Genomic DNA, 72,089 nt, shown 5'->3' with positions numbered 1-72,089 from the left:
AGAGAGAGACAGACAGACAGACAGGCATAGACATAGAGGCAGAGAGGAAGATGATCGAGAGAAGGAAAAAGAAAGCTAAGAGGTAAAATGAAGGTGGGCCATTGATGCAGACAAAGAGATAGATGGACAAGGAGGGACAGAAAGAAAGAAAGAAAGAAAGAAAGAAAGAAAGAAAGAAAGAAAGAAAGAAAGAAAGAAAGAAAGAAAGAAAGAAAGAAAGAAAGTGAGAGATGGAGAGAGAGAGAGACAGGCAGAGAGACGGAGAGAGAGTAAGCGAGTGAGAGAGATAGAGAGAGACAGAGAGGCACTGAAGCAGAGAGAGAGAGAGAGAGAGAGAGAGAGAAGTGAAAAGATAAAAAGACGAGTGCTGGGTGTGTATTAGACATGCCGTGGCTGTGGATCTGGTTACCTGCTGGATTTTTAGCTGGTGAAGAAAGAGAGTCTTTCATACGGTGCGAGGAGAAAGAGATCTTCTCACATGCTGAAAGAACGAGGCAGCGATGTCTCTGTCTGCTGCCGGGCTGGACAACAGAGCCGATTACTCCCTGGGGAAAAGACCCACACCAGCCTGATCCTGCACCATGTCCACATTCACGTCCACTTCCACGTCCACACACACACACACACACACACACACACACACACACACACACACCAGTGTTCTGTCCTCTACCTCTCATTACAATACATCAGCAACAAGATCTGTGTACAATGAGATCTGCTGCATGCAGGCACACACACACACACACACACACACACACACACACACACACACACACACACACACACACACACACACACACACACACACACACTCCCTACTGGTACATGCTACACACCGTAAAGTGAAAGAGGAAATTTGAGTGGGATCAAAACCAGAGCAGCATGAATGCAAATGAGTAAAAACAGAAATAATGAAAAGTGTGGAACTGACTAACGTGTTTCAGAGACAGAGACGGAATGTAGAGGTGGAAAAGTGTATAAAAGCTGGAAAATGTGGGAAGATGGAAATGAAAGGATGTTAGAGAGAATGAAAGAGAGAGAGAGAAAGAGAGAGAGAGGGAGATAGTGACAGAGAGACAGATTGAGAGAGACAATAAGAAACAGAAGCAGATGAGACAGACAAATGACAGATGAAGAGACAGAGCGCGAGTGACAGAGTGAGGAGAAAGAGAGGGTTAGAGAGCAACAAAAAAAAGTGTCACAGAGAGAAAGAAGGAGTGAGACCGGAAAATAAGAAAGAGATATGAATAAGAGATGTGTTTCTGTTTCTGCCAGTAATTAGAAAGAGGGACAGTAGGATAGAGAGAAATTTTGACAAATCGCAAGAGATTGAGTCAGTTAGACAGAAAGAAAAGAGAAAGAGACGATGAGAAGGAGAAAAAAGAGAGAATGAGAGTAAGACAGTGAGAGCGATTATAGAGAGACAGACACACTGGCAGCAAGAAAAAGAGTGACAAAAAGTGAGAGAGAAGGAGAGACAGTAATATATATAGACAAATGATGGAGTAGGGTTAGGGTCAGAAGAGAAAGACAGAGAGAGAGAGAGAGAGAGAGAGAGAGAGAGAGAGAGAGAGAGAGAGAGAGAGAGAGAGAGAGAGAGAGAATGTAGGAAAATGTTTGTTCATGTTACTGAATGTACAGGAATTATAATGTGTTGTGTTTTAATCACAGACAGACAGACAGACAGACAGACAGACAGACAGACAGACAGACAGAGTGGCAGACAAAGTACATCAGTTAGAGAGAAAGACTGAGAGAGAGAGAGAGAGAGAGAGAGACAGACAGACAGACAGACAGACAGACAGACAGACAGACAGACAGAGAGACAGAGACAGAGATGCAGTAATTGACAGAAGTGCAATGGAAAGAGTTTTATAAGAGAAAGACAGAGAGAAAGAAAGAGAAAGACAGAGATTGAGAGAGAGGGAGAAAGAGAGAGGGAGAAAGAGAGAGGGAGAAAGAGAGAGAGAGAGAGAGAGAGAGAGAGAGAGAGAGAGAGAGAGAGAGAGAGAGAGAGACAAACAGATAGACAGACAAACAGAGATGCAGACAAAGTGAAATGGCAAGAGTTTTATAAGAGAAAGACTGAGAGAAAGAAAGAGAAAGAGAGAGAGGGAGAGAGAGGGGGAGATGGAGAGAGAGAGAGAGAGAGAGAGAGAGAGAGAGAGAGAGAGAGGTCATGTAGATATTATCAGTCCATTACCAGCTCACCTATTCAGACACACAAAGCCAGTTCCCTTCCTGCATAGTGGCCTTAATGTAGGGCCGAGCACACACAGCGAGCCAGGGACAAAAGCGCAGCAGTGCAGGTGTTAGAAGATGCCACGGCCGAGTGAAAGGACTCTGAATGTCCTTCTGTGTCCTCGCGCTGGCATTGAGAGAGGGAGAACAGATCCGACGCACCTCTCCACCCCAGCCGCATTTTTCACCGGTCAGTCGCTGCAGGAGCGATCTCTATCTCAGGTTCTCACACTCCACCGTGACCCACGCTGCACTCACACACACCTGAATGGACACAGTGAGTGTTCTTTACAAGGACACCTTGAGTGTGTGTGAGTGTATGTGTGTTACACTTTATCATTCCTCCATGCTAATATTATATTATAGATTATATTCTCTAATATAAACTACTATGCTTTAATATAAAACACAAAATCAAAACCTAAAATAAAAGGGGAGGTCCTTACTGTTGCTGATTGGCCCCATTCAGGGTCCCCACAAAAAACTGACAGCTTGTATTCCTCAAAGATATTCATGTGTCAGATTTCTAACGCTGCATCTTAAAATGTACTGCGTTAATGTTAAATATAACCGAAAGTGACCAGGAAACAAAAAAGAGAGTTCAGAGAGTCGGATTCAATTCGGCTCGGTAGAGAATCGACTCTTGCGTCCTCCTGCTATTGTGTTCCAAATTGGACAAATATTGTGATAAATCTGAAGCTGAAGTGGCATCCATCCACCCATCCATCCATTTTCTACCGCTTATCCGAACTTCTCGGGTCACGGGGAGCCTGTGCCTCAGGCGTCATCGGGCATCAAGGCAGGATATACCCTGGACGGAGTGCCAACCCATCATAGGGCACACACACACACACACACACACACACACACACACTCTCATTCACTCACACACTCACACACTCACACACTACGGACAATTTTCCAGAGATGCCAACAACCTACCATGCATGTCTTTGGACCGGGGGAGGAAACCGGAGTACCCGGAGGAAACCCTCGAGGCACAGGGAGAACATGCAAACTCCACACACACAAGGTGGAGGCGGGAATCGAACCCCCAACCCTGGATGTGTGAGGCGAACGTGCTAACCACTAAACCACCATGCCCCCTTTGAAGTGGCATCAAATTCATTAAAAATAAAATAAATAAATCATCCAACACCACCATGACCTTGTGATCTAGGGAATCCAACAAGCACCGCCAGTGAAACATTAGATTTAATGTTAAACCGTCATCCAACAAACCAGTTTTTTTTAAGATTGTGTTTAGACAATCAGAGGTTCAAAGGATCGCCTCTAACTTACGATCATTACTTGCGTTACCTCGTTTATTTGAAGCATTGCAAAACACGTCTGCTTTACATAGGTCTATTAAAAACTCACACCTGTTCTGTGTGTGTGTGTGTGTGTGTGTGTGTGTGTGTCCATGGCTATAGGGGTTGAGGAGGGGTAAAGAGGGGTAAAGAGGGGTGAGGACAGAGCCATTGTCACCCTTTTAGGGTGCGGCTCCTGACACGTGGGCCTACTCTTGAGGACCTGGCCTTCGCACGTGCCTCGGTAGCAGGTGCGCTGACAGATGTTCACACAACTGCCAGCGCAAACAAAGCACACACACATATACGTATGATGTAGAAGGGGTAAGCAAAACAGGCCTCAGACCACCACATTGGATAACACCTTTTATTACAAAAAACAAAAGCCTCACTAGACTCGTTTAGAGATCTTTATGTACATGAGCCTACAGAATAAAACATTTAACTCGTGCTTACGGTATAAACATACTGCGTTGATGTACTTTATACCTCAGCGCTGTCCATTTCTCAATTGAGATGGCTCAGGTTATTGTTTCAATAGTAACAGACGTCCGTGTGAAGCTCCATCACTAGTTTAACGTGTAGCTCTAAGGAAAGCGTCAACAATCCGACTTTCTATTAAAAAAAAAGTCTGACATCAAGCTCTTCCTTACCTCTCGGCCAATCGGGTCGCTAGTTGGAGCGAACGAGGAACAATTCGGGCATGAAAATATATAGCAGATATAACTATAAGCAAATTTAAAGCATGCTGAAGCGAAATTATTAACACAAATTACTACCACACCGACCGTGCAATACGACAGAAAATAACAGTGTCTACTTTCCGTCCAACTTAAACATGACGCCTGCGTTTTCTCAATTTATGAAACTCGTCAGTCGTAAACCAGACTGCGCTTCGTCCGCTTTGTATGCCGATAATGATAAATCTAATCCGGGGAGGTTTCAGGTCTCGTTCGTTACCCTAGCACACTGCGACTGTTAAGAGCATCTGTTATGTTATAATGGAGCACAAAGGAGTGCTGGCGATTTTATTTTTACTGTAGAGAAAACTTATTATTTAGACTCATCTCCAGGCAAGACTTATGAATTATTCATGAACTACCGGGAAAATAACACGACCTGTGTGTAATTATTAAGAGTGTACGAGAGGGAAGAGAAGGTCTGGGCGGCTCCTGGGAATTTACAGGGTTTCGTATGTCAAAAATAATTTAAAGATTTACTATTAATAATAAAAAAGAAGAAGAAGAAGAAAGCTGTAACCGTGTCTGCTCTAACTCTGGGATCGTGTGTCTTTTAGCTCCTGTGTAACCCGATACGCTCTGTAGTCGTTAATTCCGCTGTAGAGCTCATATCACTGCACTGTAAGTGGAGATTTAACACATGTAGAGCTGCACGGTAATTAAAAAGGGACTCAGATTTCAAGCTGGAGTTGGTCTTCATCTGAAATCACGTTTCTCTGAGTATCAGCACAACGCCATCGTGATGTTATGTTTGGTGCAAGCAGAGGTTTGAATGGGATGTGAGCGGTCGACTCTCCGGGTCCTGATATAGTCCATGCTGGAAGCAGGTGTGTGTGTGTGTGTGTGTGTGTGCGTGTGTGTGTGTGTGTGTGTGTGTGTGTGTGTGTGTGTGTGTGTGTGTGTGTTCTGGAGGCTGTGGGCATTAACTCGTATAGGGTTTTGTGATCCCATGCCAAAAGTCTAGGGGTTCAGGTGGTTTGGAGTGTTTGGGATGGACTGCATAACTCTCAGACATCTGGAAAAGCCCATAGGGTTGCCTTGACCACGGCACGCAGGGAGTCAGACAGGTGTGTGTGTGTGTGTGTGTGTGTGTGTGTGTGTGTGTGTGTGTGTGTGTGGGTGTGGGTATGGGTGTGTGTGTGTGTGTGTAAAACAACGTCTTGGGTGGAGTCTCACTATGGCCTGGTTTATGAGGAGCAATGAGTGCACAGTATCAGACCTAAAATGAAATACAGAAAGACAAATGAAATTTCCAAACATTAAATTTCATTTATCACTTATTACATTTCCCGAAAAACTTTTCGATGACTTTCTTTGCACTCGCCTTTGTACACACTGCGGCTACAACAGACGGCGAGTGATCGATGGGTAAAAAACGTGTCGTCAATTTTGCCTGGATTCGGCCGCAGTGACACCCGCTGGGTTTTTGTAGGCTGCCAAATATATTTTGTGACTGCCGTACATAACCAGTATGCAAGAACATTTCATTTCATTTCTAGTCTTATTGGTGTGTGTGTGTGTGTGTGTGTGTGTGTGTGTGTGTGTGTGTGTGTGTGTGTGTGTGTGTGTGTGTGTGTGTGTATCACGAAGATAGGAGCTCTAATGAGAATCACAGGTGCTTGTGTTGCTTCCTGCTCCCCCAGTTCTGGCCTCCTGCTCTCTCTCACAATACTGAGAAACACCGCCAGACCTCTTTCTAGCCAAAGCAATAAAGATTCATTCTCTCTCTCTCTCTCTCTCTCTCTCTCTCTCTCTCTCTCTCTCTCTCTCTCTCTCTCTCTTTCTGTCTATTCATTTAACTCTCTCAGGAGTTAGGAGTTTTTTCTCCTTTCACCTCTCTTCCCTGTTCACTCCTTGTCTGTGGTGCGAGTAACAGCATTAACACCAGCTGAGTTTTGGCACTCTGTGATGTCCAGGTGCTTCAGATGAAGTCTGCTTATTTGCTTTCATTATCAGGAGAGTCCAGGAGAAGACCAGCTCTGTAGCTGTCTGTGTCCAACACCGTAATATCGCTAGCCAGTACATGGAGTTCAGACCGCCAGTAAACGGACGGTGAAACGACCGGTGTAGTTTTATTGTTTTGTCATGAAAGCGGTATCAGGACGTGTTTCATATGATATGTAATGTAACAAAAAAGATTCAGCAGCAAATACGCAAGCTACGGGAGGAAATCTTTATCCCTAACGATCAGCTAGCTAACTAAACTACGACTAGCGACTCAAACATGCTTTTTTTGTTTGTTTGTTTGAACAGAACACTGACTTTCATGTCAGAAATCATTTGTCAAAAAAAACAAGAAGCGTCGTGTCACTATCCAATTACTTATGGAATGTTTCCTTCATCTGAGCTTCATCACCTTCTTTTTTTTTTTTTTGAACTTGCACAAAAGCACAAGCAACACTGTACACGCTATCTCAGATGAACACGTGTTCTGCGCTGTGCAGCGATGGATCCCAGGGGCTGCTCATGGCTGAAACTCTGCCTGCTTCAGCCAGGTGGATCTGGCCAAAAGTTCAGCACAGCTCAGCACACTTTCCTCGAGCGCTTCTAACTCCTGCTCGGGGACGAGAGAAGAGCGGCGGCCTGGAATTTCACATCGTCCCTTTTATTGTTTTGGCAGAAAGAAGATAGGGATTGTGAAACCGTACGTCGTGTAAAGCGAGTTCGGTCTGTCTGTCAGAAATATGCGGCGTTATGTTAGACGAGCGTAAGGGATGGATATATTTCCATTAGCGCGCGCAGACTGCTAAACATCCCTTTCCTGGGATTGGTAGCGAATTGTCCTGCTTTTTATTTCACACAAGCAATTTGTAAGCGCCTAAGGACGAGCGTCCCCCCGGACTCTCGGAGCCATCAAGACCGGGTCAGTTTAATCAAATAAGCGTTTCTTTTTCAGCTCGCAGGAATTCGAAACCCTTAAGGTTAGGCAGGCCTACGAGGTGGATCTTGGCAGCGGGTGAACTGCAGGATCCGCGCAGTTATTTTTCCGGGGGAGGTGAGCGAATCCTCCTGAGCGGGCGGGTTCCTACAGGCAGCCCTATCATAAGAAAGTGAGAGGAGAAAGAAATAAGACACTCGGTGCTAACACGGGCACTCTGACAGCATGTCAGGACTGTATCAGTGTAATGACAGGCTCTAAAGGGGAGTAACAGAGCAACATAACTTATTAACACGACATGATAAAGAGCCTAAGAGTTAGCAGATCTTACTGTATATCTTATAAAACTTTGCACAAATTCAAACAAGTAAAGCTTCAATTTCATACTTATGGGGTCATAAAAAAGGTACAAACCTTTACCCCTCCCCTAGGACCTGTGTAACTTTTACATTGCACTCAGCTGAGAGGTAAAAAAAAACAGACTTGGCAACATAAGAATTTAGACAACAATCAAAGTGAAGTTGCTGTCACCACAGAGTTGATTACTTTCCTGTAATCAGGTCAAGCATGTCCTGAACTGTTTCTTCTTGTATCCTAACAATTTGCCAATGATTATCGTTTTTTTTTCCCATTTATTTTCACAAGTAGCGTTATGGGATGTCTGAGAAACATTCAAGTTCCTATAACATGAATAACTAACATTAAGAACGTTCCTACACCCAAAGAATCGTAACGGTTTAAAAGCATTTCGCTAGCCTAAAGATGTGAGCAGGAAAGTTAACACTACACACACACACACTTGCTAGGTTTATTCCTATGTGTGTGTTTCAATAAAAAAGGTAAAAAGACATTGATTCGAAAGCATGGATCCAGATCGTGTGGTTCTTCTGCTGAGCAGTTCCATAGGTATTTCCTGACAGTTATTTAGAACGCGCTGCTTATTTTAATTTCACAAAATTTCAAAATGCAAATATGAAATTGATCGTCAAGGTTTTTGAAAATCTCCATTGGGCCCACGAGGCGATGGGTTAAACGTGACAAAGAGACGTTATTCTCTGCTTCGTTCCACAACGAACGTTTGAAAGCGTGGCCGATTTCTGTGCACTTGGCAAGCTAATTCTCATCTCTACACAAGCTGTCCGTCTTGATTTAGTGTACAATTTGCAGAGCCGCTACACCGTGTGCTGTTCTGCAGCTATAAACAGTTGAGGGCTGGAGACGTGTAGGAGGCACAGTGCTGCCAAAAGCAAAGCAGCAGCACGATCAATTGTGGCCCGTTTGGAAGAAAAGTCCATCATCGCTGACAATGAATGGAACAGCGCGATCTGGGAGAAGAACCTAAAGCACTAAAGTTTGTCCCTTTCTGCTAAAGCTATTCGACGTGATTTAAAAACTCCAGAAGGATATTACGAGTGGGAATCCCTGCGTTTGTACTTAGGAAAGATCCAAAGTCGGAACATATCCCTCGATGCTAATAGCAGGGATAGCAGTGTGCTTAGCGAGGGATCGAAAGGCTGAACACTGAGTAGGCTTTGCACAGTAATCCATAAGGGCTTGTGGGAAGAATATCCCCAACATTATACTGAAATATATGTATGATTTCCATAAAAGCGACAGACATGGGGTCACTATATGAAACCGCACGGCTGGATGAGAAAGAACAGAGCAAGAACAGAAGCATCATGCTGTGGGGACACTTTGCTTTTGATGACCTGAAACTCAGACTCACCTAGTTGAAGGTTAAGGGCAAGATAAAGGAAGCCAAGAAAACATGTTCCACTCTGAAAGAGCCTTCACCTCACCTTCTGGCAAAACAACAACCCCAACATGGTGTGTTTGTGGGATGTGGTACAGTAGCTAGTTCTTGTGGGATGTGGTAGCTTAGTGGTTAAGCTGGACGACTGATCAGAAGATCGTGAGTTCAAATCCACAACGCTGCCACTTCTGGGCTCTTGAGCAAGGCCCTTAACCCTCAAATTCTCAGTTGTATAAAATTAGATCAAAATATATGTCGCTCTGGATTAAGGCGTCTGTAAATCCTGTGAATGTAAAATAGAACATACAGCCAAATACAGCGGCACTGTAGTGGGTTAAAACCGAGTGTCAAAGCACCCCGGTCAAAGCCCAGACCTCAGTCTGTGGCAAGAAAACTGCCGTCTCCAGACAATCTGACAGAAATTGAGCTAGAGAGTCCGGATCCAGATGTGCGCAGCTGATAGAGGCATTTCCCAGAAGCAGCTTGCAGCTAAAATTGCAGCCAAAGTTAGTTTTACTGTGTACCACGTACTGACCCAGAGCAGGCATCTACACTGTAGACATATTGTTCAATTCCAGGTTTTAACATTACTCAATGTAGAAAAGATCCAGGGTGGTGAATACTGTAAATACACACACACACACACACACACACACACACACACACACACACACACACACACACACACACACACACACACATTTACAGTCTTCAATTGGTTATGTCTCTGATCATCTTACCAAGACCTTTTTTGGGAAACTCATGAATGTTGACGTGATGAAAGATTAAAGCTCCGCAGAGTATATCACATACTCCTCACAGTACAGCACATCCATTCCTCTCGGCCTCTGTTATAGAGTGGTGTGTGATGTGTAAAAGGTTAAAGGTATAGTTTCTTAAACGCTGAGCTCGAGTCATCGTGTCACCGGGGAAGCCGTGTATTTTAAGAAGGCACCGAACGCAAATCAGCCATGAGGTGTGTTCTGTAATCAAACACTTCTACTGGGTTAATACAAAAAAATGCCGATCAGCTGGAAGATGAGAGGGAAAGCGAGGAGAGGGGAGAGAGGGGATCCTACCATCCACCAGAAAGGGAGAGAGAGAGAGAGAGAGAGAGAGAGAGAGAGAGAGAGAGAGAGAGAGAGATCAGATGATATTTGGCTTTGGGCTTTAGGAAGTATCATATGTGACACTTCTGTGAGAGAAGGTTATACTTTGGGTCTGCTTCCATTGCTCACATGGGAAGACTTACACACACACACCCACCCACCCACACACACACACACACACACACACACACACATCCACACACACATTGATTAATCCATTTGAGTCGGTTCCAATAGCAGCTGTTAAAAGCTCAGTTTAAGGGTCCACCCAAACAAACCAACTCGATAAAGAGTTGTTAAAATGCGTCGATTTACGCCACGTAAGCAGTTTGTCTGCCGTTTCAAAGTGAAAAAGAGGACTGCTTATTCAGTAAACAACACAACACAGTTCTCAAACAGCAGGAGCATCTGATGAGGAGAAGAACAGGAGCGAAAAAATACAATGTCTTTTCTCCTTAAGAGCCTTAAATGCTTGATCCGTCGCTGTCCCTACCAGCAATTACTGTATACAGTCGAGTTTCCCACAAGCCGAGCCTCGCATTGGGCAAACTGCCTCCTTGATCATGGTATTGACCCTGCGAGGTAAGTATAAGTAACCTACGAGATCAAGTAAACTTCACCACATAAATACGTTTGATACCTTTAAGAGTTCTAATGATCCTGTGCCCAGAACCTCTTTCTTCCCAGAAGTACTTGCTTCCAGGAACTACCTCAGGAAAAAAAAAGAAGAGTGGTCCAATTTAGTAGTATAGTATTTGAAAATTGTGTGAAGATGCATTTAATGACCTTTTTATATTGTGAAACTGCACATCGGCGTGTGAAAATAAATGTATGCAAAACTTAACAAGAAGTTACATGCAGAATATTCTGGAAAGTCAACACACATGTAACAAACCATGCTTTACATAAAGGTGCCTTTTCTGTAAGCGTAACTCTGCCCCAACCCTAACCTTTTACTCTTTATGACAAATTAGTCATGCAAATTAATTTTTTAATCTGAAGCGCACAGACGTTGCTATAATGTCCCTTCCTTTAGAAGTTTGGTCCAGAGGGTTAGATCTGTTCGTAGACCACCCCTGACATCCATATCTTCATCTACACACACACTTCTATCCTGTTCCACCGGGAGCGGACACGATGATTGACAGTCCATCTCTAAATTATTAAAGGGGTCCTCAGTCGTGTGTGAAGGGCAGACGCCGATCTCTCAGTGCTGCCCGGAGCAGAGGTGGCATCGTCATGAAAAATTAATTTCACCACCCCCATGATGTGCTCCCCATACACTCTCAAAATACACACACACACCCATTAAGGTTCAAGATAGAGTGTGACATTTCTCCGCGTGCTGTCTAATTGACCTCCCAAACCTGACAACTCGTTTATTTATCAATTTATTGCACATAAACGGATGGATTACATGCAGCTTCGGGCTGCTTCATCCCGCACATAATAAAAACTAACATCAGTGAAGATTCAACATTGAGAAGAACCTCCACAAGGCTTGGAACTGACCGTTTTTAATATCACACACTTGTACATGTGCTTCACATTCACAGTGTAGTGTTTCTCTTTGCCTTCAGCTTCAGCTGCACAGGTTTTCTGTCACGTCATCAGAAGAAAGGTCTAAAAGAAATCTTGTTCCCAGACCTGCTGAGGAGTACAACACATCAAGCAGGGACTCTCCCACACTCACCTGATTACTGATCACTTACAGCTGGACTCAATCACACACACACACACACACACACACACACACACACACACACACACACACACACACACACACACACACACTAGTTCAGAACCACTATTCATCGATTGTATTTGTAGAAAATATTTGCAGAAAATCAAGCACCAAATATTACTTGACGTATTCACGTATTTAAATATTTGACAGATTTACCTGTTGAGGTCTGAGTAATCACAACATCCAAGTACTTATACTCAGTACTTACATAATTAGTTAATTCGGCCTCTACTTATTAAGTAATATTCGTAAAATAAAACTGTTAGTCTCACTCCTTAAGGACACAGTAACCTTTCATGGAAGTCATGAAGCAGTTTAAAGGAAAGCGCGTGTGTGTTCGTGCAGTACAGAATAAGGATGACTCGAATCTTTGATGTGTGTCTGTGTGTGTGTTGCATGTTCTTTCCTTCGCACTAATAAATCAGCATGTTTAGCTCTAAACAGTCACTTCACAACCACAGACTCATTTATGCCATAAATTGTCATGCATGTCTTTCTGATGGTGTGTGTGTGTGTGTGTGTGTGTGTGTGTGTGTGTGTGTGTGTGTGTGTGTGTGTGTGTGTGTGTGTGTGTGTGTGTGTGTGTGTTTGTACTTGGGGATTTCTGTGGGATGTAGGTTGTATGTGAGTGTTACGCATGTCTGGATGTTGTGTTTGTGCCTGCATGTGCATAAGCAGCGTGTATACAGCGAGGCACTTGATGTGCAGCATATGTCAGATCGCACTGTGCACCTTCAGGTCAGACATGTTTAAAAAATTACACAGCTCATTTAGAAACAGGGGAGGAAGTGAGCCCCAGGGGTGTACACACACACACACACACACACACACACACACACACACACACACACACACACACACACACACATACACACACACACGGATATGTGTGTTTTCAAAGCTGCTCTAAATCTTGCATTGACCACTTTAGATATATCTAGCGTACCGTACCCTGAAGGTACCATTTCCCCCGATCTGATCTCCAACAAGACCTAGTTATTGCGGAAAAACAAACAAACAACAACAAAAAAAACACCTTTATAGATCATTTTTTCAGAAAATCATGAACATAGGCACATACTGATGGTATTAAAACGGGGTTAACTTTTTAATATAAAAAGCATTTGAAAGGGGAAGCATGATTTTAACTTTTTAACTTAAAATTCGTGCTCATTTTCTGGGCTAAACCTCGTTACCATAGTAGAAAGACGCATAACAGCAACTTAGCTATTTATTCTACCAGGTATTTGGGGTAAAGAGCAAATATTTGTGGTAGAAAAGCAGCGGAAATTGCTTCTAAATGTTCCTGCTAACACGAGCGTAATCAGATACTGCTAACTATATTATTAGCATGCTAGATTTTTTTTATTTGTTGTTATGGGAAAATTCAGTCATCAACAAAATAGATAACCAGATTACGAACAATTATTAAATTATTAAGTGATATGATTGATATGAACTAAATGTTTTTGCTAACAAATTCGGATAGACTTATTGACATCATTCGCAACAGCTAACTAGCTTGCTAGTCTTTCTGTTTGTTGGTGTTGTGGTGTGTCTATTGAAACGAATATCTTAATTTAATATCTTAATGAATAATTAATTTTCTATTCATTTTGAGAAAAAGAGAGAACACTGGACTCTTTAATGCTAGCTTTCTGTGCTAGTTAAGCTATGTATGTATATCCTCTTAAATTTCTTTGCCTATAATTACTAAAACCTGTCATTTTAGGTGAGAAAAAATGCTTAAGCCATATAAATTATTTTACAGGACTGAAATGAAAACAGTCTGAGGTAATTCTGAGGTAAATCAAGTGAGTTTGTCCACCAACTGCTAATTTTCCACATAGAACAAGGAGGCTTAGGTTTCTGATGTAGAAATCTGAAGTGCGAATATCTCAGAAGCTTCCCAAGTCAAACGAGTCTGAAGAAAACGTGTCACAAAGTTGTCATCGGCGACACCTCCAGTCTTAGAAGTGTTGACAAGTTTGAAATTACCTCAGAAATCTTTCAAAAAATGTCAGTCACGAAGACAAAAACGCAATTCAGACACTCCTGTCAAACCCAAGCCACTACACAGGTGTGCGTTTCACCAAAGCGGGACACCTGGATGTCAGGGTCGAAGGTCAACTGTGAGCTCAATAGCAGAAATAAGTTTGGTTTGTCAGAGGTGAACAGAGGAAGGAAAAGAGTTCTCAAAACATATTAGACAGCGGCGTACGTGTCATGGCCTTTTGGTAAAACAACACACTTACACACCACACACACACACACACACACACACACACACACACACACACACACACACACACACACACATCACAACACAACTGATTGATGGATCTTGCACATCTGGTGGAAAGAAGACTCAAGCTGAAAACCCAAAGAAAAAAAGAAAAATGTTTTGCAGTCTTGTTTGTTTTAGGCTGCGACTTGTGTAAGGTGTAAAAAAAAAAAAAAAAAAGACTGCACCTGGGCTGCTCTGTCGTCTTTTTGTTTAACGTCACATTTTCGTGAGTTAGAAAGTTCACGTACAGCCGTTGGGATAAACGTCCTAGCGGGGCTAAACCCACCTGTCTGTCAAAGACAAACAGACATCAGTATAAGATTTCAGTTGTGGCAACCGGATCAGATTATTTGTTTTCATTGTCTTAAGGCGTTTTTACACCAATTAGTGTCTGAATCAGAGTGAAGTCGATTCTTGAAAAAAATCATATTACAGTGGAAAATATAGGTATGAAAATGTAGTCATTCATTCATCAAAAAGATCATCCAAACATGAAGAAAACACAACTGACCTGTATCGATTTATAAATATAAACATATTTTAATTTTATTATTAAAAATTCCTGCAGGTGAGTCAATTCAGAGTCGACTCACTCTCTAATCGCAACTGATTCACGGTACAATTCGGCTGAAAAAAGATCAACACTACCTTGATCAGATGCTGATCTTGTTTAGACACCTCTGTAATTTGTCATAAAGTGTCATCCGAGAAGCCACATAAAAGTCAGAAAAATATCCTTTTTGTTTTTGCCTTTGGAGGGCGAATTAAATGTCGTCCAGTCCTTTACTTTTTTTTTTATTGTACTTTTTTAAAACTTTTACACATGCAGGGTATTTTGAAGAAACATGAACACATGGAATGAATCCATTGGTGGACTTTTCCACGTGTAAATACTAGACAAAAGAAGAGGATCATCTTTAGTCTCAAACAGTAAATGGTCAACAACTCGAAAGAGAGAGAGAGAGAGAGAGAGAGAGAGAGAGAGAGAGAGAGAGAGAGAGAGAGAGAGAGAGAGAGAGAGAAAAGCAGAGAGTGTATGTTCCTGCCTCGGCACACAGATGGCTGCTTATTGCCTTCTCTGCAGCGTTACAGATAATCACTTCGTCGAGAGGTCACAGTTGGGAGAGAAATGAGGAATAATGGCTAATGATGGCTGATTGCCCATCTGCTGGCCGCATTTCTGCACAGCTGGGGAGCGCCGTGAATAACACCACTGTCTCACGCGGACCGGAAACTAAGCATTATTTGCCATTTTTTCAAATTAGCATAATGTATACAGCTGTTGGTGGGTGCATTTTTTGCTAACTGCCTTTGTCCGAGTGATGGACGAGCGGAGCATTCAATTAACTCCTTACCCATGTAGTAATTATACTGCACCACTCATTTGGAAACACTTTATTCCTATTAGACATTACAGAACTTTCCAAATAGCTGAAGCGGTCACACATTTATCACTCGTGGTCTCGCGTACACTCGGGGAAAATAAAACTGAGTACTGTTTAATGTGGAAACTTTCCAAAATGGGGCCTGATCAGCTCACGTTCATGAAACTCTTTTCTATAGAAACAAAAAAATATATAAGGCTTTCCCTCTTATTTGTTATTATCTATATTATTATATAGCAAATATTCCTTTTCTAACACATTTCACCTCTGATTTAATAAGAATGCATGCATGTTACATACATTGTCTGCATTTATCAGTATTCTGTAATCTAAAATTCATCTAAAAACAAAAAAAGACTTAAGTAGCTTTGAACAAATAATATGTTTATCCTGGTTGGTGTGATTGGTGTGAACTTTTTGTCTAAATCATTTTCAAGAAATTTTCTTCATTTCTTCACTATTAATTTATGTGGGGAAAAAGCAAGAAAAACTCCCCCATATCTTTAGCATGATTAGTGGTGTTCTGATGTTCTGAAAGTGCTTGAAGAATACACCACTTCAAGCTTGAATGTGAAAGGAAATGACAGAATAGAAGACAGTTATACAGCCTTAGAAAGATGTCTTGGAGTCAGTCTGTAGAATCGATCGTAGGTAAAAATGGTTGATCGGTAAAACAGCCTGGAGATCACAAGCTTCACTGTCTACGACCCTGAACATATTCCAGCGTTCAAATCCATCCTGGAGCTTAACTTTTACTATCCAAACAAGAGGGAAAAGAAAGAAACTATAAATAAAAGTAGCTACCTATGATTGATTCGGCTGTAATGTTTACTGTATGTCTGATCTGGGTTGAATGTGAGGGATGTTCGAGTAGAGACGCATGATGGATTGGACAGGGAAGAACAGCGCTAACATGGTTCCTGTTTGGAAAACTGTACCTCATATTGAGAGACAAGGACGTGCATGCATATATTACATGGTACATCTGAGTATATACCCATATACCAATGTGAGGTGGTAGCTTGGTGACAAAGTGTGCTGTCAGAAGCCAGTCTATTTTTCATTTTACAGCCATAAATCCATTTCTAACAGAACAAACAGAAAAACATTCTTCAAATTTGCCCACACGTTCCCCTTCCTGATGGTTCAGGCAGATCTGTAATAGATCATGGCGCTTTAATTTATTAGATGCGTTTGAGAAGTACAGGTCAAGCATCCGTGGAACCGATGACGTGCATGTCAACAAGCTGTCCAAGAGATGAAGAACCATCACCTGTGTATTTTAAAGTCAGAAAATCCATTGAGGTGAAGGTGAAAAATACGACGTTTGGAAATGATTCCTCTTGAAAATGCGTTTTTCTTAAAGAAAGAGATTCAAGAAGATTCTCTCAATGGAACAGACCCAAATAATGAACCAAGACAGTTTAGGTGGAGGGAGTGAAGTAAGAAAGCTTCCCTAGAAGGAATCATCTAAGGCAGATCATAAAACATAATGACTGAGGCAGCTCACCTGGAGGAAACAACTAATGCATATCATCCAAAAAAGAAAAGAACGAGGCAAATTGTTGAGGAATAGAATCAGTAAGGCAGCAGAAATAGGAATGAAGACAGCGCCTCTAGCATGAAAAAAGTTAAGGCAAGACCTCAGAGTTATTAAAGTGATCTGAGATAGCTTCTCGGGGGGCACGGTGGCTTAGTGGATAGAATGTTCGCCTCACACCTCCAAGGTTGGGGGTTCGATTCCCGCCTCCGCCCTGTGTGTGTGGAGTTTGCATGTTCTCCCCGTGCCTCGGGGGTTTCCTCCGGGTACTCTGGTTCAAAAGACATGCATGGTAGGTTGTTTGGCATCTCTGGAAAATTGCCCGTAATGAGTGATTGCGTGAGTGAATGAGAGTGTGTGTGCCCTGTGATGGGTTGGCACTCCGTCCAGGGTGTATCCTGCCTCGATGCCCGATGATGCCTGAGATAGGCACAGGCTCCCCGTGATCTGAGGTAGTTCGGATAAGCGGTAGAAAATGAATGAATGAGATAGCTTCTCATGAAAATGAGTACGACGCAGCTCTTCTCTGAAGACACAAAGTGAGGTAGTGCCTCTTGAGAAGTGAGGCAGCTTTCTGGAATAGAAGAACAGAATTGACTCGGCTCGTCCTGTAAGGAAACGGGTGAAGTTTGACAGCTGTATCTAATGATGTACCTTTTAGATGCACTGCGCAAGTCATGTTTTCACTGTGAACCCAAAGACAAATAGCTATTGAAGCTTTTTACGAAGAATTGAGGAGAAACCAAAATAATCTCATGGAGATCTTAAAATGATAAGCAGAAATGTCTTTCATTAGACCTTATGAGAAACAAGATCTGCTTATAAGTTGTTGCCAATTGTATAGAAGAACTGCTCTTAAAGGAAACACAGGATTTCTCATTGGCCTTTATTCCTCTCAGAAGCATTCCAGTACTTAATGAAAAGCCAAAAATGTCCCAGGTCCTAATTAGCAGTATGGAGAGTTTCTCCCTCCGGTGATAACCAAACAAAAGCATTCAGCTATCGGTACAAATTGTTTTGTTCGGCAACCAGAGCAGTGTCCGCTATTGAAGCCATTCAAGCAGGTGCTGTGTGAAGTGAACAGTTAATTCTGAGTTTGAGGGATAATGGGCCTTTCAGAATGCTACCAGGCTTTGAAGAAAGGCTTTCTGGGAAATCTTTACTCAGTTCCCCCATAATTCAACATGCACACGAGGGCCCCTGGCCTGTGTCAAAAGCTCCCAGCTGGGCTCCGGAGCTGCACGGAGGAGCCGAGAGGACGGGTGAAGAAAAGCTGAATGGGTTCTCTGCGAGGGGGTTGGAACTTTTGTTGGCGCTCAATTGAAGTTTCAAAGAATGGAAAAGAAGTTCAGGCTGAATTGAGATGCATAGCCATGAATGCCCGGACGGACAAAAAAACAAAAAAAAAAGAAAGAGCTGCTCATTGTCTCTATGAGGTAATTAGCAACTAGTTGTATGGAGGTCTTTCTTAAGCTAGAGAGATTTTCCTACAGCACATATGATGTTGAATTTTTCGTAAATGACATTACCATTTGAGAACAAGCTATAAAAATGTACATAAAGTTTTGCTTCCAGTTCCCACAATCCATCCCAGTACTCACACACACACACACACACACATACACACACACACACACACACACACACACACACACACACACACACACACACACACACACACACACACACACCTCGCTGTCTACCATCACAAGTGTGAGCAAGGTGGCAGCCATTATCCCATTATCCACAGCAGGGGCCTGGAGGCAGGGGCCCGGCTGCAATCATGGAGACGTAAACTTCCACTGTTCACCTTTTGCACCTGTTCTTAGATCTAGAAGAAAGTTCGAGACTTTACATGCATCTGAAAATTGCAATCTGTGAAGTATAAACTATTAGCGTAAATAATGTTTTGATTTACAAATGAAATCAAATAACATAATATTAATGTTAATTAATGACTTATGCACGTTCTGCATGAAGTTTGCAATAAACAGAGAGACAAGAAAATGAAATCTAGAATAGAGAACTAGAGTCAAATAAGAGGCCAGATGAAAGTGAAGGGAATGAGAGAAGCTAAAGAAGCATAGTAATGAGACAAAAGAAGAGAAATTGAGAAGAAGAGAAGAGAACCATATAATAATCAAGTTGTGATAATCAAACTTTACAACAGAAAAGAGGGGAAACGATAACAAAAACACTACATTCTTATACTCTTAAGCGCTCTCTCCCTCCCTCCCTCCCTCCTGAATAGTTCTTTAGTGAGCAGTGGTGGCTTCAACCCCCCTGAACCCTGTGGTGTGATCCTCTCTAACCTATGGCTGTGATCCAGTAGGGAGGATGGAGCTGCGTTTAATCGCACATAATAGAAATTAGCATGGTGTAATGAACCTGCTATGAATGTCTTTTATTTGCTTGGTTTAACGAGGACGGCAGACTTTGTAGCTAGAAATTTTGCAGGCCTAAGCCAAACAACGTCGGGAAAGCCTTCGCTGGTCCTTGTGTGTGAACAAACTTGTGGTTTTACAACTGAAATATACGTAGCTTTAGTAAGAATGCTACGTATAACGCAGATGTGGAGAACACTAAATAATATTTGACATATCGATGTCTGTAACATGTTCTGTTTCCCTCTGTGGAATGTATTTAACAGGGTGTCACATGATGCCTTGACCTTGTTCATCTTGTGACGGCTCACTTCTGAGAAACATGGCATGCCTCCACTCTGCTTCCTGTTTCATCGAGCCTGACCTGAGACCTGCCGTACCAGCCATTTTTAAAAAGCTAGTATTATGTTGGATTGACAAGTGTTGTGTTCAAATATATTTAAAGGAAAAGCAGAGCAATAGATAGGACTTCTTCTGCAACTTGGCCGGTTAGCTCAGCTGGTTAGAGCGTGGTGCTAATAACCCCAAGGTCGCGGGTTCGAGCCCCGTACGGGCCATTTTTCAAGAGTTCTGCAGTGACATGACTCTTCCAGTTCACTTCTTTGGGGCAAGTCATGGCCTAATGGTTAGAGAGTCTGACTCGTAATCCTAAGGTTGTGGGTTGGAGTCTCGGCCGGCCACAACTGAGGTGCCCGTGAGCAAGGCATCCCCGAACTGCTCCCCGGGCGCCACAGCATAAAAATGGCTGCCCACTGCTCCGGGTGTGTGTTCACTGCTGTGTGTGTGCACTTTGGATGGGTCAAATGCAGAGAACGACTTCTGAGTATGGTTCACCGTACGTCACGTCACTTCACTTTAAAAACAAGGAGGCCAAAAGAACATTTTTTCATAAGAACCACCGCAAAGAATTTTTCTGGCTTCGGGAAGCAGTTTTTAAAATGATACTGCCTATTTTTGTTTGTTTCACAAACAGATTTCATCACAATCCTACAACTTTGGACCAATGTTTGGCCAATGTTGGCAAAGCAACAACCCTACCAATATTGGGACAAACATTAACAAAGGAATACTTTCTATACTTATTCTACTAATTTTGGGATTACATTGGCAAAGGAACATTTTTATATTAATGCTGCCGATTTTTGGTCAGTTCTGGCAAAGGAAGTCATCTTATAACAACCCTATTAATTCTGAGCCAGGAACCATTATGATAATAACTTGACTAATTTACCAACCTTACCAAAATAACAGTTCTCATCACAACCCTGCCTCTTTGGAACACTGGAACAAACCTACTAAATTTATCTACCAATCTTGGCTTACTGAAAGTCTTTTGGCTTTGTTGCCTCAACACTGGTCCAAACTTTGGGTCAAGCCTGGCATGCAATATTGGCCCAAGCGAATAGCTGACAGTGGGCCAAAAGTCCGCGAACATCATTTGGTGACCTGTGTAGCATGTTATATTTGTCTGATTAATTTATAGAGATTCTATCAATGACAGCAAGACCAATATTATTAGCAAGACTTTCAGTGATTGTGCCTTAGCAAACACTGCAAATTTGCACTTGGCTGAGTAGGCACTAAACAAATCTCTACAACTTCTCTGCTTAAGGATGCCTAATCGCTTTGAGGGGTTTTTGGAAACATAGCAACCCCGGTTCAAAATTATCCCGAAGGCCGAAGAGACGTGTCTGATGATGAAGACAAACTTCAGAAGAAGCACAACACTGCTGTTTTATTATTATCACATTATCTTTATTGCCATCCTGTGATCCGTTGCTGGAAATACAGTATGGAAATAGAGCAGTAGTGTTTATTGTGCACAAGAGAAAAAGAGAGAGGGAGCGACAGAGAGAGAGAGAGAGAGAGACGTTGGCGCAGGTCCATCCAGCCTAAAAAAACTTTGAACAAAGAATGTTGCCAAACAAAAGCAGTAGCACCTCGAGTGCCACACTGCATACAAGCCACCTTTCACGACTAGGCTACTCCCAGCATTCCTTGCTCCAAGCTGAACAAACAGTTCTGGGCCACTGCTTCTTTTTGCACATATTCTATAGCTGTCTCAGAGAAAAGCAAACTTTTATTGGTCCTTTATTGGGGCATGAAAAAAACCTGAAACCTGTCGCCCGTAGCCAGCTTTGTGCGCTGACATACGCAGATACACTTTTCTTCCAAAACAAATGGAAACAAGGTGTTCACACAACGCTGGCTTGACGATGCATGCCCTCTGATAGACAGTGAGCTATGAGGAAGCGTAACTGACAACGAGAGAGGTTCTTCAGCAGCAGAGCCAGGGTGAAGGAAGACTTCTTTCAACGAGATAGAAAGAGAAAAAAAAATGATGAAACTTGGCAGAAGAGAGTGAGATTTATTCACCTTATTAAACAAACAATGGGGAGAAATGTAAATGTTAGTACACGCCACACAATAACGAATCTCTGTCCGCTTGTTTGGACACCTGCACAGGGTTTTGTGCTGCCTGAGTCACACTATTGACCTCGATTTCTACGACTATGAGTGGCCTTAGTCACCGATCACTCTTTTTTTGAGGTCTGTAGGAATTCAGTTTATATGAACAAACCTTCTATATTTGTAATAATCCTTTATCCTTTCAGATTTCTCACAATGTAGTCATTGACAGACCACCATGTTGTGTATATTTTCTCCATCTTGCCCCATCATGTCTCATTTTTAACTCAAGAGAACGTAAAAAACACCACAGTGTTTAGTGCTGAAGTAGTTTGTTAGATATATTTGTGCTAGTATTTCAAATTTAGTCTTGGTATTGAATTTATGCAGACATGGAGCAGGGAAGTACAAGCGAAAATATTACCTATGGGATCGGGCAAGATCGGTCAGAAATGCTTCGGCGCATGCAGGACTGGTCAGAATTCGTGGAGGAGTGGGTAGGATTGGTCAGAATTCCTTAAGAACCAAACAGAATGGGTCAGATTTCCTTCGGAAGTCAGACTTACTTTGGAGGCATAAAGGATTGGTCAGAATACCTTGGGGAATGGTTATGTTTGAACAGAATTCCATTGGGACTGTCCGGAATTGGCCCGAATTCTTTCGGGAACAGGAAAGGCTGATCAGACTGTCTTTTGGAGCTGGCAGGATTGGTCAGAATTTATTTGGGTTTGGGCATGATTATCTTAGGATACATGGATGGAATTAGTGAGAATGAATTCAAAGCAACAGATTGTTCCGAATTTGTTCTGGACAGATCAGGATTCCTTTAGGTGAGAGGAGGATCGATTAGATTTTCTCTCCCATCAGGAGAGAAACCGATTGGTCAGAATTACTTTAGGAGTTGCAGGAGGATTATTCAGATCACCTTGAACATTGGGTGGGATTGGTGAGAATGACTTTGGGAGTGGATGAGACTGGGTTGAATTCCTTCAGAAGCAAAGAAATGCTCACAGATCCTTGAGGAGCAGGAGGAATAGGCCAGATTCCAGTGGGAGTGGGCAGCACTGGTACACTGCATGTATGTGGTCAGAGTAGTCAGAATTCATTATTAGCATGTTGGATTGGTCCCTATCGCATTAAGAATGGGCAAAATTAACCAGAATCCTTCAGCAGCGGTTGGAAGTGGCATAAAAAAAAGTCCCCCACACACCTTAAGTGTGCATCAGGAATACATGCTTTGAAAAATACCTGGGCTGAACACACCCATGTATGAACGTGGCATATGGATCATATGGATCACACTTTAGCTGCAGCTCTGGTTCTTATTAGATGAGGCATTTCCACACTGCCGGCCGTCCAGCGTGAGCTCCATGAGCCCACCCGATTTCACGCCTCCCCTGATTTACTGGTGATGAATAACTCCAACAGATGGGCTCGTTATCTTTAAAGAATCTGGCATGGTGAAGATCACAACCACATATGCACAATCCATTCTTCCCCCAAATGCTGGAATAAACGTGTGGTCAGGGGCTGCATCTCTCTCTGTGGTGCATCTAATGTCTTTACGCTTTGCACCTTTAGTCCCACCGCATGCTGGAGTCCCTTTCATCTCTTTCCAGCGGTACGTGAACAGGGCTGGAAACATTCAAGCACATAAACACACAAAGAGAGAGGGGGGAGAGAGAGAGAGAGAGAGAGAGAGAGAGAGAGAGAGAGAGAGAGAGAGAGAGAGAGAGAGGCAGACAAAGAAATACAATCAATCATATGATGCTTTCATTAGGTCGTGACTAGAATACTCACATAGTTCTCATTATTCGGACCTGACTGAGCCAAACACAGCCCATGTGTTTACTGCAAGACCAGTTTAGAGGAGTTGGGTTATTTTTAATGTTTTTAAAACAGTAATGTTTAAAAAAAAGCTATTCTCTCAGATTAAATAGCAGTTGTCATTTAAAGCTCAAAATACATTTTAAAAAATGGACTAAATTTCCAAATGAAGGTTTTGGCTCTGTTCGAGTACAAAGCACTTGTCAGAGACATAAACTGTTTGGCACCAATTAAGGAACAGGTACAATAAAGCCACAGTATTATTATCTTTTTAGTGCTTTAGTGTTTTGAATTAGTGGTTTTACCACATAATTAGATGTTACTGCGTCATAACAGTCACGGTGAGGAAACCGTAAAGCTGTAGCATGTCTACAGTTTACTAACAGGCGGCAGAGCAAACCCGCACATTCCACCTTTAAATAAAGACAGGAGGTTAATTTAGTCACTGAGTGATTACACTCCAGTTGTGCTTGATCCTGATGGACGCTTTAAGCTGCCGACAATTACTCAGAGATCTTCAACCCCAAGCTGTAAAATGTTTAAGCCAATTTAAAGCACACTGTTCGGTAACTACTGTCAGTTATGTGAGTGAGGAATGTCAGCATGCACACACTCACAGATCCATGGCATTTAAGCACACATTACAGTTTTACAATTAAATCTTAATATATACATTAAATTACAATTAAAATCACAAATTAGTCTCGTCTCTGTAGCGTGTTTTAAGAACTGTATGTTTTTACATTTCAGAGATCAGATAGATAGATAGATAGATAGATAGATAGATAGATAGATAGATAGATAGATAGATAGATAGATAGATAGATAGATAGACAGACAGACAGACAGACAACCAGACAACAGGCAGGCAGACAGACAGGCAGCAGCAGGACTTCTCTGAGCAGCTCTTTTGAATCTGGTATCCAATGAAGCACCATCACTAGAGATTCAACTCAATAACCAAACCTTCCTCTTGAAGAAGGACAAATTTAATCATTCAGAGACAATTTAGTCTCCAAAACCCCAGAGATCTCTACAGGATTCAGGATATCTAATCTGGGCAGAGCTTTAGGTCTCCACTAAACTATAACTCCGGCTGATTCACTGCTGGTTTGTCCTTCACTCAGTCACCTACTGACCTCTGGCACGTTATGTTATGGTGCTCAGTCTGCTACTGCTCCTAATCTTAAACTCTAACTTTGACCCGTATGTCACTCTGGAGTTATTTGTAAAGCAAATTATTTACAGCTGGTGAACTGGCAGGTAAATCATGGGAGAAGCCATGTCAGCAAGCCTCTGGAAATAGAACGCTGGCATACCTGACGCACATGCCTTTTAGGTTAAAGAGAGGAAAACGCACGGCTGCAGATTCCACGAGTCTGCGATTGTTTTCCAGCACTTGAGAACTGCTTTCTGTCAACTGCAATTGTTTATTCACACTTCAACCAGAAATGATTAAACCCAGGAGATCTTACATATGATTTACACTCATGTCATACAGCAGTAAATTATTATTTTTGTGCAATCTACAGCTTCAGAACCCATCTGATGCGCTGTGAGAAAGTTTCTGGGACACACACAGCTGCATGCTTAGACATAATCAACAGCACATCATCCGGGATCTGAATTTGATTGAGAACGATTTGTTTACGTTCGCCGTTGTCTGTTTGATTGTTGTCATAAATATGCTGTCTTCATTTCAAAGACATGCTCTTCAAACTCTTTATGGCTTACAGTGTGAACCAAAACATGTTTATTGACAAGCGTATCTCTTCTGGCCTGTTGTTTGGGATTTAACTGCATCTACACTTGGTTTCATTCTATTATCTGTGTCATTTAGCCAGTCATTCATTCTTATTCATTCATCGGACCTACATTTAAATTCTATTTTTTCCCCTTCAAATCTTTTTAACTGAAATAAATTTCAAATGATGTTAAAATTTAATAGCATTTTAATTACTTTCTTTACATTTTATTAAAAAATGTAACAATTCACAATATTTTCCCCTAGCTTATTTCACTTTATTTATTATTTCAACTTTTTGCATGTATTTTTATTGATTTATTGATTGATTTATTCGTTCATATATATTTTGCATGTATTTTTATTTATTTATTTATTTATTTATAATTGCATTTTTATTTATTTATTTGTTCATATATATTTGCATGTACAGTGTTTGCTAACTCAAGACTTTAGTCTTGTATTTATTTATTGTTTAGCTTGTGTTCTTATGTTGCTTGTGTTCGTTTTAGCTCCATTAATGTATATCATTTACCTCATTTGTCTTTTATTGTACAGATTTGTGTTTTTTAGTCAACTTTTACTGCGCTCGTGCGCTCTCTCTTTTCCCCCCTTTAAGTTGTGGTTGAGAGTGAAAGGGGACGGGGGGAGGAGGGGGGTGTTTCACACCCGCGGTGGCGAACATGGGCGGAGCTAACACGCTGTGACTGACAGTTGCTTGCTCGATAGCCGAGCTGTAAACGCATTGAATGGGATCACGAAGGCGGCTTGGTATTACATGCTTTTAACCAATCAGCAGGATAGGTGGGCGGGTCTTTACGAGTCCGAGGCTCTTCCAACGTGCGTCCTGAGGAAAGGAAAAGAAAAGGAGGAAAGTAAAGACAGATAGAGGAGGAAAAGAAAAGAAAAAAAATGATAGATCTGCAGTTACGATCAGAAGTGAAAGGAGAAGCGTTTAAATAACCGGATCTTTTGGATTTGAGTTGTTTTTTTGATGAGAAGCTCCACCGGTCTCGAGCGCAGAAAGTTACCTCAGGATCCGCGGCGGCTTTTACACACAAACCCTGTGATGTTTTTGTGTGTTATTCTCCACAGAGTGAGTGTTTAATGTGAACACTGAACATTACACGGTGTGAACACTGAACATTACACGGTGTGGACACTGAACATGTCTCTGTGGAACAACATTTCTGCACTTTTCACGTGGACACACGTTACAGCGGCGTCGGCTACAAAACAACCCGGATTTCTTTCCTCTATAAACACCCGTCATCCTGTTTGTTTGTGGGATCTCGTTTTAAAACCTTTCTAATATTCGGATCGGATCCAAAACGGTCAAATCTAATCGCTTGGCGCGCGCACACTCACTCACGCACGCGCACACATACACACACACCTCATTTTCAACCTTTTAAGGACAACAGCTTCGGACTTACACACCAGTTTGGCTTTGGTACCGCAAAAGTTTCATGAGTTGTTGTTTTTTGTGCCATTCGAAGCTTTTATTTCATTGTAGTTTCTGATTCAGGACTTTAAAGGAAAATAAACAGGACAAAACTTTGTGTGAAGGTGTGAAACCTGGGACCTGGGAAACATTGACACGTTTTTTTTTTTGTTTTTTTTTTACCCCTTTCTGTTTCACTAGGACACGCAAAAGAAGACGTTCACGATGCTTTTCTTCGCATCCAGACCACGTCATGGAGGATAAATAATCAACCAAAACAAACCTGACTCGGATCTGTGGAGAGATTAGATCAGAACTGATAGACACAAAATGGCGGCGGCTCTGGGACACATTTCATATTATGTTTTTTATTCCCTCGTAACCATGGAACTGTTCATCGTTCACGGCTCGAGCTCGGATTTGCCGTGTTCACAAAACTGCACGTGCACTTCAGACGCGACCGACTGCAGTCACCGGAAACTAACCGATATTCCCAAAGATTTACCGGATCGGACCGTCTATCTGTAAGTACCACTAATTGACCAATCTGTAGCAACTCCCAATCTTGACAGATCAGACATGGACGATCCGGGCTCGGTTCCCTTCAGGCCTGTTAAGTGCTCACATGCCGTTTTGTTATCATTTTGAAACGTTTCGGCCAAATGAACGCGCACTCACGAGTTCTCGAGCGCGTATATAACGCTCGCGCACGTTCACGACGACATCACCACGGATTAAACAATTAAGCAAAGTACTAACAGCAAAGATAAACAACAGTCATTATATGCGTCATTAGAAGTTATTTTACATAGAAAACTAGAAATATTTATATAGAAACTATATACTTATTTATACGCTTAATATATATAAGATAAGATAATGTATAAACTTATTTATATCAAACTAGACTAGTGAGGAAAAATGTAAACAACATCCACCAGGAGTCATGTCAAATATCATCCCTTATATATCACCATACTTACTTTTGATTGTCTGTATAACACAAAAACACACACAATACTTTTGATTGCCTCTATAACAAACACACACAATACTTACTTTTGATTGTCTCTATAACACAAACACACACAACACTTACTTTTGATTATCTCTATAACACAAACACACATAATACTTACTTTTGATTGTCACTATAACACAAAAACACATAATACTTACTTTTGTTTATCTCTATAACACAAAAAACACATACAACACTTACTTTTCACAAAACTGTCAAACTATGATGGTAACATCATAAACTATATACTATAAAGTTGCATTATAACAATGTACTACACATAATAAACTAAGTGATCTACTTAAGATGGTACACAAAGTGCGTCGCCTAAACTAATGTCATTTATCTTAACAGATGTATGGACTATGTTACAGATCTGACAGAATATACTTTCCCAGATAGAAATGTAAGAAGAGAAAAAGAAAACAGTAAATAAAAAAGAGACTAAAAAAGACCAGCATGTGGTCTGATATAAAACACGTTCTCACGCCCTTTCGTTGCGGGCCTGCTTAGACGACGATAACAAACCAAAACGTATCTAATCACCCACTCTGATTTTGGCACTTCTTCTGTTGAGCGAAAGCGGTACCTTTTTAGGTGATGTGAAGACAGGTCACCTCCTCTGAGCTCTCGGGCCTTTCCTCTGTGATTGTCGCGGTGATCGGAAGTCGTTGACATGTAATGAAAATTTATTTACCTTAACAAACCATACGAACGTGGAGATAGATATTTGAGATATATCGTGTGCGCTTCATGACAGTGACATTACAGGAGGGTGTAATATAAACAAACTTACTGAGACAAATTATGAACAAAATTCCCAAGAGCACGTGCTATGAGGAGTAATAGAATAATAACAGAGTAATAATAGAGTAATAAGTTTAATTTACCTAAATTGTTGTAAGTGAGGGTTTGGTTAGAAAAGTACAGCTAGATTATGTTTTAGATCAGCGGATATACAAGAGAGCACTGATTGGTCACATGGTATTGAGTAATTTTCTAGCTCTGTCTTAAGTTCTGAAGTGACTCGGTCGTTGGCCGTCGATACTGTGATGTTTGCTGTGTGTCATATTTATGGAAGGAGTCTCCAGTGTCAGCGATTCGTTACAGTCAAAGCTAAATTCTTCAGGACAGACGAGGTTACACTTAGGAGTTTCTCTTTAAGGTTTTATTTCTTATTACCTTCAAGAAAGTTGTAACACAAGTGATAAAAGGAACCAACCTGTCGCATGGACGTCAAAGCATCTATCAACAGATGAAAAGCAGGACCTGTAGCTCTGTAATAGCTAAATAATAGGATAGTAATAAAAAGTAAGATCCAGTGCTTGCATTTTTGCCAATTGAAGTAATTTTCTGAAAAGGTAAATAAAAAAGCATTAAAAAAAACCTTCATTTGGAAACATTAAGCATCAATGTCAAGCCACATTTAACCACAACAATCAAAACAATTCCAAGAAATCCTAAAAGGATCGAATGATGAGCTATAAATAACTATTCATGTTAAAATGAACAAAATTTATGATCATCCCTGTGAGTGAAATGGAACGTTCCAGACAAGAGCTTTAGAAATCATTTCGAACGCTTCATCAGACTTCATCAGCGGGGGCAATAAAATGTTATTTGTCGTGTTGTCCAGCTCTTATTTAAGATTATTTAGGTGTAGTCTAGTCTTGGTGTAGCTAATGTCTCATGAAACGAAAATAGAACCCGGACAGCTTTGTGAAGAGTTTCAGCAGGTAGTAGAGTGATTGTTTTTCACCCCATTGTTATTTTGTCCGTCTTCTCACCTTCACCTTCAGTGTTATTCTTTAAAATCACGTGATCCACAAGCCAGAACAATTCACCTCGCACTTATCGGCTTTTATGGGATTTTTTTTCTTTCTTTCGTTGGCCGCAGCTGTTGTGTTTTCAATGGGAACGGCTTTACTACTCCGTATTATCTGCGTGACACCTAGACGTGTCCGGCCCATGATGGCCTTCTTTTCTGACGGCAGATATCAAAGTGCGAGCAGCGTCAGGAGATATGTCAGAGAGAGGAATCTTCCGAGATGGAAGATAGCCAGTTTCAATGCGGAACTGACCTTTTAAAAGGTTCTTGTTTTCACATTGTTTAACACTCAGTTTCTTCATTTTAACTGATGGTCTGTTGTTGAGATCAATATACTTTCAAGCACTGGCTATATCTTCTTGAGTGTTCTTGCTAATCTTTTATAAATTAGGGCAAATTTACAAGATGCATTAAAATGACCGATGGATTCAAATGGAATAAAAGTGAATCAAATACGGAATCAAATATTTCTATACCCACTATCTCCTGATTTTGATGTTAAACCCATGACATAATTTTTATATATATTTTTTTAACACAACATAGCAACAGTGTCATCGTACACAAAGTCAACCCTTTTCCCGTATCTTCATTTGGTTCATCCAGATCTAAATATCTTTCTATAAACGATCCTAAAAACTTCACCATGTTTATATTACAAACAGTGATAACGACTGTGCAATTATCACAATATAATATCATCTTCCTTTCTTTTATATACTGTGGAGATTATATTGACAAAAGCTAAAAAGGTGCTGTTAAACTAGTTACTGAAAGCATTACATACACATACACTTGAATGATGAGACCTTTTTTTTTTATACATCGAGCGAAGGAGTGGCGGATGATATTTTTGCCAGCGTGTGTCACGGATGACTGGACGTGAATCACGAAAACCTGACAGAGCTGTTTAGGTGCGTTGAGTGCCGATTGAAGGAAGCTGTCTCATTGTTAGCTCACATCCTTGAGTGAAGTTGAATAAGATGTTCTCAGGAACACTAACCATGTAGGATCGTGCAGGGTTGCTGATGATTCTAGTGTTATGGACCTTGCTTAAGGTGACTTTACATCCTTTCAGACACCGACCTAGAGACTTCATCCTTCTGCTTATCAACACCGCCTTCTGTAGGTAGCACGGAGTTATAAAATAACTGCCGGTTTGGACAAAGACCAAGCAGGAAGCTCCAAAGGTAACCTGCTGGTTAACTTTCTACCCTTTCCATGACCCTGAAGCCTATTCGGATGTCTTTCTGAGCGGAAGAAAGTGGGATGACGTAACTGAACAGAAATAGTGTTCAGATAATATCTTCTACAAGAATAGGGTTACGAAAACAACTTTGATTATGGACTTGAGTGATGTATGTGGGGTTTAGGATACTGACAGTCGAGTGTGTTGATGCAAAATATTTCCCAATTTAAGCCACGCCCACTTAAGTCCAGATAAGGATCACTAGGAACACTAATCATATTAGAAACACTAATCAGATTCAGATACAGAGAGTAGCAATGCGCGTTTACACCCCTAATAAGCTCCCTCTCGATTTGATAACCCTAACCCTATGACATAGTCTGGGATCACATCTGTGTTTGATATGACATCAAGATTCCCTCACTGGTTTGCTTTTCCCATCTTGGATCTTGTACGACTAGCAGACGTTGCATCACCGACCGTGATTAGCAACGTGGCTAAAGTTAATCCGTCACGTGGCTGGTTCCACCTTCCCGATGCTGATCTTACACAAGAGTCACACCAGACATCAATTATATCTGGTAAAATTTAAAAGATAACTGAGGATGTCCTTCCAGTCAGTTCAGCTTGGACAGATTTAATCTTGTCACAAATAAAGTCAGCTAGTTAAAAAGGTCCAGGTCACGTGACTTGGAGATTTCCGGATGAGGAAGTTCCCGTCTCCCGAGTGAAGCCTTCTTGACTTACAGGATCTTAAAGATGGGGGAATTTTAGCAAAGCTTCCTAGGAAGTAATGGAGATGTGATGGGCAGGGAACTTGCGCACGAGGAAGTAAACGTCATCTGCTTTTACAAGAAAAGAGTTGTTCTTTGCTGGTCAATTCGGCCTGAGAAGTAATCCCATAGTGTTTGTCGTGTCCGTCATGCATCAATTGCACAGAAAAACACACACACTGATGTTCTTGATGTTCCTGATGTTCTTGATGTCCTGTTGTCTAATGAATGGTCTTCTTGCTCTTCAGAGCTTCAAGGTGTCTGCTGGGATGGTGAGGTTGTGAGCTCAGATCTCTTTCATTATTCCTGAATTGTTTTGTGGACGTTTTTGTTAATTGCGATGTTTCCATGATAAAAAAAAAAGTGCCATCAAAATGGCGTCTTTAGTTAATCAGTCACCCGACACAGCCATGCAGAGCGATGTGTTTAAGCTTGATTTAGCCTGCTAAAGCAAATATTCTTAAATACAAGCTTGAGAAAAAATAAGGTATTTTTTATATCTTGTTTTGGTTACATTTGACTTTTGCTTATTCTCAGCTGTTCTGAGTTTTCTGTCACGAAGTCATCTCGACCTCTTGACGGTGGATTTCTCCCGAGCATCTTAGCAGAGATCACATCTTGACAACTTAATCCAAAAGTTCTCACGCTGCCAGAAATTTGCCACCCACCATTTGATAGCCAGTCAGAAAGACTTTCCCAAATATCCTGACTCATTTAAACACCATCCTTCTGCCTAGGTGTGTGTGTGTGTGTGTGTGTGTGTGTCTCAAACAAGTGGCCATTTTCCCAGTTTCCCAATGCATGTGGATAAAAGGACACTATGCTAATGGACCTCGGTGTGACTCATATACACCCTCGGGGTTGTAAGAATAGGGCTTCAGTCTTTGGCTCTCCCACTTAGCCCTCCCCCCTATGCTGCCTACAGGGTCATGACCCCTGACCCAGAATAGCATGCTGGGTGGTTTTAGCAAGCGAAGGGGGTAGCGATTGGTGTGCCCTTCTGTCATTTGCATTTGTAGGGAGTTCTTTGCTTGGTAGAAGTGTTGGTAAGCAATCTAGCGACGTGTGTGTGGTTGTGTGGGGAAGGAATTTCAGTGGCTTCGATTCCTAATTAGGATTTGAAAGCGTGTGTCAATGCTTGGAGGCGTTAGCAGGTCAGCATTGATAAGTTAGTCGAGTCAATTTGTGTGTGTGTGTGTGGGTGTGTGTGTGTGTTAGCGTTATCGGAGCTAGTTGAGTGCCTGGCTGTGTTTAGCTTGGCTTGCCGGGCACTGAGATTAACTGCGTTGGAGAGGCTCGGAGCACACAGCTCGCATGTTTTCAAGGACACTTTTTTGGAAGGCTAGTCATGATTGGAGCGGTTTATTACCTTGTTAGTTTTTTTGCCCAAATCAGAAGAAAAATGGTTACGATCAACCACGGAGACCTGGTCGGAAAAAAGTGAAGAAAGCGAAACAGTGCGTCAAACAGGGAGAACGAAAATTAAAACAACGAATAAGATAACGATCGAATTATATCCTTCTAGGGAGTACAAAGTGATTCAGTTTGGAATTGAAGCAAATTCTGCTTTAAGATGCATCATATTTGAGAGTGCGGTATCTGCCTTCCCTCCTTTGTTTTGAGAGAACGTCTACAAAGTGAGCTTGATGGATGAATCATCTGTGAATTCTGTACATCTGGTAAGAGTTTGGAGAGCTGGAAAAGACATTAGAGGAAGAAAGTAGAGTGGGGGAGGGGTTGTTAAAAACAGAGAGTGTGGAGAACATAGGACCTTGAGGAACACCCCCAACATGTGTAGTCCTGTAACTGCAAATCACAACCTGGCCCAATCTTAAGAGTGTAGGAGATCTGGCAACCTTACGACTCACACAAGGGAATAACAGATTCTTGATATTTCGACTGTATTGTCTGCAAAATCGCTGGACGCTTGGAACACCAAAAAAAAAACTCAGCTCAATCGCTCAAACATAATTCAAAGGTATTTTTTCCAGATGTTTGTGAAGATACCATCTATCATCAAGCGATTTTATTGTATAAATAATTTAATGACAGGTCTTGTGAACGATTGTGAAAATACATAAAAAGGGAAATAATGAAACGGAATCTTATAAAAGCTTGTTTTTCCTGCTCATAGTGTAGCTCAGTGGTTAATGTGTTGGACTACTGATCGGAAGGTTGTGAGTTCGAAGCCTCGGGCCACCAAGCTACCAATCTTGAGCAAGGCCCTTAAACCTCAATTGCTCAGCTTTATAAATGAGATGAATGTAAGGCGCTCTGGATAACAGCGCCTGCCAAATGCCGTAAACGTAATGTAAGGTGTATCTAGCTGAAAAACAAAAGGTGGCTAGCTGAAAAATGCGCAATCCGGATTGGTTCATCTCATTTCTCACTAATAAAATACTATTAACCTGATTATCATAGAACATTGTTATTAGAGGCATATACTATTATAATATAATTAGCTGTTAATCGATCCGAAAAGTCAGATAACGTTGTTATACAGACGCTAATGACCCAAAGATGAATCCGTGATCGTCTGCAAGAAGACACTTGCGTAAAAGAGTTCACTATCTCATCCTTCCTCTTCCCTCGTGTTTCTCGCAGTCCTCGGTTCATCGTCGAAGCAGATCAGATCCGTATTGCATAACATAATCATGCTCAGTACGATCCCCCTACTAAATTGATGCAAGCATAATAAACTTAGAAAAGATTTCTAATGATCGCTCATTTTCCCCAAACAGCTGTATTTATTATCTTCTGCAATAAATCTCGGATGGCGTCTTTCCATCCAGGACATAAAACAATGACTAGTTTTTACAAAAAGAAACGTAATCAAGATTAATCTCTATTTCTCTTGCTCCCTCTCTCTCTCTCTCTCTCTCTCTCTCTCTCTCTCTCTCTCAGACACACATGCACTCTCTCTCTATGTGTGTTGTGTCAAACTCTTGGCTGGCGTCTGCGTGGCTCCGGATCATTCCGTGCCCCGGGCGAAAGCAGACCCTTTGCCCGTTGCAGCATGTGCGATTTGTGTATTCAGCATTCGTGCACATGGGCCCAAGATGTGATTTTCCTCAGCTTCAGATACAAGAACAAAGCAGAAAGAATGGAGTCCACGTTAATCACCTAGGGTACTTTTCATTTAGAGCACTGATTTTTTTTTTCTTCAAGGGCTCTTTCAAGTTTTCACGTTTGCCAGACGCTTTTTATACCTTTAAGCAATGTTTGGTCTGGGACGAAAAAGTCACCGGATTCCCTATCAGCCGTGTTGCCGGGCTGTAAAAAGTCTTTATGACAGGAAAGTGAGGAAGAGAAAGTGAAGCAGAGAGAACGAGAGAGAGAGAGATATGTCTTGCTAGTGGCTCTCTGGTTTTGTCTTTCTCTGCCTGAGTTACTCTTTGACTAGTTTATAGCCGTCTGAAAGGGGACGTGTTAAATCGCTGCTCTGTCTACCAGCTGCGTCATAAAGGCTCGTCACTGCCATCACTTCACACTCTGCAGAAGCAAAGTGCGTGCTCGGCATGTCATCTGTAAATACGGCCTGATAAGGAGCAGTATCTCTCCACCACATTATGAATCATCTTATTGCTTCTGCAGCAGGGGTCGTGAAAGTGACTCCAGACATTTTCATTGATTATTGGAACAGACGTGGCGGACAACTTGCTATATAACTTGCTGTAAAACTGCTCAGTTGTAATATATTATTTATATCGATGAACCATTTTCGTAGGGGTCCAGTCACCTTGCTTAGTGAACATTGCCCAGATAAGTTTGATCCCAGGATCAATCAGCCATTTCCTGGTATAGGAAGTCGCTCGTTAGAGAAGGGAAGGAAGACATAAAGAAAAGTGTTGGCTAGTTCTTCATAAAGAGTGTCCGTTATTCACACCTCACCTTTGGGCTGATAGGAGCCTGAAAGCAGTGTAGCGTCTGATGCTAAGTTTGATTGATTATTTCCATCAAAGGCTTCACTATCACCAACATGAGATTTCTGTTTGAACAAGTACATTATTCTGTGCACTTTCCAGTCGATTTTATTAAACAGCTCGGCTACACAAGAATGATAAGTTTTACGGCTGCGTTTCAATGCCCGTCGCACAGCTGCATGGTGGTTTCTGGTGGAAAGATCAGACTCGCGCTTATCCGCTGACCTAGAATAAGCTGCTCGTGCAAAAAGCAGAGGTACGAACCATCTCTGGTTTAGTATTTTGTAGAATTTCTGACTTCTGACCCATTTTTGGTTCGAGACAGAAGCCTTCATATCATAAAGCAGTCAAAACTAAGGTGACTTAAATTAATATGGCACAAAAACTGATTGTTTTGAAAGTAAAATGTGTGAAAGACGTTTGCCTTGTGAGGAGGTTTTATTCGAGATGACGTTTGGCTTGTGAGGAGGTACTCTAAACTAGGGGTGTCCAAAGTGTCTGTGTTGGTGCAGGTTCTGATTCTCGCCAAACAGAAGCCACATCTGAGTCTACTGAAATTAAACTGGTGGAATCAGGTGCTCGGTTGGGTTGAAAACCTCCACCTACAGTCGTTTATTCCCACCACAGTCCACTTGCACTCCACCGCACCACCACTTGCCGAACTGCTTCGGCGAGAGACGCCATCCGACCCCCTTTGACACCTTGGTTTCTACAAGTTGCCTTAGTTTAAAACCGATTCCTGGGTGAAAGAGCTGTACAGCCAAAGCTCTCTCTCAGAGCTCTGAGATCTGCATGGAAAAGGGGAGTGCTTCGCTCAGCCTGGAGTCGGTGGTTGCGACAGCCATGTGAGTTACGACCTTGGGGTTAAGCTGTAGGTGTGAGAAGTTAACGTCATCAGATAAGATAGAGAGCGGCGAAAAACAAAGCAGGGTGACCGGGGCGGATCAAATCAAAGTTATATAAACACTTGTTTCCTTCCCTCCTTGAGCCGGTGGCCTTTCAAGTTCGAGTGGAGATACTGAGACAGAATGAGCTGGAAGTGTGGCTCTGTTAACTAAACTTTGGTTAACACAGAAAGCCTCATGATACTGAAGCAGAACTTTACAGGTTTACCAGTAAGAGAACAACAAAGGAACAATGATGGACAGGTCATCAGCATATTTATCCACCTAAGCAAAGAATGTATTGCTATTCATGTACTTGCTTTTGTTTCCTGCTCTAGATTTTAAGTATTCGCTTCAGACAAAACAACCAAACAATAGCAACGAGTGAGACGATCAGATTGCGATCGGCTATCATCACCGTCAAGAATTCTGGATTGATTAACACCAGAGTCATTGAAAGTAATAATACACTTAGCGGTGTGCTGTTATAGGAAAATAATCAGTGGTGGTACTGTTGCAGATGCAGCGTTGATTGTTTTCTTAATAGCATAGTAATTCAAAAGGCCCACTTAAACCACAGCAATCTGATGTTAACGGCATGTAATCCATTTAACGGTTATCCATTTATGGTTACATTCAATACATTTTTGCAACATCTACAAAACAACCTCAGTGAGTTTCTCATCGTTTCCTTTACTGCATCTGTAAACAAACAGGAAATCCTCACAAGCTTTATTTTTTTTTCTTGAATGAAGTTAATAATTCCAAATAGGAAAACACAAATTCTTCCTGCCTAAAAAAACCTAAAGCTTATACACTTATAGCTTTAACAGCACTGCCAGTACAGACCAGTCCACAGCACTGGCACTGGAGACTCCTTCCTTGCAGAAAAATGCAACATATCAACAATCTGGACTGGTCTAATTATCAAATCATAATTTTTTTTCCCTTTAGGATTTTCTTTCCCCAGAAGTACCGTCAGTCTTCCAGCTCCTTCAGCCCTGGTTGTACTTTCTAGGATTTGTTTGAGATTTATAAAACTACGTCAGAAAAAAAAAAAAGAAAGCTGTCGTGGTTAAATCCCTCTTGGGGCCATATCGATGTCATAAAGTCAATGTTTAAAAAGTAATAAACTGTCCGCAAAAAAAGATTGACACCGCTGGTTAACAAGACCGACTTCTGTGCTAAATCAGCTTTAGCGTCTCTCTCTCTGAAATGGCGGATATCTGACACCCACGAGTCGCTCGTTGCTCCTGAACAGAGGCTCTTTGAGCGCAACCTTGGTGAAGGTTCCCTCTACCCTGCCTTCATTATGCCCACTTTTAGCGGCACCGAGCTTGTCCTACATTTGCGCTGATCCCAGTCGCAGATTAGCCGTACCTGACTCCCCCCCATGCTCTTTCTTTCCATCTTCGGTATTCTGCCCCCCACCCCCACCCCCTGGTGAGAATTGAGGGAAACCCTGTAATTGTTCACTTTGCTTTAGCATTATTAGGTAATTGCTTTCTGTAACAGGGAAGGCAGCTTAGCGCCACGGCACACAATAGCAGCGGGAGGGCAGAGCGCGCGATTATAACACGGCACCTTGTCAAAGTGCTGCCTTGGGGGCACATCGTACTCTGATATTATCTACACACAAAACAGAATCCACTGCTCTCTTACCCTCCCAGCCGTAGCCCTTCTCCTCTAAGACTTATGCTAATACCCTCTTTCTTAGTTTATCTGTCTGATTATTTATTTCCTTTCTAAAGAACATCTTTTTCATGTTTATATTTCCCACAGCTGTATGTGTTTGTGTACAAGGAAACGTAGTGAGTCAGATAACGACTTGATCCTCAGCCAGCGTTCCATCTTAGGAAAAGAGAAAAGTCTAGCTAAAAGAATCGCACGACTCCTGACTCACTCACAAAACAAAAAAAACCCATCTACCCTCAGCGCTTCCTCGTTTATAGAAGATTCACTGACTTTCAAAATCGATGATTTCTATTTAGTTAATAAGTGAAGGACACTTGTTAGCGAGCTGTTGAGCGAGCAGCGTTAGCTACATTAGCTTCAAGTGTTTTCAAGTGATTTTTTTTATAAATGTAACTCATTATTTTTCTGATCATTTCTGATGCTACCTTTGGCTACATCACTATTTTTTGCTAAGCAGCTAGTACTTATTTTTTCTATAGCAAAAAGTACTTTCGGCTTTTCCGGAGTCACGATAAATAACCTGTTATTTCCGTTTAGCGGGTATCTTAATGCTCGTAGCCGATCGGGTCGCCGCTGTCTATCTTGAACAAACAGTTTGTACCCTTTAAGTCTGGTTTCATGCATCTGGCACCATTTGTCTGTGTAACTCTGTGTTAAGAGGAGTCCTGGCATCGCACCGTAATCAATCTCAAAGTTTCGAACACCAAACTCATCTTCTGGTTTTCCCGAAGCAGAGCTATGAGAAATGAAAAAAATTGTCGCGAGCGAAAAGATTGTTAATGGTGGGGTTTTGCCGACGGTGACGTTCGAGTGCCTGTGCGGTGTGTTTTGTTTTGCTGCTTGTCACTGGATTTTTGTTGATGGGAGGTGAAAATTTGCTAGAGAATTCCATCAGTGACGAGCGAATGTTAAATACTAAGAGCGAAAATGCTACACTCGGTACTCGGGATTGATCACTATTGTTTTTTCTTCTTCTTTCTGTTACAGAAACCTGAGCCACAACATGCTGACGGCAGTCGATACGGACATCCTGTCCAATCTGCCCAACCTTAAAGAAGTGTGAGTAGAAATCTGAAATCTTCCAGCTGTCTCTTCGGAGCTACGGGACGTAACGTCTCGACCGAGATTTGTCTGAAATCCGACTATAAACGTCAGAATCTATAAGAGTTCTCACAACCGATCTAAGATGAAGGTCAAAGCTCGACATCTAGGCATTTTACAGGCCAAAAGAAAAGGAAATAAAATCTTATGTCTATAGAAGCATATTTTCTAAGCCATTGGGCAACTAAATCAAAGATCGGAATAAATTCATGTAATTTATTGACATTGTTTTATTTATTTATTTTAAATAAATAAACAAACAAACAAATAAATAAAAAAAAATCCTAATAGCAAAAAAAAAACATTACTGTAGAAAATAAAATAAAACCACAACTGGGAACGTTTTAAAAAGTCCCTTCAACTCTATTCTTACTGATCTATGTTATAAATATGATGAATTCATAGATTTCTGATCATTATTAATACAAAATTATTAATGTTACAGTAAAAAAATATGTATATTGAATTATGTAATTGCCAAAATTTTTTTTTTGCAAAAGCACAGTTAGCCTTCTTCCTCATACACTACGGTCGGCTCGTGTTGCCGCGATTGGCAGACACATCGTATGCCGTCTCTCAGCTCTGAATCATTTTAATGCAATTCCATCACAATAAATAATTTTTTCTCCAACTGGTTTAACGTTTGGTGTTCGGAAGCTCTAAGGAACTGCAATAATGAGTTTAATCGCATGTGTCACTTACAGTGCAGTAGTTAATGATTTCATAGCCCAACTGTCAGTCAGCTTTATTGGGCACTTAAGGCTTTTTGTCGGAGGCTATTGTTCTCAAAGCGGGGGGAATTGGGAGTGAAGAGGAGGTTTGCTATAATAAGGACTTTCCATCATCACCCGACACCACTCGCTAACCTGCCCTGTAAATATTTTATGCAGAGAGGGGCTACAGCTGGCCACCAGCCAGAGTGCTTCACTCTTTCTCGCTCGCTTCCTCACATGTTTCTCTCGATCACATCCTTGCCGGTTACTACACTGGGAATCATCCTGCCTCCTGTTTATAACCAATTATCCACTGAGCTCCCTAATAACTAGACGTAGCACTACACATTGATTCCTGCTCTCTGTGTACCTCTGATAAAAGACCCTGGCCTTCGTTTCGACGTGTAATTAAACCGTCTTCTTGTGTTTGACCCTCAGGAGACTGGACCACAATGAGCTGACATCAATCCCCGAGTTTGGCAGCGCCCCGCCAGCCATCGTCACTCTCCATCTGTAAGCCAACACCTCCGAGCTGTGTTCTCGCACACCCATGCTCAAGCTTCCAGCTACTCTTAAAGATCTGTCCTTTGTAGAAAAGTTACACAGCATACAGGATATCGATGAGGTCCAGCTTGATAAACGCTGAAAAAGCATGCTGTGGGCTCTGGAGATAAAATCTACTGGTGTTAGATTCAAGTTACGCGATTAAATCACCAAAATAAATATAATAATAATATATTATGTAACGGTTATGGAAGGAGTCTCCAGTATCAGTGCCATTGTAACAGTTTTAACAAAACCAAGAGAGATCAGTGAGAGAACTCACAAACATTACATGTAATAATAAGAAGATAATAAAAACTGATCAAATCAGATCTGTAATCTGCAAGTCGCTGTGGTTTGAAACCGGGAAACAATGAAATAATCATCTTCCGGTTGGTAACAGTGACTCTGCATCACCGCACCACTCTGTTATTGATTATTTTCTTATAACAGCATGTTCTGGTGTGTTTTATTACATACATTAATCTAAAGAGTCGTTCTAATGTCACATTTGCTCGACCTGATTTGATCCATTAGGCCAATCTATAAACAGCGGTGTATAGAGGGTGTGTGTGTGTGTGTGTGTGTGTGTGTGTGTGTGTGTGTGTGTGTGTGTGTGTGTGTGTAGCACAACAGTTCTTGTCCTTGTGTATCTCTCACCCCATACGCTGTGTGTGTGTGTGTGTGTGTGTGTGTGTAGCACAACAGTTCTTGTCCTTGTGTGTCTCTCACCCCATACGCTCTGTGTGTGTGTGTGTGTGTGTGTAGCACAACAGTTCTTGTCCTTGTGTATCTCTCACCCCATACGCTGTGTGTGTGAGTGTGAGTGTGTGTGTGAGTGTGTGTAGCACCACAGATCATGTCCTTGTGTATCTCTCACTCCACTCTGTGTGTGTGTGTGTGTGCGTGTGAGTGTGTGCTTGTGTGTGTGCGCACACCAATCGCCCCTGTATCACATTCCCTCTCTCTGTAATATATCTCCACTGCCAATGTGTCATCCATTTGAGCAGTCAAGTGATCCCTGTCCTGATTGCTCTCGGCTGAACAGTCATGGTGTTACCTTATTGATTTACATTTATTCATCATTCTCTTTCAAAAAAAAAAAAAAATACAACGTAATTTAAAAAAAAAAAAGAGAGATCCCAAACCTACTCGCTTCGATTTGCTGACAGTGCGGCTGGGCTCGAGCGTCTGAAATGCAGTCATTTGACATTGGGTTATGTTACAGTTTGCGTGAGTTTGCAGCGTTCACGTCCAGGACGCGAGTCCCGGAGCTGCTTTTTTCGGCCTGGGTCGAGGCCTGTTGCCGTGTCGTGCTCTTCCATGCTGGGTAAAAGTCTATCTTTACTGAGCAGCACAGCTGAAAAGCAGGAGAAGGGTGACAGCTGGAGCTGTCAGTCAAACAGCTTACTGTAAAACGAATGGGAGGCGGGGATGGGAAGTAGAAGGGGTCAGTGTGATGTCATCACACACACACACACACACACACACACACACACACACACACACACACACACACACACACACACACACACACACACACAAAGAGGCGGATGGAAAGAGATCAGAAGTAAGATGGTGAGCTAGGGATTTCCTGCAGTACAGGGATTTGACTTTACAGCCTTTTGTGCATTTTGTTCTTTTTTTTGGTGAGAGTTTGATGAAGCAAGCCACGCCCTCTCGCTTACATCCAGGGGTTTTGTTTGTGTTTTTGATCTCGGGTGCGGGTCAGCAGCTGTTGAACCTGCTGTTCGGTGCAGCCTGAGAGCTCCAGGAGCAACAGGACCGCCCCCGCGCTCACGCTCATCCCTCATCCACCATCACGCCATCCTTCTCTCTCCCTCGCTTTCTGTTTATTCAGGTGCGGTGGTGGAAGGAATGCTCTCTTTTTCTGTCTCCTTCGTTCTCCGTCACTCTTCTTTGACTACTCTGGTTTAAAGCGGTCAGCTCTGGGGTTGCGTGTCTGTTTGCGTATGTGTGCCTTCGTGGGAAAGGACTCAAATAGTCCCAGGATAAATATAGCAATAATAAACTTATTAGAATTAAGCCGTAATAGCCATCAGCTCTTATTAGCAACCAGAGAGTTCAAGCCAGTTAGCATCCTGGAAGACGGATTAGAGCGTCGGAGGATCGCGTTAAAGAATGATCATCCGACCAGCTTGTGTTTGTCATCACAAATGGACTTATTAAGTTATTAGGTTTCAAGGCTCAGGATTGTGTGTGAGAGCCAGTGTTAGCATCTTTAGGCTGATTGCACCTGCAAAATATATTTATATACTCGAGTTTATTGGTTTGACGGCGTTCTGCTCTGGCTTAGATCTGTCCCTGAACCCAAACCCAACAACTCCAGATGTGGACCAAAAAGACTCTGACCTTTCCATGCTTCTCAAACGCGAAGGCGTCGATAAACAAACCGTCGATTCCCAGCACGAATCGATTCTCAGGCTGCGAGAGAAACAAGACGATGCAAATAGCAAACATGCAAATTCCCCTTGAGAGGCGGCTGTTATGGTAGCCGTGCCACTACGCCGTCACTCTGACCAGCTGGGAAAGACCTACAATCAAAAGTCCACACTAAGATTACTACATTTCCAAATGTGGACTTCTTCATGTTTTCCATTGAACATGATGTTTTCCACATCTAAATTTAGCCTTAACCAATCACAGATGTTTTCATTCTCTGCCCTTAAGACCTCTGACCAATCAGAGTGTTATTCTGACCAGATCTTATTAACTGTAGTAATCTCTACAGTACATCGCTGTCTGAAATCATTATTGACATGATGCCAGAATGACCTTGTTTTTTTGAACAGCGTGTAAAAACAGAATAAGAGAGTAATCTTAAACACAAACTAGGCCTCAGGTGCTCTGTGGATGAGCTCAGTTTATGACATCACAAAAAAACAACTCGCAGGCTTTAACCCGATCACGCTTTAATACGCAAACAAATAGAGATCCATGTACGTGTTTCCAGCTGCACGGCAAACACGAGAAGCTAATCCAGCTAGCTAGCACGGCTAATACAAGTAGTAAGTTAATAATATTAATACATTTTTTTTTCTAAAACCACCGCAGTAGCTCCTGGTTTGCAGACCAAAAAGGTTCCTCTGTGACGTGAGACATTCCTGATTCACAGCAAAGGTTCCTCTTGTGGAAATCTGTTAAAAGTTATTCGCTTCCTGAACAGGTTCCTGTCACGGAAAACTAACTAGTTTCTGAAAAGCTAGCTAGCAATCAAGTTGAATATGTAAATTGCTAAGGATACGGACCGTGAATATTCATGAATATTTAACGAGCATGAAGATATAATTAGCGGTTTCTTGAGATAAATATTTTTTACATGCGACAGATATCGGGACACGTTTCCCATGGTCTTGTACTGCCCATAAAATCTCTCCTCACCGAGCCATTTTTTCCCCACCTGCACATTATATTGTAGTTTCATGGGACATATCACTTACCAATGTATTAATTATGACTAATAAAACGTGTCAAATATATTAATAGTGGCTCTTATCTCTCTCTCTGTCTCTCCCCCAGGCACCATAATAAGATTAGCGGCGTGCAGGGCAGCCGTCTCCGAAACCTCACCCACTTGGAGACTCTGGACCTGAGTAATAATGACATCATCGATGTGAGAGAACACTGCTTCCCTCGTGGCCTCCGTGTCCGAGATCTGTGAGTCAATCATCCTGTATTTCTCTCTCCTTCTCTCTCTCTCTCCATCATTCTTTTCTCCTCAATATGTGCTTGTCAATTTTCTTACACTATTTTTTCTTTTTCCGGACACCACAAAGCCAGAACGCTCATCGAGTCGTCCAGTGATAGAGTTCAATCAAAAGTGGCCGGATTTGTCAGAATCCTTTTCCCAAATTCGCTGAAACTTTTCCAAACTTAAACTATATATATTTATATATACACACATATATAAAAGCAGGCAAAAAGACAAAAGCGGTATTGTTAGAACTCTGCATGTAGATCGAGATGCGTCATTGTTGTATATTGTTGGATTATTTATGGGAATAAAAAAAAGGTAACTGTATAAAATAAAATAAAATAAAATAAAACAGCAAACGGGCAACTATAAACCTGGGAAAATTTTCTACTAACATTTCTCCGAGGCTCATTCCGGTCTAAACGTCTTGGCACGCAGTAAACAGGCGGAAATTCCTCTGGCGTCCCGTCCAGGGTGTATTCCCACCCGATATTCCCGGGATAGTCTCTGAATCCACCCTGTTCCTGAATAGGATACAGAATGGACTGAAGATTAGACTGTAATGTGTGGAATTGTGTTTTTTTTTTTTTTTTTTTTTTTTTTACCTCAGGTCGCTCAGCAGTAATAAAATTGTACACCTGGAGTTTGGTGCGTTCAGGAACCTGAACGACACTCTGCAGGTCCTGAGGCTCAGCAGGAACCGGCTCACCCAGCTGCCTGTCAAAGGCCTCGAGCTTCCCAGACTAACACAGCTGTGAGTGTACACACACACACACACACACACACACACACACACACACACACCACCTTTAGACAGAACAAGACCCGAACTCACCTGCATACATCCATCAGCTACACCTTTGATCCGCACGTTACACGTGCTCGACGTGTCTATTTTGTGAATATTTCTGAGGTTATAATTACACAGGGTGGAGAGACGCCGCTATATGTAGATGAAAAAGTAGGTGTGGCGTACAGACAAAATTAGTCTCGGAACAACTTAATTATAGAGCATCAATTCCGTTGCTAATAATTATATCGGTGTCTGCAGGTGTGTGTGTGTGCGTGTGTGTGTCTGCAATCATGACAATCTGTTGCCGCAGGACACCGGCTCATTTCATCCAGTCAGTGCAGCTCAATACCGAAAGCTTCACCTTAGTAGCTCCTGTTCGGGAGATCTGCGTCCTAGAGGATCTAAAAATGTTCCTGAAACCGTGACACAGGAACCAAAACAGTTCTTACGTTCCTGTAAATGTGCTAGAAAGGTTTCTTAAAAACTTCCTGAGTTTCCCTGAATGTTCCTACAGTGAAAATGCAACCTCGGTTTCTGCTTTGGGAGAAACACGTCTGCTGTTCCTGGGAACAAAACAAACAAAAAAAGGAAGAGAAAAAAAAAAGTTTCCTGGGAAAGTTCATGTTTCTAGAAGGTTCCTGAGCATTTGTAAAAGTTTCCAAAAAGGTTCCTGGGGAGATTATGAGTTTTTGGGAAAGTTCTGAATTGCATACAGAGTCTGAAAATGGTGCAGGACCCCTGGATATCCTGGCCTTCTGTTTTTAATCCTCACACCTGGACAGAAAGTGTGCTGATCATCTAAAGAGGGCCCTCACCACCATTACACACACACTCTCTCTCTCTCACTCTCTCTCTCACTCTCTCTCTCTCTCTCTCTCTCTGTCTGTAGGTATGCTTTGTTCTTAGGGTTTGGGTGTTACTGTATTTCCCGTCTGCTTGTAGTAACAGAGTGGAGAACACAAAGCCACCAGCGGGTTGTTTGTATCTCGCTTTGCTCTTAGGCACTGCAGCCACTGTAGCCCTTGCACCTGGGCCTGGTTCCTTAAAGCCACAGGCTGTGTGTGTGTGTGTGTGTGTGTGTGTGTGTGTGTGTGTGTGTGTGTGTGTGTGTGAGTGACTGATTAGTTGGTTCTCTATCGGCTCCATTTCCTTTTGTCATGTACTTAATATTCACGCAGCTAATCTACATCTATACCCAAAAAACTGCTGAATTCTGATTGGTCGAGATTTACGACTTGCGCAGACTAGTAATCGACCGATGACAAATGTGTATAATTTTTATATGAGGAGATTAATTGAACTTTTATAAACAGAGTTTCCAGTGTCTGTGATTTTTGGAGTTTCAGACATGGTGGTTTCTCTGTAACACGACAGTTGCTTATATAAAGAGTTTATACTCATTAAGAAACCTCTGTGATTAAATGATCCATGTGGCTTCCCTACAGGGACCTGAGCAGGAACCGGCTGCGCTTGATCGAAGGCCTGACCTTTCAGGGTCTCTCCATCCTGGAGGTTTTGAAACTCCAGAGGAACAACATCAGCAAGCTCACAGACGGGGCGTTCTTCGGTCTGGCACGCATGAGAACCCTGTGAGTCCACTATGTTCCTTAATGTATGCGATCTACTTAAAGGGCTGCGCTGAAAGGCATATAATCATTATACACTCATAAACATCTCAGAGTCTACAGTCGACATGACAGGTTATAAAGCAGATCTGTGTAAGGAAGTTTGGTATATTTGTATATCTTGGACGTTCTGTAGTTAATTAGGGTAATTTGATGTCCGCTATTTAATTGTAACGAGACTAAATTGGACGAAAGCCAAATCACGGTCTTGGCTTCGTAGTTTGAATCATCATTAAATCTGGGACAGATTACTAAAGTTCAAACTCCCCGCCTTCAAGACGTTCACAAGCCAAGTGCAATTTGACAAAATTTCCCTTAATGGTGAATCATATTTAGAGCCATCCGTCTTCATTTCTGGGCTCTGACAGGTAAATTGCAGCCGGGTTAGTCGTTTAGCTGTAATAACCCAGCTCTGGCGTTTTGCTCCTGCAGCCATTTGGAGTATAACAGTCTGAAAGAGGTGAACAGTGGCTCTCTGTATGGCCTCCAGTCACTGCTACACCTCCATCTGTCCAACAACTCGATCTCGAGCTTCAACCCTGAGGGATGGCGCTTCTGCGAGAGGCTACGAGAGCTGTGAGAATTTCTAACCCATCATCTCTGTGCCTTGATATATACACATACATACAATGATATCAGGAAAATATCATTCATACATTTTCAATAATGAGGATTTATGTTCTTGTAGGCATCTGGACCATAACAACTTGACAAAGCTGGCCGAGGGCAGTTTTGTGAAGTTAGCCAACTTGCAGACTCTTCAGCTGAGCCACAACTCCATCAACTATATAGCAGAGGGAGCTTTCAAAGGTCTCAGCTCCTTACGCTTACTGTAAGTGCAACACATTTTACAATCATTTACGACACCACACACGTATCTAGTGTTTTTAGAAGTATTTTTTGGAGCCATGTCTATTGAAAATCCTCAGCATTTAGGGTTGGGAAAATTGTTTGGGGTGGGGTGGGGGGAGAATCCCAAAACCACACGAGCCACCAACATGCATCCAACGGGTCGAGACAATCAGACGTCTCCACTCTATGGTGGGCTTGGCCTTGGTGGACACAAAGTACTTGTTTGGATTTTGAGTTAGCCTTCAAGTTAACACACCTACGTGAACAACAGTCAAAAAAATACAGCTCTACAGCAACGCTTCTGATGCCGTGTAGCCATTAAAACAAGTGTAGGTTAGGCTTTAGTCTAGGCCTGATTTGCAGCCTCAGTAAAACACTTTTGTTTTCTTTTCGTAAGCTACTAAATCTAGAATGACAGCCGCGGTTTGAAAAGCCGTTATTTTGCATAGACGTTTGGGGAAAAGTTGGCGTTTAAGTTTTCAGTCTTTTTGTGAGAGCTCTTTTTTTCCACTGTTCTTTCGTCTTTGTTGGCTTGTTGGTTCCCACCGGGCTTCCTGGGTGCGTTGGCTCCCTGTGCCAGGCATCTCAGGAGAGCCAGGCACTTTATTTCTTTTTTTTATTTATTTCTTTAAAGAAAAGTTGTTAAAAAACATTAGAGCACACACACACACACACACACACACACACACACACACACACACACACACACACACACACACACACATATACACACATATACTGTCGCTTACTAATTCATTTGTTCATGTTAATGCTTTCTTTCTTTCTCACCTAAAGAATTAAACCTTTGCATGAAGGCTTTCTCTCAGTAGGGTGCCAGACCTTGGCCTTAGCCCTCCTTTTACTTCTGATGGCTGAACCATGGGGGGAAGGGGCTCCTCGTGTGGGAATGAGAGGATCCCTGTTTGACCCCCACCCCTTCTTTCTTCTCGTCCTTTTCTTCTGTCCGTTCTTCCCGTCCGTCTTGCTCCGTTGCTCTCTCATCCCGTGGTTTGTCCTCCTGTTTGATGTGCTAATCTTTCTACCTCTGTGTGTCTCCGCTGAGAGTTTTCTCTGGGGTTATATGTGCTTTGCTACTTCGCTCGCTCAGCCATCCTGCTTGTGCACTCGTTCCCCCCTCTCTCTCTTTCTTTCTCTCTTTTTATCTCTGTATTGTCTGACAAGACAGTTCTAATCTAATCATGGCTTTAGTGTGTCCCGCTGAAAGGGAGCAGGGCAAGCTTTAATTGGTACGCACCGGGCGAGAGAGAAATGGGCAAAGGGGGGGACCGGAGGCCCTGGACACCTCCATTAACGACCCACCGCTCATTTAGGACTAGCCAGCCAGAAAGAAAAGGGAACTGGCAGCCAAGACAGAGAGAGAGAGAGAGAAAGAGAAAGTAAGCCAAGGTGGTGTGAAAGGGAGAGCTGTCAAAATTGCAATAGAAGTTTGGGGGAGTGGGATTGAATGAGGGTCTTTGAGTAGTGCACATACACAAAAGCACGTCTCAAAGGGAATATTTTTTCTCCTGCATTTGTTTTACGTTTGTTTAAATGCTTACAGATGAAGTTTGAATGAAAAGAAAGGGCTGTGAGTTCTGATAGCAAGCAATGGCTAGAGCAGTGTCACAATCAGACATGTAGAGAACACGGAGCCCGTCGTCGGTGCTTGCCTCTACTCCGCTCTGTCTGACATGAACCTGACGATGGCTTCATGGTGCTGAAAGATTCTGAGGCCTGGCTGTTTGTGTGTGTCAGTATCATTCAGTTGTCATGCATTATGCATGCGTTAGCCTGCACACGGCTGGCTTTTTTGTAGCCTCATGCTTCACAAAGGAAAGAATGCATTTGGCTGGCAGAGAGAGAGAAGAAGGAGTGAGAGAGCTCTTCAGACCAGGTGTGTGTCTGGGACTATGTGTACAACCTGTGACTCTCAACCAGATGCCTGCCAAGAGTATTGGGACAGGGCCAAGACTACTTTACTCCATCTCACTTCACGTTCTCTCTCTCTCTCTCTCTCTCTCTCTCTCTCTCTCTCTCTCTCTCTCTATAGGGATCTTGACCACAATGACATTTCTGGAACAATCGAGGACACCAGTGGTGCCTTTGCAGGCCTAAAGAAACTCCGGAAGCTGTGAGTCATTTTCTTTCACCCTCTCCTCTCAGTTCTGACTCTCCCTTAGTCCCTCCATCCCTAATCTCTCCCAATTACTTAAACGTGTGCTGGTGAGCCTCAAGCCAACTCCAAAAATCAGAATTACTGTTTATTTCATTCAAGAATGAACAATAAAACACCCCATGCAACATATATTGTGTGTATATATATATGTTGGGAGAGTTATATCTGACAGACACTAGTAAATAGAAATCTAAAGAAAACTTTGTTCCTTTCTCCGGTACTTAATGCACTAGAAAACTGCAACTGTGTATTTTCTGTTGAACACCAGTTCACTGCCAAAGGGTGCTGTTTATCATGGATAGAAACAGGACATAATGGTATTTGGGTAAAGTTGTCTCATCCAAATGATGCTGGATGGCCAATGGATGATCGTACGAGATAACAATATTACGTACAAGCAGTTTTTACCGGAACGTCTCCAGTTCATTTGGCACAAAGTTAAGACAGATTCTTGTTTTGAATGTGCAGCCTAATCATTTCCTACACTTCTGGGAGATCTTCAGTTACTGGATCACAAGAGAGGGCATATGATGGGCACCTAAAGATTAGAAGCACTAATTGACATTTAAATAAGGGCTTTTTTAATGCTGATCATCTCTGAGAGTGATCGAGGGATGTATGGGCCTTTATCCTCCCTCCAAGTTACTGCACCTTTGGCACCAAAGACATTGGCCAATTGAATATCCAAGCACATTTTCTTTCTTCACTGATTGTCACATGCTATACAGATGCTGCAGTCACAAGGCCAGAACTTATACCTCAAGATCTGTCGAATAAAATATTTTGGCCAATCCTTTTCCCCTTTTGTTTCCCCTTTTGTATGTATGTTTGTGCATATGTGTGTGTGTGTGTGCATGTGTGTGTGTGTGTGTTTGATACTGTGAGCTCTTCATGCGTTGGATGAAAATGTTTGGATAGTAAGAGTGGAATCAGAAGGACACTATTGGAGGGACTTCTGAGAAGGCTTTTTGTGGTGATTTGAGCAAGCTACCTCGGTCCCCTTGTCAGTCACTGCAGTTGTGTCAGTTAATCCTGAGGGTGTGAAATGAAAGGGTGAAGGGGCGATCTGGCCTCCTCAAGCACCATGTTCGCTCGCTGTCCTGCTTCTTTTATCCCAGTGATGCACAGCCCTGGCAAAACCCACTCCAGCCACTAGGCTCCTGCCAGAGAAGCCATTGTGCGGCCTGGGAACGAAAGAGAATGACAGAACCTAACATCAAAGGGCCTTCGGTCTGCTTTGTGTCTGCGGACATTCCCATAGAGCGATGCGGATGAGAGACGGGTGTGTAGTTTTATCAACCGTGTGGATTCTTTGCCGTTGCTTTGTTCCTGTTGTTCTTACTTGCACATTGATGTGACTGTGAAAATACCCATCACCCCTTTCATTTCTTTCACTCTTCCATCGAGTTAATTCATCTCCCCTTGGACAGATTACGTTTTTAATCCCTTTTCTTACGGATGGATCGCCTGAGGTTTAGATACGGCTTACCTCCGCTTTTATAAAACGCTAACGAACAAGCAAAGATGTGAAAGTAACCAAGAATATATGAAAACCTAATAGCATAGTTATCTCCATAGTGTCATAGAGCTCTGTTTTGTAGGTTTTTACACCGTAGTAACGCAGTAGGTCATTATTTTATAATAATAACAAGGTATTGGTATTATTGTAAGCCATAGAAGACTGGAGGTTGGAAGTAGAGGGCTGCATTGGGATTGGGCTCCCGCGGGACCCAACGCAAATCTCGCGTGAGCGGGCGGTTTCACCTTTGCCCCGGGCGGGAGTGGGCGGTCAGAAAATTTTGCGTGCGATCCGCGGGACCCGGTGGGGTTTGGCGTGTAGCCTAATAATAAGAATGGAGTCAACACATGATGTTGAGAAGATGATTAGTATTAGCATTAGAATTAATTTATCTTATTTAAATGCAATCATGTTTAATTCTGTTTTTCTGGACATTAGCCTGAACTAATAATTAGTCTGATCATTTGTATACAATCAAAATTTTCACAAGCTCTGAAGAAAAAATCTGTGGGAGTGGACACAAACATTGCGGGTGTGGGCGGGAGTGGAACACGCAGCTTGTGGGCGCGGGCGGTCCTGGTCAAAAATTCAGCGGTAGCGGGCGGGTGTGGGTTTATAAAAACAGTCCCGCGCAGGGCTCTAGTTGGAAGCAGGCTGGAGGTTCAGGGCAAACCCACAGCAGAGCTAACACCATAGCAAAGCAAAGCTAAAGCTCAGTATGAAAGTTTAGAACAGGACTGCAGCCAATCTAAGCTCAGTGTAGAGGTTCAGGATTAAGTCAAGGAAAAGTAAAGCTCAGTGTAGAGGTTCAGGATTAAGTCAGGGAAAAGTAAAGCTCAGTGTAGAGGTTCAGGATTAAGTCAGGGAAAAGTAAAGCTCAGTGTAGAGGTTCAGGATTAAGTCAGGGAAAAGTAAAGCTCAGTGTAGAGGTTCAGGATTAAGTCGGGGAAAAGTAAAGCTCAGTGTAGAGGTTCAGGATTAAGTCAGGGAATCGGAAAGCTCAGGTTCAGGGCAAGGCAAGGGAAACATACCCAAGGGAAACAAAAATTCCTGAAATTATTGGGGGAAAAAGTGTTATAATACTTGCAACAAACCCCCAGTATTTCTCCTTTAATCTTTATGCACTTCTCCCAGCACTTCTCCCATTCCAGGAACAAAAGGAAGTCACAAGAAGCGAGTTCTGTCTTATATTGTGGATGTGGAACAATATCCACAGGGTTTCTGGTTATAATCTCCTTGGTTGTTCATAGAATGTGTGTCACATTGTCATAGGATTGTCACAGAGTTAAAGCTAGGTATGTTGGCTCTGGATAAGGTTACAGGACAATCAAAAGAGATGAGAGAAGGTGATGTCTCAGTCTGTGGGTAGCTGACTTATCCTGTCTCTCTATCAAGTTCAGGGATCACACACTCTCTCTGCTGACAGACATTACAGGGTGCCTTAGTCTCAGTCCGAAGGCGCGACCAAGTAAGGATTGTGCTGTTTGCCTAGCCAGAATTCAAACAATAGCATCTAACCTGCCAATACCACAAATGTATACAAGTGAGCCAAGAATGTGAAAGCATGACCACCAGTCAGCCTCAAACTACTTAGCACTTCCTCACTGATTCTTGTGGGAACTGTTCTACCACACATTCAATCAAGAATCGATCTAAACGAGAACCAATGCGACTTGGAGGTTTAGTTCTACTCAACCAAGTTGGGGTTGATGCAACTAGAGAGAAGACAGACAGCAACCACAATAATGACACGTATTTACAATTCAACAAAAAGAAACGTTCGCCAGATTATCGGTTAACTAGATTACAGCAACCGACGGAAAGGCTCGCTGACCACGGCTATTAAATTTCGTTAACCATAAGATGACAAAAATCTGCACCACGGACAAGTGATTCTTGATTTCGACCATTTGCTAAAGAAGGGAGCAAGCAATGAGCAAGTAACAACAAATTCCTGGGGCTCCTAAAAGGTCGCGTATGAGCGAGATTAGCCTCCTAGAAGATCCGTGAGCATCGTGTTGAGCATTTGATTGCCAGTCCGTGACAAGGCTGCTTGTTAATCTATAAGCCTATCGTTCTTTTACGGAAGCCTCTTTTCCCCGAGTCCTGTCATGTCATCACCGCTGCATTCTAATAAAGATAAAAGTGAGCTTTGAAGGAGCAGTGTGAGAACCCCGATCTTTCATCCTCTTCCTAATCTGTACACAGTACACAGAATGTTCAATACCACAAAGTCTTTTCAGATTAAACCTCACTAACTGTGATTTATCTCTCTCCCCCTTCTCACTTTGTTTCTTTCTGAATATTTTCCCTCATTTTCTCCTCGTCCCATCGTCATCCCATCTCTTGGACACACAGGACACTGTTTGGAAACAGGATAAAGTCGGTGGCCAAGAAAGCCTTCTCAGGCCTGGAGGCCCTTGAGCACCTGTGAGTATCCCAGAATGCATTGCAGCCACTGGTGCACTCTGCCAAAAACAGATGCTTGAGAGGGCTGCTAGCAATTTAATGGTATCTTTGTAAAAAGAGAAGATTGAGACCATTTTTTTTTTCATAGCCAGCTGCTCAGAGTATTGCTCCAGCCAGCTTCAGCCTTTTCTCCCTTTGGGAGACAAACATTTTGTCAAAGAAATGGAATTTAGTGTTTGAGAAGCAGCTTGAGGGTACAGATTTAGTAAGATACACTGGTCTCATTTTGCCTAGACTAAAGTAAACGTTTCTACAAGTACAAGCTGAGATACATATGTATACGAGACAGAGAGAACGTGTGTGTGTATACTGTGTTTACGTTGGGGACACTCCAAAATCATCTCTGTCACGTCTGAACAGAAACCTGGGCGGAAACGCCATCCTCTTCATTCTACCAGACGCCTTCAACAATATGAAGAACCTCCGCAGCCTGTGAGTCCCAGACATATTCACACTACAAGGGCAATCCAACATATGCTTTTGATTCATTATGATTATATTTTATTTGACTTTTTAAATAGAGGCAAAATTGTGTGTTAATTCGCTGTTAAAAATCTCTCCGTGTCCTCAGCGAGATCTTCAGCGATAGCTTCCTGTGCGATTGCCAGCTGCACTGGTTTCCTGAGTGGGTTGTGGCACGAGAGCTACAGTCTGGCATCCATGCCATGTGCGCACACCCTGAGAGCCTGAAGGGCACCAGCATCTTCCAGGCTCCTGCACAGAGCTTTGTTTGTGGTAGGAATCATTACATGTTCTGTTATAGTACATAGCCTTGTCTTGATAGACATAATTACTCGGATTAGGGGTGTTAGGCTTGGGTTTGGGAAATATAGGACTGATTGTTTGGAATATAGGCTGTATTTACAAGAAGGGGTGAGTCTCATGCTTGTACCAAGAAATGAAAAAGTTTAGTCAGAAGTCATTACCTGAGAACACATATTTACTTCAAATGGACACGAGTGTCTTTTTTTTTTGAACATTCAGAAATCCTTGTACGACAAACTACAAACACAACTTGTGTAAGTCTGTATAGCAAATCATTTTTGTGCTCATTTTAACTGTGCATTTGTGCGAATTTTCCGTCCATAGACGATCTGCCCAAACCCCAGATCACGGTTCACCCCTCAGCCACTGCTGGCGTGTTAGGCAAAGACGTGCGTTTGACGTGCATGGCGGTAAGCAGCAGCAGCTCGCCCATGACCTTCACATGGCGGAAAGACCAGGAGCCACTTCCTCATGCCCACGTGGAGAACTCTGCCCACTCCACCTCCAAAGACGGCCCAGGAATCATGGAGTACACGACCGTCCTCCATCTACGCAACGTCAAGTTCGAGGACGAGGGCCGTTACCAGTGCGTCATCTCCAATCACTTCGGCTCCACCTACTCCAACAAAGCACGTCTCAGCATCAGCGGTAGGTTTTATTTTAAAGCTTTAAATACTGAGCTACCACAACTCTTAAAAGTCCTTATCTTCAGTACAACCCAGATATGACCGTTTACATTCTACCAGCTATACACATAATAATAAATAAATACTCATGTAATCATTTAAATCTCAAATACGAGAAGCATGAACTCAATCAAGAAAAAGCTTTGGGGTTAGTGAACAGTTCTTTTGCTCCTGATCTTGTGGCCAACAAAAGCACGATTTAATTTTTAAAATTTTTTTGCCATAGGTTGTCTGTGAGCTACCACTATATATATATATATATATATATATATATATATATACACACACACACACACACACACACATTTTAATGAGCAGTGTATTACCACATGTTGCCGGTTCCGATCATTTGTGCTGATAGAACTTGGATTCATAACTTATTTGCTAAATGAAGGAGCGGGCCGAGCCGAGACTGGGTTTAAGGACAGAAATGAGATTAGTGGCCCTCCTTTCTCCCTCCCATTTCCTGACTGACCTGTTCAAGCACATTTGGAACAAACCGATTTAGCGCCCGTTGCCGTGCAGACGGTGACTCGGTTACGTAGCCAGTCCAACAGATGCAAATCGATTTGATTGTATTTGGATATTTTACTCTATGTACTGATTTACTGCAAACTTTCAAGTATTTCCTAAATCTAACTGAAATTATTGGTGCGTTGTGCAAGAATAAACTTATCCATGGTTAATTCACTGCTCCTTCCTCTACCCCCCCTGCACACATACACACAGTGCTGCCTTCATTTGTGAAGACCCCACGTGACCTCACCATCCGGGCTGGTGCAAAGGCCCGTCTGGAGTGCGCAGCCAAAGGTTATCCACCTCCACAGGTTGCTTGGCAGAAAGACGGTGGCACGGATTTCCCGGCAGCCCGTGAGCGGCGCATGGAGGTGATGCCCGACGACGACGTGTTCTTCATAATGCACGTGAAGCCTGAAGACATGGGGGTGTACAGCTGCACAGCCAGAAACACCGCAGGCATGATCTCTGCCAATGTCACGATCACCGTGCTGGGTAAGAGTTGGGTTTAAACACAGTTCTATTGGTTTTAGTCCTTTGTGGGGATTATACACTGAGAGAAAGTCTTGTTGGGTTTATAAGTTCTGCTGGATTTAGTTTAGAAAGCGAGATAAAGACCAGTTAGATGTAGTTTACACAGTCAAAGTAGGGTTTCTAAAGCAGCTGAGATTTGGCAAACCCTAGATCCACTCCACTGTATAAAAAAAAGAATGTTTTCAGTTTTGCTCTGGCTGGTGCAGCTGTGGCCTTGTTTTTAAGTGGGGTCAGAGGTGAAAGGGCAGAGAAGAGGTCACAGAGAGGCTGAGGGGCAAGACAGAGATCTTAAGCAGTGGGATATGAGAATTTTTCTCAGGCTTGAGTTCAGCTGCTGAATAGAGCTGCAGGGACAGCCTCAGATTCCACAGTAACAGAGCGGATGTCGGACACAAACTAATCGCCACCTTACATAAGTAACTGCAGAAAGCACAGGCTACATTCAGGCATGAAGCTAATCAGGTACAACAAACTTAATCATAAGGCACTGGATGGTTTTGCTCTAAATCTAAACTGTAAATGTAGATTTATTAGCAGGTGATATGGCAGGGCAGAATAGTGGGGTTTCCATCTACATGTTTTAGCATGATATGAACTTCGCTATAGTTTGTAGGCTTCAAACTGCCTACATCTTTACAACCCAGAAAATATACCAGTAATCCGTGATCTTTTGGTGACTGCTTTTAGTTCACGAGTTTGTTTAGGAAACAGTTTACACCCTTCACCAAGGAACTTCAGAATTTTGTTCATTGGCCGAACATAAGTCATAACTAGTTTGTTGTATGTTTTAAGCTGTATAACAATTTGGATCTAGTGTGTGGTATTTTTCTGTACATGACCCTTTAAATGGTAAAAAGAAAGAAAGTCACAACTCTTCTTAATTTGGTTCTAATTTGTCTGTAGTTTTTGACCGGCCGAATGACAATCTCAATCTTTTCTCCATGTGATCCCTTAGAAATGCCTCACCTCCTGCAGGGGATGGAGGACCGCAGTGTGGTGCTTGGCGAGGCGGTGGCTCTGCAATGTAAAGCCATGGGTAGCCCTCCTCCCCGAATCACCTGGCTGCATGGGGGCGAGCCGCTGCACCCCAGTGAGCGCCATCATTTCACCCACGCCAACCAGCTTCTGGTGATCAGCAGCTCGATGCTGGAGGATGCTGGACGCTATACTTGTGTCATGTCCAACCCTCTAGGCACCGAACGTGCCCAGTGTAGCTTGACTGTGAACCAGCGTCCTGGTGGCAATTGCCACATGAATGGCAGCTCTGGGGCGGTCACTGTAGGCATTGTCGTGATCGCCGTGGTTACAAGTGTCGTTGCGACCTCTTTGGTGTGGGTGTGCATCATCTACCAGACAAGGAAGAAGAGCGAAGAGTGCAGCGTCAACACGGGTAGGCGGCAGAACACTGCTTCTGTTTAGTTACTTTGTCCTTTCAGGTGTGAAAATGCTAATGTTTTCCATGATGGTTTCCTCCAGATGAGACCATTGTTCCCCCCGATGTCCCAAGCTACCTGTCCTCACAGGGCACACTGTCTGAGAGGCAGGACATATGTATAAGAGTGGAGTCCGGCGGAGGATCCCAGCCGAGTGGCCACACTCACAACAATGGTAAGCATTTCTAACTACACAATAAAAATTTTAACTGCTATTTCGTCATCGGAATCTAAACTCCTCTTTTCCGTCCTTGACCTATCAGGAGGTTTTGATGTTCCAGTCTTGTGTACCGATTGCATGGAAAACGGTAACAGTTACTCCAGGCCACCAGACTACTTTTGCCATGGCATTACACCTCCTTCAGGCATGGAGTACCAGCAGATGCAGCCTCCGTCGACCTTCAGCAGCCTTAAGACGGGCGAGGGGCACTGTAACGGCATGCCGAACGGAGTCAGGAAAGAAGCGACGCCTACGTTGCACAAGAAAAACTGCGATAGAAAAGGTGAGAGCGAGAAAACGAGCAACGGCGTTTCATTGCCCAATATCCGCATGTCATCCTTTTACTAAGTTTGATTCATTGTGTTCCGCCCACGGCTCATAAATCAAGAGAAACGCTCACCGTCCATCATCGCTTGATGAAGGAACCCTCTGTCCTGTCATCAGATGGGTGGAATGATTTAGTTTGGCTTGGTTTTATTAACACAGAGTGTGCACAGCACATTCCATGGCCTCAGGGCCGAACAAGGGAACAGACTAGAGTTTAAAAGGGAGAGTCAGAATCAGCTTGTTGAAATGTAAACTCTAGAGGTTCTGGTATAGCTGGCTATATTTTAATAGGCACAGTGTTTTATACCGCACCAGTTTCCCAGATTGGAGACACCAAAGTTTGATTAACAGAAAATACTAAAACATATTCAATACAAGCAACAAGAGCAATCTGAGAGCTGTGTAATGGGTGTGGCATTATACCTAAATACCTAAAATGAATCCTTCGGCTAGCGGAGCAGAACCAAGCACAACCAGAATTGTTCAATTCTACAATATTTTGAAATGATCATAAATTATGCTTACTGTAGGTTAGGTGTCATGGCCCAAGTACGATTTCGAGGCAGGTAACCAACAGGGTTGCACAAGTCAGTGCCCAGATCAAAGCAGGAGGGTTGAGTCAGGAAGGGCATATCCATTGAGGACGTGATGATCCAGCGGTTAAGGCACTGGGATCTTGATCAGAAGGTCGGGGTTCGAGTCCACAAGCTGCTTGAGACATCAACGTTGGGTCCTTGGGCAAGGTCCTTAACCTCACCTGCTCCAGGGGCGCCGTCCCTATGGCTTGACCCTGCGCTCTGACCCCATAACCTGGGATATGCGAAAACCCGAGGGGACAGTGGTGGCTCAACTGGTTAAGGCTCTGGTTTGTTGATCGGAGTTCAAGGCCCAGCACAGCCAAGCTGCCACTGCTGGGCCCTTGAGCAAGGCCCTCAACCCTCTCTGCTCCAGGGGTGCTGAATCATAGTTGCCCATGCACTCTGACCCCAATCTTCTCAGTTGGGGTATGTGAAGAAAAGAACTCCACTGTATGTATATGTGGCGATAATAAAGGCTTTCATGCCCTATTCTATTCTATATATCTATCTATTGTAGTGCCTCCTAATGGGGTCAGTGATGAAAAGCTATAAAAAGCTCAACTGAACTGCTGTGTTTTAATTTCTGTCCCAGGATCCGTGTCCAGTAGGACAGGAACATCGTCTCCAAGCGAGAGCCACCATCGGCCGGTAAAACCGACCTCCATTCCCTCAACCTGCACGGACGCTGAGCTCACACAGACTCTGTTACCCAACGGCCACACACACTTGAGTGAGACCGCCCCCCTCAGGCGGGCTAGTGACTAGCACCTAGCGCAATACCAAGTGAAGACTTTTGTATTGCTATTTTTCGTATCCTGTTTGCACTGTGAACTGCTACCTCACACCGTGGGGCGCACATGGAGCTCGTCCCGCGTCTGATCGCGGCGTCAAGGCGCCCGGGTTTGAAGGCAAAGCTTGAACGAGGGGCCGTTCGTGTCCTAGTCTGAGCGTTACACCTGTATATAGTGTTTAAATTCTCCTCAGGGAGGCTTCGTTGACCGCAAAAAAAAAAGATGATAATAATAAGTGACTTGCATTTGAAGCATGTTAATGTAGGGAATATTGTATAATACAAGAGAGTGCTCTAATGTTGGACTTTAAATTGTACATAAGAGTTTTCATATATATCTATATTATTATTATATAACTTTTACAGAAGAGTATTTGAATCTATTCTGTGCATGGTCCGATCAGAGTGATGCTATTTTTTCCTCCCTTTTTATAAAGCTCCCAGCCCTGGTGCCTTACAGCATGAACAAAGAATTTGCAAGTCGTTCGCTTCTCTTGGAGTGAAACCTTTGGTTTTTTTTTTTTTTTTTTTTTTTTTTTTTGTGAAATAGGAATTGAAACTAAGATAAATACCATCATCTCCAGCTACGACCTTATGACGGTTCATATTTGCTGGTGTTGAATAAGAGAAACGCTCGGTTTGGTACAGTAAGCTCGGGAAGGGGTGAAGAAATGCAAATCAGCACTTTGGTTGAAATAACATAAGATTTATCACTGTTTAAGATTTTAAATACGTATAGGAAGGTTGATATTTTCACACTTTTTCACTTTATACTCTGCAGCCTAATTCACAATTCTGCAGCTGAAACCTACTAACCGTGGAGGCTAAAACCTGTAATTCTCATCATTTGCACAGCTTAAAATACGGGGGGAAAAATAAAAGATTCAGCTTTTCCATTTGCTAAAGGTACCAAATAGTAGTTGTTAGCCAGAGGTAAAATTAAAATCTGAAATGTGCACTAACAACAAAACATTGTAAGAAATTTCTTAGCGCATAACAAAAGGGATAAAGATAAACTACTTACACGAGGAAAAGGCATCGTTATCTGTGTTAGCTGGTGTTCAGGAGCTTTTTCAATGTCTACACACAGGGAATGGCCAGTATCTTCAGTAAACACCATTAGATAATGCTACGTCAACGTTACTGAACGCCTCATTAGCTAATGCTAACTCTAGCCTCTTTAAACCAAATAATAGGTACTAAGCAAATAACTCAAATCTGTGAGGCTTTTTAAGCCAACCCATTTTTTTTTTTTTTTTTTTTACTTTTTACAGAAACCAAACTGAGAGAATATTTTTTGTTTACTGTAGAAAATATCTAGCGATGTTACAGCAATTCTGTCACTCTGTTACCCAACTAACTGGCTAGACTTTTAGCTAACCAGCTAACTCAAAATGAAGAAAAAAAAAAGAGCTTTGCTTCACGTAAAAGGGTTTACCCGCTAATTTCCGTAGCTCGCGCGTCGTAGCAGAGACTTGCTCACTTTCCTTTCATATTAATTTATTGAAAAGAAACTCAAATAGCTGTACATTTGCAACGCTGATATTGTGACGTGTGGCAAGTTGACATGTCTATTAAAATCACATTCTGCTCTTTGACTTTTGTTGCCTGAATTGTTGTCTGAAACGTCGGCACTCCCGTCAATCAAATTCATTTGTCAATCAATCAAAGTTCAGGAGACAGAATGTTGAAATAAACTGATAAACAGACTCAACCAGTAAACAACCGATATCCTTCCTGACGAATTCTTATCATGTCATTCTTTGTTTTAATTAAATACAACCATATAAAAATGTTTGATACCTAAACAAAGACACGTAGATCAAGTTTAAGATCAGTCTTAGACACAGTTGCACAAACTACCAGGAAAGGCCAACGGAAACTCATAAGTCATACAGGAGATATCCCCCTGACTACAAGGACAAGCCATGGTTCATAATCCACAACTGCTCAGCTTGAGGCTCGAGCTCATTTCTGCAAAGTCGCTAAGCTCTTTCGTGAGCAAACATCAAGCGCGATCTTAGTTCCGTTGAAAAGCGAACATTTGCTCTCTATCAGGATTTAACATTAGTCAATGTTTAAACTGAGCTAATGTGCATGTAGATATAGTTCCCTAATGTTCTGTTTGCCTGAAAGAGCTATGATCAAACAAGTAATGTTACTAAAGTCTGCCACGGCTGTTGATCATCCGGGTCAGCAAATGTTTGCATTATTATCAGTTTTTCCTATTTATTTTGCATGCTTGAGGTGTTTTTAAAATGAACACACTTACCATGGCTTGACAATTTTCACATAAAGGGTTATACAGTTCCTGCACTGCCCATTTATAGCATGTAGCTATTAGATCATAATAATAATAATATACATTTATGGCATTTAGCAGACACCCTTATCCAGGGTAACTTACAACTGAGCAACTGAGGGTTAATGGGGCCCAGCAGTAGCAGCTTGGTGGACCTGGGGTTCGAACCCATGACCTTCCGATCAGTAGCCCAACACCTTAACCACTGAGCTACCACATCCCCAATCACATATAGTACTGTGCAAAAGTTTCAGGCAGGTGTGAAAAAATGTTGAAACAAAGAACACTTTAAAAAACGGAAGTGTTAAACCTTTATTTTCATAAATGAACAAAATGCAGTGAATGAACAAAAGAGAAATCTAAATCTAATCAATATTCGGTGTGACCAGCCTTTGCCTTCAAAACAGCAGCAATTCTTCCAGGTACACTCGTACACAGATTTTGAAGGAACTCGCTGGTAGGTCGTTCCAGACATCTTGGAGAACTAACCACAGATCTTCTGTGGATGTTGGCTTTCTCACATCCTTCTGTCTCTTCATGTGATCCCTGACACACTGGATGATGTCGAGATCGGGGCTCTGTGGGGGCCGTGCCATCGCTTCATGCTGGTTTGAAGGCAGAAGGCAGTGACACCAAATATTGATTTGATTTAGATTTTTCTTTTGTTTGCTCACTTTGCATTTTGTAAATTGACAGAAATAAACACTCATTATTTATATTTCTGAAAGCATTCTTTGTTTACAGCATTTTCACACCTGATATTTTTTCACACCTGATTTCACACTTCATATTTACATGACCAGAGTGATTTTGCTATGATTAAGTTCGACTCTGACATTCACACCTGTGGAGTCACCTCTCAGCTTCTCTTCTTGGTTTCCCCTCATGCGTGTTGCCCAATCTCATAAAGCTATCTAATTGCCCTGGAGCTGCAGCATGCTAACCATATTTTTTCACTGATACTCATAAATCATGCCTGGAAATGACTTGTCTAAGTTATGTTCACTGCTAATAAGCAAACAAGCAAGTCTAGACTCAGGATTTTGACTCAACTGTATAGACTGCAGATCATGAACCCGTCCTACCTCTCAAGCTATTCCTAAAATGTGTCCCGTTATCTGCCTTTCACTCAGATCTTTATAGCTTAGTTTAAGGTGTGTTTAAACACCAAACCTTTCTTCAGGCCTGGAAAAGGTTTCAATTCAACCCTGTTACATAAGAACTTTGTTTTTAGTTCGGATCCGAATGTTAAATGTGTGTCTCTTTAGTGCTCTTACTAGTATGTCAGTCATTTTATAAAATGGCCCCAATGCATAGACAAATATCATCAAATTTGGTATCCTCAAGTTTGGTTTGAGAGGTCACTAATTTAACTAAGATTTAAACAATTGCATAATGAAATAAAGCATAAACGTAGCTATGTAACGTTTTGGTTTTACCTTAAAAAACAGGTTCGAATGAACTCTGCTAGAAAACCAAAGACGCTGCTTCTATTCTTACATTAACTGCTTCATCGAATGAGTGCATTTACTTTTAATATCACACTCATTCTGAGTGCAGTTACAGTATCAGTGTTGGCAATGAACACATCTGTAAATATTAAGAAACTGATAGCTAGCTGTTGCATTCATATGGTGTCGGAAGTTTGGAAATGCCAACGTTCAAAGACACCAGACATCTGAGAAAAGTGGGAGACTTACTGTAAAGCTCTGGATGATAAACAAGATTACAAAATGTCCAATGCATGAATGGTGTTCACAGAGAATATCTCATTAAAGGTGGGATGCACGATGTTTGAAAAATGCTTCAGAAAACTGAGTCGGGCTGACAGACAAAACAAACGTGTAGCCAATTAGCAGAAAGGGGGCGTGTCTTGTCAAAATGCAGTGGAGAGAGTGTTCAGTGCGCATGTCTGACATCAGCAGATAGCGATTGCTGCACTGACATGGCGGATACCTGCCGTTACCTCTGACCCGGGTTCTAGGTGTTGAACGTCGTCTTCCGCGTGAAACGGAGCTAAACCTTTCACGGTACAACACACAGTACTACAACAACACATTTGTATTACCATAGTATTACTCATTGTGTTCATTTACTGATAAAAATATCCCCTTGGCCAGCTGCCCCAACAGGTTCCGCCATAATAGTTGCCTGGGTTACGTATGTATGTGTGGAGGGGAGCTATCAAAACAGGGGTGACACCCATTTGGGTTAGGGGAGTGTTTGTTTAGGTGATTTCAAATGTTACAACATTGGCTTTCAAACATCGTGCACCGCACCTTTAACTTTCACAAATTAGTACCTTCTCTTGATTAATCTTTTGCTTTGTGAAAGATTCGCTCGTATTAAACTAAACAGATTTTTACCCACAAACCTTACTCAAATTCCGAACTTTGATTCTGCACCAGTGCATTATATAATGTGTGCTATTTTAGGAGCTTAGCTATTTTTCTATCATGTGTAAAAGCGTAATATTTTGATGATATCCCACAATGCACTGAAAAATGCAAACAGTGTAGCCTACTACATGATGTGAAGTAGGTCATAAGGAGTCATAGCATACATAGAAAAAAAATCACAAACATGAATAACTTTATATTAAACCCTTTTATTTACTCTTAATCTTTGCAGCACCAGCAGGCTTCCAGGTCTTCCACACCGTAAAATACTTGGAACTTAGATTGTGTATTTAAAAATCAATGTGCTGTGCACTGATAGTCAGGAATGCAAATTCCAGGGTAGAAGGATCCGTCGGTCGGTCCACGAGTGCCAGCATCTCTGTACAAGACCGTTAACTTGATGCTTTTGTTTTAAGATCAGATCTATGAGTCATTTTCTAATGGACGGCATTGGGGTCAAAAGTCCTATAGTAGCATACGGCGCACTTTCTCGTAAGCTCCGAGGAAGATGAACCCGCCCACACTGATGAATGTCGTCCTGGGGATGCTACCGGCGAAGAGCCTGTGGAGGAGTTGAAAAGTAAAAATCAAAGTCGAGGCAATGATACAATTACGTCTTCCTCGAGAGGTCAAGTAGTGTTGAGCTCATCGTCCGGACAGGGTTAGGGTGAATCCGGTGCCAATCACAGTGTCACTGGGGGTCACGCTAGGGGTGAGGTGGAAATCCACCTAGTTGACCGCGGGGCACAATAAACACATACACATTCACACATAGAGGCAATCTGAATTGCGAGTGAATCTACCAGCATGCTTTTGGTAGGAAAGACAAACCCAGGGAACTTTGAAGAGACCCCACGTGAATGGGGAAAATATGCCAAACGTCACACAGACAGTAAAATCTGTCTGTTACAGTAAGATTGATTTGCAGCTTCGAAGCATTTACACTACCTGCTGCACTGGAATTAATCATTTAAAGATAAATAAAAAATTTCACTCCAGTAACAAAAACCCATTTCTTGACCATGATAACATGTCTGTACTTGCTCCTTGCAACACCTGACATGTTTTGTTATAAGTCCTTATAAAATTCACAATGGCCAGTGGCTTTTTTTTTTTTTTTCCTGGTTAGCTCAAGGGCCAATCAGGGTGGAATGTGCACCGCTGATTTCGGAGGATGCGTCGGGCCATGAAAGTGCGTCCGTTCCCCCTTGGGGCTCTTTTCCATGCAGCTGCTTTTGGTATTAGCACTGGCCCTCAGGGCCTCTCCACATGACGAATAGCCAGATGACATTCACACACGTCCCTCAAGCATGCAGCCGCCCCCACCTCCCTCCCTCTCTCTCTCTCTCTCTCTCTCTCTCTCTCTCTGACACTCATTGTCTCTCTCATCGTCTGTATTCCCGTCTTCTTCTCTTGATCTTTGTATATTTAACCCTTTTTGGATCTTTTCCAAAGGTTTCAAACATGATCTAAGCCTAAATGTTAATGTGTAACATGGGCAAAGAAGTTGGAAACCTGTGAGGGATGAGCAAGGTCAGAAAGCAGGGCACGAGGCGGTTTATGAGCCTCGATTTAGAACAATGGTCACGAGTGACCCTGGCATGCCCGCTAATACATCAGTTTTGTCAACTGCAAAGCTGTACAAGGTGCCAAGCACGGAAGCTATCTCTCAACTATTCCGGCCATTCGCAGAATCCTGCGTGCAGCTCACAGGATCATGTGTTTGCAGGCCTTCGAATTGCTCGTGTTGGCTTATTAGCAAACAAAATGATCTTGATATAAATTAGCAAGTGGTTATATGTGTAGGAGCTACAAGCTGCTTAGGAAAGGACTTGCCTTTTGAGTCTGCGGTGGTAAAATGGAAACTATAAAAGCCCTCTGGAAACTTAACCTCAAACTAATACCACCAGGTCAGATAGCATGTGCAAACTTCCTGCCAAGTGGAAAGACACGGATTCCAAGTAGCCCATGATGACAGCAAAAGATCCCTTGACTCAAACCTTGTGAAAAAGTAAAAAAACCATGATGTCATACAGGATCTGAGGGAAAATATGACAAGCCAGTCATATTGAGGAAATCTTAGAATGTTTAATTCTCCTGCAATTATTATTAGACATGCCCTTTCGTTTGGTTTCTGTGCTCCTTGGCAGTAGGTCAAGTGAGTCAGAGATCTCAACTTTCACATTTCCTGCACCTGTTCACTGATTCAAACCAACGTCATCACATTCGGTTATGAGTTGGCATATCTAATCAGGACATATATTAATGACTGTAGAACTATTCAGCATTTCCCACAGAGGCTTGGACTCGATCTGAGCCAGGATTCAGGCTTGGGACAAACGGGACTCAGATGAAAAACATAAATAAATAAATAAGCTGAGCAGAGCCGAAGACTCTACTCGATTTGACCATGTAAATGTAAGGAAGCAAAGAAAAACAGAAGTTCTACTACTCTGAGAATGAGACCAAACAGTATTTCCCTTGTCACAGGGGTCATACTCTCGAGGGTACATCCTCTGTGACTTAAGTATGAATTGTTCTTCCATAAAATACTATACACTTAAAAACAAATACTTTGCAGCTTCGATCCTTTAGCTTAGCTCCTTCCTTCCTTCCCGAACTTCCGTGTCTTGAGTCTTAACAGATTAATCACGATTGTCCCCAGATCATGCAAACGGATATCTATAAATCCTTCACTTTCCAGCACTGTTGAAGAAAACAGTGTTTTCTAATAGCAACATAAAGCTGAATGACAGTAAAAACGAGACAAAAACCACAATATCATTAACCTCGTGTGTGTGTGTGTGTCGATTACACTTTAATTACGCTTAACATCGACCACACACTGAATTTCATGCTCAAAAAAGTCAACACTGCGTCAGGGAGACTAGGAGGAGTCTCGTAATTCTTTAGAATGTGTTTAAGACAGTATCTGTGTCAACTTTTGACGATTACGGGCACTGTGGAGGATATGGTGTGATACAGATGTTAAAACTGTGGGCATCCCAGCATGCATAGCACTGAGTGCGGATGCCTGTGTGATAACAAATGGCATGAACTTTCTAATCCTGGGAAAATACAGTATGCGGTGCACAGTCGTCACGTGTGACTGTTTCAGATGTTGCAGTCAGGAGCTCAACCTGTAGCCCTAGGGGCGGGGCTAAACATATGGAAGCACTTTCTGGCTTGACTCGACTGCAAATGGAGCCATTACCATAATTACAGCTTTGAAGCTGGTCAATTTGTACAAGGCACTCAGCTGCAGGAGGGCCTGTGCTATTCCAGTGAGTATCTGTCTCAGCCACTTTTCCTCTTACCGCTGCTTTGTTGCCATTCAAAGTTTTTCCAGTGTGTATAAATATATCGGTATATATATATATATTACAGGATAAAAATGCTTGAAATTCTTTCAGCTTTTACTCATCGGCTCCGTATTCCAGCCAATAGATCAAGCCAAGGACAAAGGAACATGACAGAAAAAGAGGTAAAGGAAAGACGAGTGACAGTGAAGGAGCTCGTTTTGAATACGGAGGACTTGTTTAAGAGGCTTTTTTTTTTCCAGATCCATATCTACTGAAAATGCTGCTAATGCCTTACTGTCCACAGACTCTTAACAGGAGAGAGGGGCAACAAATTATTAAATAAATAAGTGCGAGTGAATGAATGAATCGTTGTCGTCGGACAGACAGGCTCAGTTCGGTTGGCGATTTAAGTGCCTATCTTGGCAGGTGTGTATGCGTGGCTCGTACTCACCCAAACACACCTCTACACTTCCACACCTCATACAGCACTAGAGGGATGTTTCCACTGGCTGTGGAAGTACCAGCCTGTGAAAGAAAGACGGAGAAAGCACGTATGATCTATGTTCTGTGCTGTCTTGCACATAAACACGCTCAGCCAGGATCGCTCCAGCACAAGAAACCTCATTCATTAGCACAGTTGAGGAATTCTAGTTAAGAGGGTAAACAGGGGAAGAACAGCCAGACCCAGCACCTTCGTTTCCCTCTTTTCACAGTTTAATCTGTCATTAAGCTCCGTGATGAGATAGAGGTTTTCTAAGAAAACACTCGTCGATTGAACATTTTTTGTATTCTTTCCAAACGTACATAACAGGAAGCCGTGGGTGCATTTACACTGACAACAGGTGAGGGGTGAGTTGGAAAATTCCATAATTAACATAAAAATGGCTGACAGTTGCATAGAAGTTGTGAACTTTCTAATATTAACTGACAACCCTGGACGTTTTGGCGGCCCCCCTTTTCCCCTCTATCCCTCAATGGTACTGTTATAGCTGTCGCTCCGTCTCAACTCAATTTCCTGTTTAGAAAACGATACTCTAACATGGCACACCTGCTTTCTCTCAGGATAAATAGACAATGTTTCTAAATAAATGATGTGAAATAAAATCTGTCAAACGTACGTTTGTCTTAGTGCACAATAAATATGTGCATAGAAAACAACTTTTTACCGAGTTTGGTCAACAATTTCATTCAATGATTTTAGATGAGAGAAAAAAAAGTACAAACTTTGGGTTTAATTGGAAAAACTTTTTGAATTATAGGAAGATGTTTTAATAAAACAGCATTCAAGATATCCGATTTTATTCATATTAGTATATGGGTGTACCTCAGGGGCTTATTTAACGTCCGCTGCTTTTGTTAAAAATTGTAACATTCTGTAATCCATGTTTAAATTTCCCCTCCTCTAACAGTCCTTTACGTGCTGATGTTTGGCTAAAGCGTTGAGCTCGGTGTTTAAGGTGCGTAAGCACAGGACCCCTAAACCTCTCGAATAGGAGTGCACCTTTTTGTGTCTTTGCCTGTGCAGTCCTCAAACTGCTTTAAAGGTATATCAGCCATGAATACACAAACTCTGTCTGCTTTCAGTCTCAAAAGCACAGTTGAAAGCGAGACCGAGTGTGTGCGTCACTCGAGTCCTTGGCTAATCCGAGCTCTCTCCTGTCTCGCACTCCTTCTTTTACTCTCTGAGCATCTGTTCATGGTTTGTCTACATTAGGGACTTATGTTTGTTCACCTTTCTCCTCGCCTGTGAAGCATCAGCAGAGAGGACACTTAAACAACTGTCATATTTTTTAATTTAGTGCTCAGACCAATGGGCACTACTCTCGCTATGGATAGCATTTAACTCACACCTTATACTGTTACATCGCCAGTGTTTTTTTTTTCTTTTTCTTCTGCTTTTTTGTCCTCTCTATATCCTATCCATCTGTCTCCACTGTAGCTTGACTGACAGAAGCAAAACAATGTGCTCATGTAGCCCATTCTCCTCAAAGTTCTACATTTTGTGCTTCCCGAGATGCTTTTCTGCTCAAAACGGCTGTAAAGAGTAATTATTTGAGTTGCTACAGAATCCCTATGTCAGTTCGAACAAGCCTGGCTATTCTCTTCTAACCCGCTTCATCAACGAGGCATCATCTTCCACCCACAGAACTGCTCATGATTTGATGTTTTTTGTTCATCACCCCATTCTGTGTAAACTCCATAATCTGTACACAATTTAAATAGTTTCTGCAACACACAAACCGACCCGTCTGTTATCTATAACCATACGGTTTAATAATATTCTAGTCACTATACTCTTACCTTAGCCAGCATTATCCTCGTCTTGGCCACATCCAGAGGAGTTGTAACAAACGCTGCTACCCCACCTAAAGGAAAAGAGACAGACAAATGAAATGATGAAATAAGAGTATCGATAATATCAAATCAATCCATGCTGTATATAAACCACAGTTAACATGGATGCCGGGACACGCCCCTGGAAATCAGCCGCTCTTCTGAACTTTCACCCACTTAAGCAGATTCAGACATTTGCACACACGTGTCTTGTGTGTACAGATGGACGGTTCATTATTTCCTATACTGTACATTCCCATACTGAAGCAGATGGCTTCCATCTCTCAGGCTTCTTTTGTCTTTTTCTTCAGCTGTAGTAGTGAAGTAGGGTTGTTCGTTCAAGTGGTCAAGGGTAATACAGAGGATGTAGAACACACGCACACACAGTTCCCAAACTCCAGGTGGAATGGCGAGCAGCCATGCTCTTTCTCCTCTGGGTGAAATGTTCAGATCCTTTCCATTCTCTCTCTCTCTCTCTCTCTCTCTCTCTCTCTCTCTGCCCCTCCATTTGTGCTTCTTCAATGACTAGGTGCTTGTTGTCATCGTGACCTATGTGGAATTCATAAGGAATGAAGCTGGGTGAAGTTTCTGCACTTCTGACCTTAGCTTATCCGCTTCACCCTCTTTCTCTCTCTATCTCTCTCTCTCTCTCTCTCTCCCCAAGATGAGGCTAATCCCACACACCTGCAACAGCTCCACACACTGCAGCTTGCCAAGAGTCCAGCCGTTCCCCCTGTCTCCTCCACCATAGAGCCTACAGAGTGAGAGAGAAAGAGAGAGAGAGTGTGTGAGAGAGAGAGCGAGAGAGAAAGAGAGAGTGAGAGAGAGAGAAAGAGAGAGAGAGTGTGAGAGTGAGAAAGAGAGAGAGAGTGTGTGAGAGAGAGAGCGAGAGAGAAAGAGAGAGTGAGAGAGAGAGAAAGAGAGAGAGAGAGAGAGAGAGAGAGAGAGAGGGAGGATTACAACAGCTAATACATGCAGAAAATATCTGCAGAAAATCAAAGCCCATGGGCTCGCTCAGATGATGGGAACCAGACAGAGAAGCCATCTTTACATCCAGAATGTTGAGGTCATCTCCTGATATTCCCATGAAGTCAGAAGAGGAAATGAGTGAGAGAAAGAGAGAGAGAGAGAGAGAGAGAGAGAGAGAGAGAGAGAGATACAAAAGGAAAGACAGGGTGTCTACAGGTATATAAAATAAAGAATCAGCACATTTCCATGCATTGAATGCAGCGCATGATCTAATTTAATGTTTTCTACTTTTATATTTCTTTATACTACCAAACTTTAAATAATTCTTGTGGAAATGTAGAATAAGATTTTCTCACATTCTCAGTCTCGTCACCTGAGGTAAAAGTTACACATCGACGAAGAACTGATCACTGATGTGATTGTTGCAGAGGCAACGGCAAGGCAAGGTTAGAAAGTAACCTAATAAAACCTCTTCCTCGCCTTTCTTGTCTAGTTTTTAAATTCATTTATTTACATTTAATTCACTGATACACCTCTAAGTGGGTACGACATGAGTACTCTAAAAACAAAGAAGTCAAATCTTGAATCATGTCTTTTTATCTTCAAAAGAGCGAAGAACACAAAAGCAGCACTTATGTTCTTGCTGAGTTTCTGTACTACGGTGTCAGACGCACGTCTATGCTTTTTTAAGGCCGTGACAAGAAGAAAAAAAAACGGACAGTGGGAGAAAGACAGCATTAAAAGCTTCGACACTTAGCGAGCTGCTCTCCACAGATGGCCGGGAAAGAATGAAGGAGCGAGAGAATGTCTTTGAAATCGTGTCAAAAGGAGTCCAATGAATGGCACGTCTTATTCCGTATGAGGGGGCGAACATTTCACACTCCACGCTTAGCTCCAGCTGTGAACTCTATTGTCCTGCAGAGCGTCCTCTCTCTCTACTCATTAATCGTGTGTGTGTGTATGTATGAGTGAGAGAGAGAGAGAGAGAGAGAGAGAGAGAGAGAGAGAGAGAGAGAGAGAGAGAGAATGAGAGCCTGGTATCAATCAGTGAAACAGCTGGTGTTGGTGATTACTGTTACTCTTTACTGCCGCTTTAACCTTTTATACAAATTTCCATTCACTGAGTAAAGGTGAAAGTTAAAATCTCTCTCGTCTTTTAAGCCACTCCTTTTTTTCCACCTTAAAGAATTTTAAAGTGAAAGTATGGAACAATCCAAAAGCTTGCTCTGTTTTTGGAAAGTTAAAATATCTCACTTGTGCTTTAATCATTTCTCTCTCTCTCTCTGTGTCTCTCTCTCTGTCTCTCTCTCT

The 72,089-nt window shown here is 42.3% G+C and overlaps 2 protein-coding genes, 1 long non-coding RNA gene and 1 other non-coding gene across 7 annotated transcripts in view; 2 read left to right on the top strand and 2 right to left on the bottom strand.

The window, feature by feature from the left end:
• LOC125139853 overlaps positions 1 to 2,971 on the bottom strand; it is a 3,931-nt gene extending 960 nt beyond the window's left edge. The window contains exons 1-2 of the long non-coding RNA XR_007138989.1: positions 2,215 to 2,971; positions 410 to 600 (exon numbers count right to left, since the gene is read on the bottom strand). This is a non-coding gene — a long non-coding RNA (uncharacterized LOC125139853). The remainder of the gene's footprint in view (positions 1 to 409; positions 601 to 2,214) is intronic.
• A 16,892-nt stretch (positions 2,972 to 19,863) lies between these two features.
• trnai-aau lies at positions 19,864 to 19,937 on the top strand. The gene has a single exon. It is a non-coding gene; the product is annotated as a tRNA-Ile (tRNA).
• A 6,223-nt stretch (positions 19,938 to 26,160) lies between these two features.
• On the top strand, positions 26,161 to 61,070 carry lrig1 (leucine-rich repeats and immunoglobulin-like domains 1). 3 transcript variants are annotated; one of them, XM_027155844.2, is made up of 19 exons: positions 26,162 to 26,456; positions 27,006 to 27,328; positions 39,105 to 39,176; positions 40,370 to 40,444; positions 44,015 to 44,152; positions 44,800 to 44,943; positions 46,428 to 46,571; positions 47,040 to 47,183; positions 47,296 to 47,439; positions 49,510 to 49,590; positions 53,513 to 53,584; positions 53,984 to 54,055; positions 54,195 to 54,358; positions 54,713 to 55,036; positions 55,804 to 56,085; positions 57,080 to 57,514; positions 57,601 to 57,732; positions 57,821 to 58,060; positions 59,275 to 61,070. In XM_027155844.2, exons 2-19 carry the CDS (start codon positions 27,135 to 27,137, stop codon positions 59,445 to 59,447), a joined length of 3,030 nt encoding a protein of 1,009 aa, XP_027011645.2. In that variant the 5' UTR covers positions 26,162 to 26,456; positions 27,006 to 27,134; the 3' UTR covers positions 59,448 to 61,070. The 3 variants fall into 3 exon arrangements, with proteins under 3 accessions (XP_027011646.2, XP_027011645.2, XP_027011644.2); XM_027155843.2 differs by having other exon boundaries at positions 26,162 to 26,813; XM_027155845.2 differs by lacking the exon at positions 40,370 to 40,444 and having other exon boundaries at positions 26,161 to 27,328.
• A 3,292-nt stretch (positions 61,071 to 64,362) lies between these two features.
• The window catches only part of slc25a26 (solute carrier family 25 member 26), a 34,264-nt gene continuing 26,537 nt past the window's right edge, over positions 64,363 to 72,089 (bottom strand). Inside the window, exons 7-10 of one of the 2 annotated variants that reach the window (XM_047805660.1) lie at positions 70,494 to 70,563; positions 69,777 to 69,841; positions 67,927 to 68,000; positions 64,363 to 64,735 (exon numbers count right to left, since the gene is read on the bottom strand). In XM_047805660.1, the coding sequence (XP_047661616.1) occupies positions 64,639 to 64,735; positions 67,927 to 68,000; positions 69,777 to 69,841; positions 70,494 to 70,563 (306 nt within the window). In that variant the 3' untranslated portion in view covers positions 64,363 to 64,638. The remainder of the gene's footprint in view (positions 64,736 to 67,926; positions 68,001 to 69,776; positions 69,842 to 70,493; positions 70,564 to 72,089) is intronic. The other variant, XM_047805664.1, reaches the window with a different exon arrangement.

The sequence above is a fragment of the Tachysurus fulvidraco genome, chromosome 2, assembly GCF_022655615.1.
Source record: "Tachysurus fulvidraco isolate hzauxx_2018 chromosome 2, HZAU_PFXX_2.0, whole genome shotgun sequence".
NCBI lineage: Eukaryota > Metazoa > Chordata > Actinopteri > Siluriformes > Bagridae > Tachysurus > Tachysurus fulvidraco.
This window is presented reverse-complemented; position numbering and strand designations above follow the sequence as displayed.

Excerpts from the sequence above, each read along its gene's own strand:
- lrig1 (XM_027155844.2), top strand. The coding sequence starts at position 27,135 with ATGGCGGCGGCTCTGGGACACATTTCATATTATGTTTTTTATTCCCTC. Across the intron at positions 49,591-53,512 it reads CTAAAGAAACTCCGGAAGCT|GACACTGTTTGGAAACAGGA; the intron begins GTGAGTCATTTT and ends TTGGACACACAG. Across the intron at positions 55,037-55,803 it reads AGCACGTCTCAGCATCAGCG|TGCTGCCTTCATTTGTGAAG; the intron begins GTAGGTTTTATT and ends ACATACACACAG.